Raw genomic sequence first — 72,089 nt, 5'->3', positions numbered from 1 at the left:
CATATAAGAGACTTTTGAACCCTATTTTTAGCATGTCAAATTTCTTCAAAGGTCTCAAAATTTTAAAAGATATCTTAAATAACTATAACGTACACGATTATGAACAAAATTAACCTAAAAAATTTCTCCCAAATACCGAAATAGATAGAGGTGCATCAGTGCATTCCTTTTAGGGTGCATCGTAAAATTTTCCAATTTTTTTTCTTTTTTTGCAGAATTTAAAATTATTTTTCTAAAAAGTAAAAAAAAAAAAAATCAGAATTTCAAAGTTTATAATTGTTTGTTACTATATGTACCAAAAGTAAACGCTCATCAAAATGGTTATTTCTTTATTTATTTTACATTTTTTTTATCTTTTATTAAAATAAGTAGCAATTGTATTATTTTAAGGAATTATAAATAGCGTTTTTTTTTGGGACCTTTCAAAGAAAAAAAAAATAGGGCTTGGTAGGTGGAGGTGTACATACTAATAAAAAAGAGAAGTAATCTATTGTAATCATAGAGGAGTCCACTTAAATATCTTAATCATCTTGAGTAATAAAATTTTCAGACGACAGAGTCCTCCATGATTGGAAGTTACATTAATTAATTACTTGTGGATATTTTTTTATATTTTTGTTGAATGAATAAGTTGTAATTTTTTATTATTATTTTATGTTATGTATATCTATACAGGTAATTTATAACCAATTTTTATCCAAATTTAAAAATTATTATTTTACATTGTTATCGAAAGAATTTAAACAACAATAAAATTCGTGTAAATATTTAATGCTATTAAGAATACTCAGATAAAACTTGCTGAGTACTCACTTAGAGTAGTGAGTACTCAAAGGATTGACTACTAACAAATAGAACAAAAAGCAAAAAATAACAAGAACACAATGGTTTAGTCAAAACTTGGTCTGCTTAGTCCACTGTTACAAAAATTTCAGCTTAGTTTATTTAATTCGAATCACTCTTTTATATCGAAAGCAAATGACCTTTAGGATTTACATAACTGATCAATTTTAGAATCGTTTACAATAAATAACAGTATTAAATCAGAATACACGTTTGGAGAATAAATGAAGAACAGTTTAATCCGTCTTTGTATTAAGTGTGTCAAAGTATGTAACTAGCTGAGCGAGAGTTGTCTATTCGTATTCTCGCACAAGCTTGCAAGCTTTTGGTGCATTTTGTATTCTCTAGGTGGCTCATGGACATATCGTTTGGATGTCTGCATTCACCTAAGATTGCATAAATGGACACCTCTTGTGTTGACAACATGGGACATGTGGGTCGCTGACGAGTCATCGAATACAATCAGTCATTCGAACCTCTTTATGTAATGAATCGTTCTTTACTAATTGCAGGGGAGGTCCACCTAGTCGTCTCACATATTCTGATATATACGCGACTTGTATTAAATCCTCTTGGTCATGCTTGTCTTTGACTATGCAAGGTGTAACATGCGCGCCAAGATAACACGTTACAAGCTAGGTGATGCCCACAAGTTGGCCAAGTGGTGGTCAAGTTGTGGCGCATGTTGTTGTGCATGCTGGTGGCATGCTGATACTTAGTTTGTACGGGAGTGACATTTTCATAAATATTCTCAATAGTATTCGGATTGGGACGAGAGTTGGTATTCGCTATTTATTTGGGTCTACGAATACAATAGTGCAATCAGATTTGAGATACTCGGTGATTCGGTATATGGTGATGACTATATGTCTAGTTACATAGTCACTAGATTATTGGAATATGAACAAAAATATTTTTCTTGGATAAAATTTGACAAGTTAAAAGTGTTGGGATTTTATGCCCTAAATAAAACCCATTTCAATCTAATCTGATTTGTTATCAATAGAAGATTAGAAATCATTTATGTTTACATGTAGTTTTCATGTTTATGGTTTAATGTGTACAAAAATCTGTTAAGTCCAGAACATATAGTTATTCACAATTACAGTGATGTCAACACAGTGGAATGTAATTGTGATTATATGCTTCAAAAGATAATGTCCTTGATTCATCAGTGCACTGGATTTACACTGATGTGATAATCAGCGATAAAGTATACTTACACCTTGGATAAGTGTTATTTTGTTTCCAAAACATTGGTAAAGTATGCTAGTTTTGGATGTATGGAGTATACATTGGACTGAGACCGATATTGATCTTGGTAAAGATATTTTAATCTTACCGTTGTGTCTTTCTAAGTCAATATCACTGGTTGATCTTAGATCAAAAGATCTTAATCCTGACATGCTTAGGTTCAATCTCAAGAGTGTTATTTGTGTTCTTTGATCTGTTAGTTAAGCCTACCTTTTGGTCTGGATGATACGAACATTTTGAGAACATGATAGTACAATTGAGTGGGAGCGCTAAACATAGATATGAAATCTATAGCTTCTATCTGGACATAGAAGTGAAACGATGATTTCCTTTGAGCTTGGCTTAATAAAGATAAATGGAAGAGCTCTTGTTTCAGTGATTATATTAGTTCACTGAAATATCATTTATAGGAAGCTAAGTGTTTTAAGGATAAAATACGTTGAGGGGTGAAACGATAAATTTATCCCCACTCGGTGTAAATCATCTATAGAGGATATTTGATTATTGGGATTAGAACGATGGTTAAATGTTAATAGCGTATCTATATCGTGAAACATATAAAGCGTTTTATATAACTGAGAGTGCAATTCCAAGTTCTATGGTGGATGCAATAAGGAATTAATAAGTTAGGAAATTTACTTAGTAAATTCTAGTTCTGCTTATTGGAAGCTCGGTTGTATAGGCCCATGGTCCCCATACTAGTTGAGACAATACTGCTTGTAAGACTCAGTTAATTGATTTTAATTAATCAATTATAATTCTAAAATTAGACTATGTCTAGTTTATGAATTTTCACTAAGCTAGGGCTTAATTGTGAAGAAAAGAGATTCTAGGGTTTATTTGTTAATTAAGAGACTTTATTATGTCTAATTAATAAATATGATAAATGGAAATTTTATTTGATAATTAATTTTAATTATTAAATAAATAGTTTTGGTATTTAAGTGGTTGAATTTAGAAAAATTGCATTTTTGAGAAAATAAGATAAATAGTTGAAAAAATGGCAAAATTGCAAAGTGGGGGCCCACATCCATGGCCAGCCACTTAAAGGGATTTTACCATTTATTTTATCAATTTTTTTAATTCCAAATAGTTCAAACCTAAACCTAGTTGGATTCCTATAAATAGATAGTGATGACCTCAAATTGAAAGATGATGCATTCAAGCCTTTCAGTCAAAAATTTTGAGCCTTCTATCTCTCTCATTCGAATCCTTCCTCTCTCTTTCTCTCTTCAATATTTCGAACCCTATAGTAATAGAGTAAGTGCCCACACACATCAAGTGGTGCTCAATCATAGTGTGTAAGGCTGTGAAGAATCCAAATTCAAGAGAAGGAGAATCAGACTCAAATCTTGGTGATACTATACTACAGAAAGGATACAAAGGTTAGAGATCTGAGCAGAAGGAGTCATTTAATTCTGCTGCACCCAATGTAAGGTTCTCAAACTTTATATGTGTTTAAATTACATTGTTTTAGAAATTCATATTTAGGATGTTAAACAACATACATGATAGTAAATCTAGATCCTGGTAAAACATATTCCAACAACAAGAGACTACTATTCGTCCTCCACGCATGACTCGACTTCAGATTCCAGGTCTTCTTCTGGGTGTTCCTCGAAGTCTATTTCTATTTCTACATTTGCTGGAATTGGTGCTGGCATGTTCTTAGATTCAGAGTCTGACTCATCAATTTCTACTTCGAAATGATAATCAGGTATGTCATCTTCTAGTTCATCGATGTTGGTCGCTGTGAATAGATCTAAGTCCTTGCTCTTTGGTACTGTAGAGTAATCTGGCTCATTGGACCCTTCTAGCATTTCCTCATCTTTGGATTCTTCATCTGAAGGAATCTCTATTACTTCTACTATTTCCTCTGCTTCTATTTGAGGGGGGCTTTTTAGTTCAAGTTCCAACATTTCTGCTGTCATTTCAAATTAGTCTGGCATTTCTAATTCTTCCAAATCTCGTTCATTTGTTACGTTCACAGATTTAGTTATGTCCTCCTTACTGCTGTCACTTAGCTTATATCGTACGTTCTTGACGCGTTCTTCTTCCGTGCCTTTTGTTTCCATAATATAAGTCTTTTCGAAAATAAAGTTGTGGAAGTCAAGCATCAGTTCACATATGAATGCTGAGTATTAATTACGTCGCCAAGATTTAAGACACGGTGCCAGACGTCATCGATATAGTAGAGAAGTTCGGGGACATGTGACAAAGAAACCCTTATCACTAGAAACTTTTCTCGTGATTTGATTAAGGCTCCCCTCACCTCTACTACTCTTTTTATTTCTTTATTAATTGCGATGACCTCTCGTAGAGCTCTAAGAATCTTATCCTCTTCGTGGCAGATATTTTTGATCTTAAGTGATAGAATGCTTTTTATTTCTGCAAGTACTGTTTCGTTTGACGCCTTAATTCTAAGAGACACATCTCCTATATCTACAACAATTATTCCTTAACTATTCAATAAGACTTAACATAAGAAGTTATATATTTATTTATATAAATCTTTACCAGATAGAATAAAATCTCTTTATTTATTTATGAATTCCAAAGGATAACAAGCTAAAGGAGTTACACTAAAACTCCTAACTAAAGTGGAGCTATACTAAAACCCCTTATTACATAAACAAATAAACACATAAAATAAAATGCAACTTGACTCTTCTACTCTTCTATGTCTGACCCTTCCTCTAACGTATCTTCTGTCAAATCTACGTAGTCGAGTTCTATGTACACTAGGTTTGACGAGATTGGTAACTTTTAAAGGAATTTAGACCTAACAACATTATTGGGTCGATGATATATTTCTTCTTTAGAGCCATTAGGGTGATATATGGTGTTGGTAATTTTGTACTGATCCACTAGGTTGATCATAAGTAGGTCATACCTTTCGGCCTCATCTATCCCGACATGCCCTAGATGTTCCCAATTTGCTCTTAGACTACGTTAGACATGTGGCATATTGAGAGCGTGCATCAGGGCTATGTACTTCTCATGTGACTTCAATAAATAATTCCAACGGTATATTGTCTTATCCACCCCCTCATGTATTTTGTTAATTCTATCAAAGACTTTGTTTTCTTCTCGCATGGGTGGGGTCTTGGGGAATCTCTTTAAGGCTTTAATATGCCTTATAATGTGTTCTACTTGCTCTGGTCTCATGATGTTGGTGCTTAGTTGGTTCTAGGATTCTAAAAATAAAAAGAATTTTAAAATTACTAAAATGCACATAAAATACAATCATGCAATAATACTTACTTAGTAGCGAGTGGAACCTTTTTAGCCGATTTGTGTAACTCGTGAGAACGTTCGGGATCAATATAACTGTGGCTCTCATACCAACTGTAGCGCCCATACTTTTTTATAAATTACTAATTTATTTACAAGCATTAAAATACGAAAAAAACTGTAATGTTACTTTTATTTATAAACATAAAATAGTTCATAATTGAGCTTAGTTAGGACTTTACAGACATAATAATCAATAAATAAAAAAAATAAATGCGACATTAATTTAATAACACTTAATAAAATAAATGGAACGTGCCTTAGACCACCCTCAGTTATATGGCCCTCAACGAGTACACACAAGCCTCCAAGGTCTCACTCGCCACCGACTTTCTAACTTTTACAACCTTAATCTGCACATGATAAGTTTGATAAGGGTGAGCTACTAAATTCAGTAAGGAAATGCTTGTCACGTATTCTCAAAAAAAAAAAAAAATAAATACAACAAAAACTTAGATGCACATATTTAGAGAACTAGCAATATATATAAGCTTAATCTTGTCACTAGTAACTAATAACTAGTTTCTAAGCTAAGTCACATAATAATAGTTACGCCCGAGTCCGACTTTGGCAAATAAACCCGAACTGCTAGACTAAATGGCGGAGGATTGGGTTAAATAAAATCGTACCTACTACTAAATGCCCCCCTATCTACCATATAGACCCAACGGTCAAGTATTTACCACTATCTTCTCGATCAAACCATATCACATAAGTTACAATATATCTAATTTAAATAGTATCTAATTACCATACATTATTTAAATAGCATATCATAACCGTATCATAATCATATCATAACTATGTCATAATCATATCATAATTGTATCATTATTTAAATAATACGAATCCATTGTATCGTTCATCATTTAAACAACATAACTAGTTTAAATAATGCGAATTCGTTGTACTGACCATTATTCAAACTACTTATACATATCTATAGTTTAAATAATGTAAATTCATTGTACTGTCCATTATTCAAACCACATACACATATTTATTGTTTAAATAATGTGAACCCATTGTACCGCCCATTATTCAAATAATATAATATAATAATGATAAAACAAAAATAGGTTAGAAGTCTTATACCTCATTCCCACTCCTTTTGAATATTATTTCATACAAAAAACTTAAAGTCTCTACTTAATTTCTTTACCTCAAATGTCGAGAAAATAGCTTGATTGCCTTTCATTTGCGTAGATCCAATTCTTTCAGTACTCGTAAATTCTAGTTTCAAATCTTAAATTAAATAGTCATTTTAAACAATGATAGTAATTTGAAACTGATCCTACTATAAAATTTATTTTCTAGTATCATGATTATCATATATTTCCTTCAAAAATAATACCTTAAATCACTATCCAACGAACCTTTGCGTCCAAGCTTGCGTAAAACTCACCAAAGAAAAAGATGACTATAGTTTCGACTAAAGATTACCGAAACGTGTGAAGAACTTCCAATAACCTAGATTTAAGAAGGCTTGACTCGCACTAGATTCTTAGACTCAATATGTGGTGATGAAAAATTGAGAGGCAAATATAACACCCTACTAGTTTAGGCGTATTAACGTGATTTTTAATTTAACTGTGCAGCTCGTTGGTTAATGAAGAAATGTGAAGAGTATGGCTCTCTATTTATAGACCTCTACACCCACAATACTACACCAACTAACCCATATCGTTAATATTAATTAACCCTAGTTAAGGTTTAAATCTTTAAATTTTGAATATCCTCCTAGTGCTATCCCGGGTAGACGTCCAAGTACAACAACTTCTGCTATTATCCTACAACAATACTCTCCACTAATTCCTCTTTTCAAGTCCAAGAATAAAGTTAGTAAATTTTCACTATATATATTTATTTATCATTTAATAAACCTTAATCACTACAAATTCTCCAACAAATTCTAGCTGTAACTAGTTTCACCAACTGCTATATCTACTAGGTCCATTTTCTTAGTGCTAGATGTTCCCAATATTCAAATTAAAATTCGAATAGTCTTCATAACGTATATAATAATAAAATTTACTTTAAAGAGAATATTGCTTCACGTATACACACACTTTTATGTAACTAAATATCATTCCTCATATAATATATCATTTCAAATATTGAGACCAACCCAACCCCATATATATGCCACTATACTACCTTAGTACTACTACTATTACTACTCTTTTACAATTTAAGGTGATATACTACTATTTTTAATGTTTACTTAATACTAACTTGTGCTAATAGTAATGTTACATCTTAATTCTATAAGTCCAACACCTAATGGAGTAAGCCTAAAAGCCCATAGTAATCTATAAAAGTCTAGTTTATCAAAAGGAATAATTACATAAGGCACCATTTATTGTAAAATATTTATATTTTTACATTCAAAGAATGTTTTCTTTACATTTTTATGATTTTCCAAAAAATAACACGAAAACAACATAAAAACAACAAGAAAACAACATAAAAGTAACATGAAAATAACAACCAAAAAACAACAAAAAATAACATACATATAACAAAAAATTAACAACAAATAAACAAAATTTCAACATAAAAAGACCGTATTTTATGTAAATAAAATCAAAAAAATCGTAAAAATATTTAAAATTCCGTGAAACCGTATTTTTGTTGTTTTTTTGTTATTTTTGTGCATTTGTGAAATTATCCCTTATCAAAATGACAAAATTTTCATAACTTAAGGAAATACTATTTAAGGACCAAATAACATATTCTAAGCAAGCAACTATTTCCACATCAAGTTAACTAACGATAATAATAAAATAAATATATACATATAATATAGTAGAAAATAATAACAAAATATTTTTGGTTATTACACAAGGTCTTAATTGTGAAGAAAAGAAGTTTTTGGGTTAATTTATTAATTAAGAGACTTTGTATGGTCTAATTAATAAATAATATAAATGGAAATTTGTTAATTAATTATAATTATTAAATAAATAATTTTGATATTTATAAGATTGAAATTGGAAATATGGTATTATTAAAAGAAAAATAAATAGTTAAAATAAAGTGGCAAAATTGTAACTAGTAAAAGGCACTTTAGTAGTTGGCCACTATGTTGATTTTTGCTCAATATATTATTCTTTTTTAATCTATATAATTCAAACTTAAGCGCTAGTTGAAACACTACAAAAGGAACATGATGCTTTCATCTCATCCAGTATTTTCAGCCTGCCAAATCTAGTTTCTAACTTTTTCAGATGACTAGTAAATGAGAGACACCTTCTATACAGTTTTTGAACACTCCTTCATTGTTCTTCATAATCAACCCATAGTAATAGAGTGCGATACCCACACATAACAAGTCAAGTACTCAATCATAGTGCGAAAGACGGTGGTAATCAAACCTAAAAAAGAGAAAGAGATCCAGGCTCAGATTTTAATAATACTCTGCGATAGAAATGAACAAGGGTTAGATTTCTAAGTGGAAGGAGTCATAATTATTCCGCTGCAATCAATGTAAGATTTTCTAAACTCTTATGTGTTTAATTTCATCGTATAAGAGATATTCATATTTAAGATGCTAATTAATTGTAGTAAATCTAGATCCTGGTAAAATAATCCCAACAATGTCATCAACATAGACATAAGCAAGGCTTATGATACAATTAGTTGGAACTTCCTTGAAGACCTACTATGTGCCTACAACCTGCCCAATCAATTTGTTCATAGGAGTATGGAATGTGTTAGATCTGTTGAGTTTTGTGCCCTAAATAAAACCCATTACAATCGAATTAGTTATCAATTTAGAATATTGAAGTGATTTATGATTACATGTATGTTACATGTTTATGGTTTAATATATATACTTGATATATGCACAAAATCAGTTAAATCCAGAACATATAGTTATTCACAATTATAGTATTGTCAATACAGTGGAATGTGATTGTGATTATATGATTCAAAAGATTTGGTCCCTGTTCATCAGTGTTTTGGATTTACACTGATGTGATAATCAGCGATGAAGTATACTTACACTTGGAGTAAGTGTTATGTTCTTTCCAGAACATTGGCAAAGTATACTAGTTTCGAATGTATGGAGTATGCATTGGACTGGACCGATATTGAACTTGGTCAAAGATATTGTAAACTTACCGTTGTATCTTTCCAAGTCAATGTCAGAAGTTGATCTTAGATTAAGAGAATCTAAATCCTGATATGCTTAGGCTCAATCTCAGGAGTGTTATTCATGTTCTTTGATTTATTAGTTAAAGCCTACTTTTGAGTCAGGGTAATACATATATTTTGGGAACATGATAGCATAACTGAGTGGGAGTGCTGAACATAAATATGGAAATCTATAGCTTCTACTGGTGTATGGAAGTAAAGTGATGATTCCCTTTGAGCTTAGTTAAATAGAAGTAACTGGATGAGCTCTTGTTTTAGTGACTATATATTAGATCACTAAAACATCATTTACAGGTAACTAAGTGTTCAAAGGGGCAAAATACATTGAGGGGTGTAAACGGTAAATTGGTCCCATCTCGATGTAAATCATCTATATAGAGGATCTCTAAATCACATTAAGATTATAACAATGGTTAAATGAGATAGCATATTGATATCGTGATACATATGATATGCTCTATATAAGTCTGAGAGTGCAATTCCAAGTTCTAAGAGTGGATTCAACAAGGAATTAATAAATCAGGGATTTACTTGGTAAATCGGTTCAACTTATTGAAAGCTCAGCATATAGATCCATGGTCCCCATTCTAGTTGAGACTATACTGTTTGTAAGACTCTATAATTGATTTATGATTAATTATAATTCTAAAAGTTAGACTATGTCTAATTTGTGAATTCTCACAGTTTAAGGATGAAATTGTAAATAAAAGGGTTTCTAGGTTTAATTATTAATTAAGAGACTTTGCATGTCTAATTAATAATTATTTTAAATGGAAATATTATTTAATAATTTATTTTAGTTATTAAATAATTAGTTTTGGCATTTAAAAGATTAGAATTGGAAAAATGGCATTTTTGGAGAAATAGAAATAAAATTGAGGAAACTGCAAAATTCCGGTAAGGCCCATACACACCATGGCCGGCCACCCTTTGCTTGTTTCCCAATTATTATTTTCAATTTAAATTGTCATGTAATTGCTAATCAAAGCCTAGCCTAAATAGGAAAGTGGTGGATCACACTAAATAAGGCAGTTATTCAATTACACAGTAAAAGAGGAAACTGTTTATTTGGAAAGTTGTGCTCTTTCCTTTTCCTATTTATAGCCGCCCCCTCTCTCTACTCTTGGTATGCTTTTACAAGCTTTTGCTTTGCATTGCTATACACGAAATCAAGAGAGAAAAACAAGAGAGAATTTCGAAAATCCTAGTGAGAGAGAAGTGCCCACACACATCTCTCAGTACCTCATCATAGTTTGGAAGATTGTGAAGGATCACATCCAACTGAAGAATTTTCGGGCTCAGATCTTGATTATACTCTGCTACAGACAGGAATCAAGGGTTAGAGATCTGAGTGGAAGGAGACACTTAATTCCGCTGCCATCACTGTAAGTTATTCTTAACTTTTATGTGTTTAATTCATCGTTTTAGAAGTTCAATTTTAGGTTGTTAAATCAACATACTTGTGAGTAGATCTAAGTTCCTGGTAAAATATATTTCCAACAAGATCTACTACCTATTTTATATGTATGAATGGGAGGGTTAAAGGTTCTTTCGAAGGTGAAAAAGGCTTGAGACAAGGTGATCTATTATCACCTCTTCTCTTTGTATTAGTGATGGAATATCTTACAAGAATACTTCAAATAACTGCCTCGAGCACTAATTACAGGTTCCATCCTTTATGTAAAAAGCTTTGCCTAATTAATCTTTGCTTTACAAAAGATTTAATTCTGTTTAGCAAAGGTACAAGGCACTCAATTCTTGTCCTTAAGGAGATTTTGGATGAGTTTAGCAATACTTCAAGGCTTCATATCAGCGAAGGAAAATACTAAATTTATTTTTAGGGTAAATTGCGGCATAAATACCTAATGTTTATTTTTGGTGGCAAAATTACCTAATGTTACAATTTTCTTACACCGTTACTACCAGTACTTCCGTTAACTCATAAATATGGACACGTGAAGGGTTCAGATGCATTACATTTATTTTTATTTTATTTTAAAACTTAATATTCTTAACATCAGAAACTAAATGCTATTTGTTTAAAAAAAAACGTGTTCTCATTAACAATTTTTACATGATATTGGCACTTCAATTCGATAATCATGTTCTATATACTACACCGGTTCACTCAGCTATGGTAATTTAGTATTGCATCTCTCTTATTTTTTTTTAAAAAACAAGTAATATTTAATTTTTTATATTAAGAATATTAAATTTTAAAATAAAATAAATAAATGCAATGCATTCGAGCCCTCCACGCGTCTATATTTATGAGTTAATAACGGAAGTGGTAGTAACGGTGTAAGAGAATTGTAACATTAGGTATTTTTGCCATAAAAAATAAACATTAGGTATTTAAGTGTATAAAATTGGAAACATTAGGTATTTATGCCGCAATTTACCCTTATTTTTAAGGGGGGTTCAAAGTAATGAGAAGACAGAAATTCTAGGAGTCTTGAAGTTATCAGAAGGCTCTTATCCCCTTCGTTATCTGGGAGTTCCTTTTACGCCTACTAAGTGGAAAACTAAAGAATGTGGTATCATTATCAAAAAAATTCAGCAACGTCTTCACTCCTAGACCAGCAGACATCTTTCATATGCGGGGAGAATCCAATTGATCCGTTATGTATTGTTTGGGCTTCAAAATTATTGGATGAGCATCTTCATCCTTCCTCACAGTGTCACAAAAAAAAAAAAATTAAAAGGCTTTGTAGAGGTTTTTTATGGGGAACCAATGAAAATAGAAGCAAGTTACATGTTGCCTCTTGGGATAAGGTTTGCTTGCCGAAACTATATGGTGGAGTTGGTTTTAAGGAAGGAATCAAATGAAACAAAGCTATTCTTTCGAAGTTTATTTGGCCCATCTCAGAGAAAAAAGATATTCTTTGAGTTAAGTGGATTAAAATCATTTACTTAAAGAACACTTCTTTTTGGTCCTATGATCTCAAACCCGACACGAGTTGGTATTGGTGTAAATTGTATCAATTGAGACAAAAACTTACTAAGATGGAAATTGTTGCTGTAGGTGGTACGTGTAGATTCAACTCTGCTATGCTTTATAATAGCACATTAGCTCAGAGTAAAGTGAACTATTACAAGGCTATTTGGAGTACTTTGAACATGCCTAAGCATAGATTTTGTCTTTGGCAAGTAGTAAATTCTCAACTTTTGACTCGAGATAACTTGCTGAAATTTCACTTGTCTTTGGACTCGATGCTGTGTCCAGTTTGTGGTTATGCAAATGAGTCCATTTGTGGTATTGCAAATGAGTCCCATGAGCATCTTTATTTCTTTTGTTTACTGTCTCAAAGTGTGAACAAGCAGATTTTTAGATTGATGGGATGGAGAGCTTGACCTTTGCATTTCTCGGGTTGGATCAATTGGTTGAGTTTGAAAAAAATAGGGGCAGTGCAAAGAATCAATGTACTGATAATGGCAGCAGTGTGTTACAACATATGGTTGAACTAGAATAAATGCTACTTGGAGGGATATACCAATTCGAGTTTAGTGATTGTTAATGAGATTAAATGTAATATGAAGTATAGAATTCAAACTGTAAAAAGTAGAAACTTGACAAGGGAAAAAAGGATGTACATACAGAAATTATTATGTAACTAGTACAGGCCTTTTTTGTCCCTGTTGCTAGGAGTATTGCAGCTTTTTCGTTGCTGTTTCGATTAGTGGTTCTATTGGTTTGAGATTAATGAAGTATTCTTTGTTTTTGATAAAAAAAAATTTATATACCAACAATCCACAACAACTTACAAAAAAAATTAAAGAAATTGACATAATTTTAAAATAAAAAAAATTAACAAAACTAATATAAATATACTATAAATTTTAGATAATTTGCTTCTAATTTTGAAAAAAAAAATATTAATTTTTTTATGTGGCAAAAAACAATATAAATAATAAATATTGTAAAAAGATTATTTCCTTACAAGTTTTAAAATAACAACATTTACTTACATAGTACTACGAGGTCATTTGCTATAATTTCTCAATTAAATATCCAATTTTTTTTTCCTGTAAAAGTAGTCGAAGTTAAAATCTTCCAACTAACCAAATAATTCAATAAAATTAATAAAAAATTATTTTTCAACTTATATGTCATGACATTTTTTACTGAAAACTTATATGTCATGACTTATTCAGACACATCACAAATGGTACGTAACTTGAGGTCTCAAGGGCGTGCATTCATTCGTCTGTCTTTGTATAAATCTATGTACTTTTACTTTTTCATTGTGACGTGATGAAATGAAGTAGAAATATTGGCCACTATGGTCATTTTTAAATATTATACCAGTTCTCAATCTCAAATAGGCATGAAAGACTTGAGAAATTAATGAGCCACTTGCAAATAATCTGACCAGATCCTCCATTTGATGTCACTTAACTTTCCATTTCATATCCTTCGTTTATAAATGAAAAACTATCAATCTAACATATACCCAACTATATAACAACTCTAAGATATTAATTTCTCGATGCTGGTTTTCATGGCAAGGCTGAGAATTTGCATATTTGGACCTCTTCTTATTTGGATTTCATGTTGTTGTACTCTACTTGTTTATGGACAAATTACACATCCTTTGGAAGGTGATGAATGATGATCATTATTTTGTTTTATAGCTTCAATTTCGTATATGCATTCAATGAGGCTTATGTTTGTTAGTAAATGACACAAACATATTTCCTATTTTTTTTTTCTATATGTATATTTATCGCAGTGAATGCTTTAAAAGCAGTCCATCGTCAACTCATTGATCCACTTGGCAGACTTAAGAACTGGAGAAAAAAAGATCCATGTACCTCACTTTGGACAGGGCTATTCTGCACCAACACTACCTATGATGGTTATTACCATGTCAAAGAATTGTAAGTTTATTATTTCTATGTTTAACCTTTTCCATTTCCCTGCCCTTCTCTCCACCTTAAATATTAACATTTTCTTGCTTTCTTTCTTTCTTTCTTTCTTCTATATTTGGTTAATTTGTGAAGTCTTATGAATCTTGCTCAATAGTTAATTGGTTTTTTTTTTCTTTTTTCACCAATCTCTGGGAAACGTTCATCTGTCTCCAATAATATATATGCAGACGGTTGCTAAATATGAATTTATCTGGAACCTTAGCCCCCGAGCTTGGCCAGTTCAAGAACATGACTATATTGTGAGTATTTCAGATTGAAACCAAGCTCTTATGGACTATATATTTAGTTTCTAATTCATTATATTATGTAATCTGATATAAAACAAGTGGGGCTAAGTTTGATATTCATTTTTGCTTCTTTTCTTTATAGGAATTTTATGTGGAATAATATAAGTGGCAGCATACCAAAGGAGATAGGAAGTATGACTTCTTTAAAACTTCTGTAAGTTGAACTGCAAATCATTTTATAAAAAAGATGTTTGTTCTGTTTAAGCTATCTTTGGTCTATAGTATGACTGTTTTCAGAAACAAAAAATATATTTTTTTTTTGGCTCTTATTTAGAAAAAAAAATGTGAAATTTTTTATAATCAGTAAAAAAAATATTTATTTTTAAAAGAAAATAATTTTTTTTATTCTTAAACTAAGTGGGCCTAGACACAAGTCTAACCTGTCTATGGACCTGACTGTAGTATAATTGTATTGTAAAACATATTAACATGTGGCAATCAATGTAGAAATGGTAACTATGTCTTCAGCTCCTTTTCTTGAATGTTAATGTTTCAATCTTTAACTAAAATATATTGTATTTACACTTGAATGTTATGAGTTTCTTCTCTATTTGTGTGTCTATAGTTATTTACCAGGGGTCATTAAATGTATCTTCCATATTTATGTTTAACTTTTGTTGTTCACTGCTACTCTCATTTTGTTAATGGTTGCAAGTAACAATACTGTAATTTTCTGAGTTTATCCTGTTTTCACTAAACAATTGTTTTTTATTAAAAAAAAAGTATTAAGTAAGCATTAATTTTCAAATGAGATGCTGAGATTAAACAGGGTAAATAGAGGCATTAAATTTTCCTAGTATTTATCATGAAAAATAATGAGAGGTTCAATGAAAAATTATACATTAATTTTGAGGACTGTGGCTAAATGTTGTTTTCTTAAATACAGACTCTTAAGTGGAAATGAAATATCAGGTCCTTTACCAGATGAGCTGGGTAATCTCAGTAAGTTAACAAAATTTCAACTGGACATAAACCGTATTTCAGGACCAATTCCTAAATCATTTGCATACATGCCGAATGTCCAACACTTGTGAGTAGATTAATCAGACTTAACTACTATATTATCCGTTTGTTTAGTTTAAGTCAGCTGAAATTTTACAAGTTTTTCTAAATATACAGTCACATGAACAACAATTCAATAAGCGGCCAGATACCTCCAGAGCTATCTAATTTACCTAGCCTGGTGCATTTGTGAGTTCAATATCTATTCAGAGTCTACACAACTTGTCTGTCCCTTTATGATTTATTTAGTGAGTTCTAAATAGAAAATTTCATTGTTTGTTTCTAATATGTTTGCACTTTGTAGCCTGTTGGATAACAACAATTTATCAGGGTATCTTCCTCCAGAATTATCAATGATGAAAAGTTTGAAGATCTTGTATGTTCCTTCTTCTAATCTTCTGTACAACATTACATTTTTGAACTTAGATTTTCTTTATGTGTACACAAAAATGTCAGTGCTGGTATTAGTTAATGTGTTTCTCATGCTGAAAATATCATTCATAAGTTAATAATTTTGTTTTGTAAAATTGTTCTGAAAACCGTTCACATAATATGACAGGCAAGTCAACAACAATAACTTTAGTGGGACTGAAATTCCTGATTCTTATGCAAATATGTCCCAATTGTTGAAACTGTAAGCTTTCTCTCTCTCTACATATATTTATTAAAATATTTCATTTTGTTATGGGGCAAGGTTGGTTGTATTAGTGTTTTACTGGTAAGTTCTTCTACTGATAGAATAACATTGGTGCAAATTATGTAGGACTCTTAGGAACTGCAACTTGCAAGGAAGAATTCCTGATTTCAGTAGTGTACCTGGTCTCTTCTACTTGTGAGTCTTATGTTTTAAATCTTATTGTTGCAGAATTAAAAGTTTCTCCCAGTTTTCTTTCTATGTTTGAATCTAAATTTTCACATAATTTATCAATAATGGTACTTAATTATCTGCTGACATTTCTCTGATTTCTAGTTGCTAGCTCTGACTTTTTGTAGTAATTTTAGTATATTTTTATGATATAGAGATCTTAGCTCAAATCAACTCAGTGGAAGTATACCAACAAACAAGCTTTCAGACAATATCACCACTATGTATGTCATGATCGATCTCCATAACTTTTGCATAATTCTGTTTTATTCTCTCTCTCTCACACACACACAATTTCACACTCATACCCCATCCATCCATTTACATGAAAAGCTTTTTAGCTTCACTGTGCACGAATCTGATCTTCTGAATATTTATTCTTACAATATACATTTGCAGTTTCTAACTGACTTTATAACAAAGAAGTCATTTGTGTATTTTAATTTTTTTTAGTGATTTATCCAAGAACAAACTTGATGGACCGATTCCTGAAAGTTTCACAGGCTTTCCTAAACTCCAGAGATTGTAAGATCGATCTCTTTTTTTTTTTTCTTTAAAAATTTTCATGTGGTCGTTCATCTTTCCACCAATTACATGATAATTTTATCTAAATAAAACGTTCATCAACTCCCTTATATGACTTAGTTTTATTTCTTTGCAGGTCACTTGAGAATAATTCATTGAATGGTACCATTCCTTCTACTTTCTGGAGGAATATTTTTCTCAGTACTGAAACAAAACTCAGCGTGTAAGATGTGATTGAAACTTATTTCGACAGTACTATTTCATTCAAAAGCATTATAAGATTGTGTTTCTTTGGTTCTTGATACAGTAGTTACATTCTTACTACTTGCATAAACTTGATCGTTCTATTGCAGGAATCTTCAACATAACTTGTTTTCAAATCTATCAGGCAGCCTGTATCCTCCTTCAAATGTCACTATCATGTATGTTTTCATTTTGTTTTTATCGGGTGATATGAATCTTAATTTACATCCATTGTTGCTGAACATTATGAGTTAGAGTTTAGGGTTAGATAGTTTTGTTATTCCAATTCTTGTTATAACATATAGGTAGTTAGTTACATCTAGATATTGCTCTGTTATTATTCTCCATCAAAGGTGCTCATTCTCTTGTTTTCATAACATATTAGTATCTTATGATACACATTAAATAAGATCAATCTTGTATATCCTAATATGATATCAGAAGTAATAAACCCTGAAAATCCCAACACAAAATTCCTAAATCAATTCTTGTTCCAAGATCTTCAATGGTGACTACTCAAGCTACTTGTATTAAGCCTCTACGGGTGTCTTCCTCTATCGTAGACCCTCCACAAAATGTTTTTCTTTCTGTTCCAGATGCTTTTGATGTCCACCCACAAATTATTTCTTCTCCGATGATTCCTAAAACCACCTTCTTCTTTCTTTGGATTTTATTTCTCCAAGAAGCTTCGTTAAAAGCTTCCATGGCTACTGTTAGCACCACCAAAATCAAGATCGATGTTGCTACTCACACACCGACTCCATACCAATGATTGACTAAAGCACAAATTCTTAAACCATCGATTGAAGTACAACTTGCCAGATCGCTGTGTTCGAAGCGTTCCCATCGACAACATCGATCAATAATGGTGAAGTTGGTGCAATTCCTTTTTTCATAGCAATTTCTCATGATTAGCTTGTGTTAATCTTGAAAATTAGCAAGGCCAAATCCCGAGATTAGTCGATTCTTAACTAGAAGATTAATGGACACACACCCAAAAGATTGCTCCGATGTATGGTTATGCATGTCGGGTGAGCCACTCAGCATAAAGGCCACTCAGCAACCATGCATGGAAGCCACTTGACCACTATGCTTAGTAGGCCACTCGGCCACCATGCATGGAGTCACTCGGCCAGCATGCTTGGCAAGTCACCCAACCACCATGCTTGGCAGGGCCGGCCCTGGGCATAGGCGGGCTAAGCCTGTGCCTAGGGGCCACCCAGCCCAGGGCCCAAATTTTTTTTTTTTTTCATTTTTTAAAATTATACATTTTTTTTTACCGATTTTGAAAAATACCACATTTTTTCTAACATAAAGGCCCAATTTTTTTTTTCCCTATGGCCCACTTTGTTTCAGGGCCGGCCCTGATGCTTGGTAGGCCACTCAGCCACCATGCATGGAAGTCACTAGGCCAACATGCTTGGTAAGTCACTCGGCCAACATGCTTGGCAAGTTACTTGGCCACCATGTATGGAAGTCCCTTAGCCACCATGCTTGGTAGGTCACTCGGCTACTATGCATGGAAGTCACTCGGCAACCATGCTTGGCGAGTCACTCGGCCACCATGCTTGACAAGTCACTCGGCCACCATGCATGGAAGTCACTCAACCACCATGCTTGGTAGGTCACTCGGCCACCATCCATGGAAGTCATTCGGCTACCATGCTTGGTAGGCCACTCGACCACCATGCATAGAAGTCACTTGCACAACATGCTTAGTAGGCCACTTAGCCACAATGCATGGAAGTCACTCAGCCAAAATGCTTGGCAAGTCACTCGACCACCATGCTTGGCAAGTCACTCGCCCACCATGCTTGGTAGGCCACTCATCCATCGTGCATGGAAGCCACTTGGCCAACATGCTTGGCGAGTCACTCGGCCACCATGCTTGACAAGTCACTCGACCACCATGCATGTGTTGGAAATTATTTTACCAGGATCTTAGATCTACTCACAAGTATGTTTATTAACATCCTAAATAAGAACTTTCTAAAACGATAAATTAAACACATAAAGTTTAAGAAACCTTACATTGGGTGCAGCGGAATTAAATGACTCCTTTCGTTCAGATCTCTAACCCTTGAATCCTTTCTGTAGCAGAGTATTATCAAGATCTGAACCTGGATCTTCTTTCTCTGAATCCCTGATGCTGAATCTCCTTTGCTGATGATCTTTCTTCACGATCTTCCTCACTATGATTGAGGTATTGCTTGATGTGTGTGGGCACTACTCTAATCACTAAGGTAGGTCGAAATTATCAAGGAAGAAGAGAGAGAGAGTGGCGGCCAAGGTAGAGAGAGAGGCTCAGGTTTTCTGAATCAGAAGTGTAATTTTCCTGAAGCCTTCACTATCTATTTATAGCATTCCACTAGGGTTAGATTTGAATTATTTGGCATTAAAATAATGAAAATATCAACTTAAAAAGCCTACAAAGGTGGTCGACCATGGCTTAGTGGATTGGGCCTTGCTTTTTGTAATTTTGCAATTTTAACACCTTTTGTATCTGATTTTCTCAAAAATGCCAATTTCCTAATTCAACCATTTAAATGCCAATTCTAACTATTTAATAATTATAAATAATTATTAAATAATATTGTCATTTATCATATTTATTAATTGAACCATACAAAGTATCATAATTAACAAATATGCCCCTATTAACTCTTTCTTTACAATTTCGCCCTTACTTAGTGAAAATTTCACAAATAGACATAGTCTAATTTGTGAATTATAATTGATTAATCAAAACCAATTACATGAGTCTTACAAACAATATTATCTCAACTAGTGGGGGGACCATGGGTCTATATAACCGAGCTTCCAATAAGTAGATCAAGAATTTAGCACTAAAATTCACTAACTTATTAATTCTTCGTTGAATCCACGCATAGAACTTAGAATTGCACTCTCAGTATATAGAATGCTCTATATGTTCCACCATATAGACACATCATTAGTTATCCATTATTATAATCCTAATGTGATTAATGATCCTCTATATGAATGATCTACACTGTAAAGGGATTAGATTACCGTAACACCCTACTATGTATTTTATCCTTAAAACACTTGACCCCGTATAAATGATATTTCAGCTTATGTGAAATGAGATCTCCACCATTTATTTTCGTTTGGTCAAGCTCGAAGGAGATCATCCTTTGCTTACTATTCGCCAGATAGAAGCTATAGATTCCATGTTTATGCTAGCGCTCCCACTCAATTGCACTACCGTGTTCCCAAAATGTACGTATCACCCTGACCTAAAAGTAGGCTTAACTAACAAATCAAAGAACACGAATAGCCTTTCAAGATTGAGCCTAATCATAACAGGATTAAGATCATTTGATCTAGGATCAACTTGGCGATATTGACTTGAATAGATTTTACGGTAAGTTTAATTAAATCTAAATCAAAGTTCAATATCGGTCCCTTCCGATGCATACTCCATGCATCCAACCTGAGCTTTACTTTAACCAATGTTCTGGAAAGAACATAGTATTTCTCCAAATACAAGTAAACTCTTGTTGTAGATTATCATATCAGTAAAACCCTGTGTCTGATAAATCTAGGAAACTTTATTCACATAGTCATGTTTACTTTCCAATGTGATGACAGCACAATAAACATGATCAAGTATGTGAAAAGGGTTTAAGATGAATTTATAAATTAAATGGACAAGCAATTGATAAAGTGAACCAAAACATACACAAATGAATGAAAAATACTTCTGTTTCTTTATTGATGTTGAATAAAATAGATTACATTGAAATGGAGTTTTATTTAGGGCATAAAACCTAACAAACTCCCACTTGCACTAATATAAAACTAATTAGTACATATCAATTAATCCTAAATTCTGACGGTGCTTTTCAAAGGCTGTCACGGTCAGGACTTTGGTGAATGGATCAGCCAGGTTGTCCTCTGTGTCAACTTTCTCAACTAGTACATCCTCTCTTGCCACGTATTCTCTGATAATGTGATACTTCCTTTCAATGTGTTTGTTTCTCTTGTGGCTTCGAGGTTCTTTACTGTTTGATATTGCTCCATTGTTATCACAGAGTAGTACCAGAGGCTTTTCCATTCCAGGAACAACTCCTATGCTGGTGAAGAACTTTCTTAGCCAGACAAGTTCGTTAGCAGCTTCGGCTGCTGCTATGTATTCAGCTTCCATAGTTGAGTCCGATATCGCGGTTTGTTTAGCACTTCTCCAAACCACTGCTCCACCCCCAAGAGTAAACACCATCCCAGATGTAGATTTCTTGTCTTCAAGACTTGCCTGGAAATCTGAATCAGTGTAGCCTATGGGATTTAAAGCACCACCCTTGTAGACTAACACAAGATTCCTTGTACTCTTTAAGTATTTCAGAATATACTTAACTGCATTCCAATGTTCTTGTCCTGGATTAGATCGATACTGCTCACAATTCCAACAAAGCATAACGTATGTCGTGTCTAGTGCATAACATTGCATACATTAGACTTCCAACTGCAGAGGCATAGGGAATATTCGCCATGTCCTCTATCTCTTGAGGATCAGTCGGAGACTGTTCCTTAGATAGACGAATACCATATCTAGAAGGCATGTTTGCCCCATTGGTGTTGCTCATGGAGAATCTCTCTAAGACTTTGTCTATGTAGGTTGTTTGAGAGAGAGCAAGAGATCTGTTCTTCCGGTTTCTTATAATCTGAATACCAAGAACATAGGCTGCTTCACCCAAATCTTTCATATCGAATTGAGTGTTGAGCCATTCCTTGATGTGAGTCATTTTCTTGACATTGTTTCCAATGATCAAAATGTCATCAACATAAAGGACCAAGAATACTACTATTTGGTCTTCCTTGAGTTGGTAAACACAAGGTTCATCTTCATTCTGAAGAAAGCCGTAGGTCTTGATGATTTCATCAAACCTCTTGTTCCATGAGCGAGAAGCTTGCTTAAGTCCATAGATAGACCTGTTTAACTTGCAAACTTTCTTTTCCCGCCTGTGAAGAACATAACCTTCGGTTGCTCCATATAGATGGTTTCTTCAAGTACCCCATTAAGGAAGGCGGTCTTGACATCCATTTTCCAGATTTCATAATCGAAAGCAAAGAAGTATGGAGAGAAGAATTCGGATGGATTTGAGCATGGCAACAGGACTAAAAGTTTCCTCATAGTCCACGCCTTCTCTTTGGGTATAACCCTTGGCTACAAGTCTAGCTTTAAAAGTTTCGACTTCGCCTCTAGCTCCTCTTTTCTTCTTGTAAACCCACTTGCATCCTATCGGATGATAGTCGTCAGGTGCGTCTACATATTCTCAGACTTTGTTCTTTTTCATGGAATCCATTTCTGAATCCATGCCGGCTGACCATCGTTTCCGTTGCGGACTAGCCATTGCCTGTTTATAGGTTAATGGATCGTCATCAATACCGTCACCTACGACCATATTGATTTCACCATCCAAGCCATAACGAGCAGGTTTTGTTGAAACCCTCCCACTACGACGAGGTACGATTGTCTTCTGAACAGAAACTTTAGTAGTAGATTTCTCAGTTTGTTCAACTGAGGGAGTGGGATTGTCTTCTTCACGAGTGGAAGAGGACGGAACATTGGAAGGACTTATATCTGATAGCAATTCCTCTAGAACAACTTTACTTTTCGGTTTGTAGTCTTTAATATAGTTCTCTTCAAGGAAAGTAGCATTTGTAGAAACAAACACTTTATCATCCTTGTGACTATAAAATAGTCCACCCCTAGTCTCTTTAGAATTTCCGACAAACATGCATACTTCGGTACGTGATTCAAGTTTGCCTTCTTTCTTTCTTAAGACATGAGCAGGGCACCCCCAAATTCTGTAATGGCGTAAACTAGGTGTTCGACCATTCCAAAGTTCGACGGGTGTCTTAGGGACTGCTTTAGATGGAACAACATTTAGAATGTCATTTGCCATCTGTATAGCATATCCCCAGAAGGACGTAGACAGAGTTGAATAACTCAGCATAGACCTAACCATTTCCAAAAAGAGTTGCGATTTCTTCTTTCTGCAACTCCATTTTGTTGTGGAGTAGCTGGGGCAGTGTATTGGGATTCAATTCCAAGTTCAATTAAATGATCTTTGAACTGCATATCCATATATTCTCCACCCCTATCAGTTCGCAAGATCTTTAATGATTTACCTAATTGGTTTTGGGTTAAAGCATGAAACTCCTGAAACTTGTCAAACGTTTCAGATTTCTTTTGCATTAGGTAAAGGAAACTATATCTAGAGAAATCGTCAATGAAAGTGACAAAATACTCATAACCACCTCGGGCTTTGACATTCAAAGGTCCGTAGACATCGGAATGCACTAACCCTAGAGGGATTTTGGCACGCTCTCCCTTTGCAGAGAAAGAACGTTTAGTCATTTTTCCTTCTACGCAGGACTCGCATACTGGCAGTTCACCTAAGACGACATTTTTCAATGGACCGTCTTTGGTTAGCCTATTGAGTCTATCAAAGCCTATATGACCTAAACGTAAATGCCATAGATAAGTTTGATCATCATTATCAATCTCTTTTCTTTTTAGGTTTCTAGGTCTAGCTACACTGAAAAGTTCACTATTTAGTGAGATTTGAGTACTCGGTCTTAAAACATAAAGCCCTTGTTCCATTATAGCAACACATATTTGAAATCCATTACGAGAAATTGAACAATTTGTACTCGAAAAATTCAATATATAAGATTGTGTTTGCAAACATGAGACACTAATCAAGTTTCTACTAAAGTTTGGAATAAATAAAACATTTTCTAAAATTAAAAATCTTTGTTGAAACTTGATGCGGGCTTTTCCTCTAGCTTTGACCGATACTAATTCGCCATTGCCAACTTTAAGCTTTAACTCTCCTGGAAGCAGATTTTCCCAAGTTTCAAGCAAATATGCAGTGAAGAACATACATGGTTAGTAGACCCAGAATCAACAATCCAGATGGATTTGTCGTTCTCTAAAACACATGATTCAAAGACAAAAGCATTACCTTCGTTTGAATTGTTTAGAAGCTTGGGACATCGTTCTTCATGATGACCCTTTCTTTTACAATTCGAACATAGAAGATTATGTCTGATAATTGTACTTGAAGAAGCACTTTTGCTAGATCCTTCATACCTAGTCCTTTTCCTTCGATTATTGATTGCAAACCCAGGGGGACCCATTGCAATCAAGTTCCGTTCATGGGCTCGTAATTCTGCTTCGAGCTTGTCCATGTCGGAGGAGTTAGAATTGTTGATCATGTAAGAGATAACAAATTCATTATACTCCGGAGGAAGACTATTAAGGATGAGTTGGACCCATTGTTCTCTTGATAAATCAATTCCTAGTAGATTTGCCTTTTGGAACTTCAGATTCATCATCAACAGGTGCGAGTTAATGCAACTACCAGGATGCATTTTCACACTATAGAGTTCTTTTGCTAAGATAGTAACTAAGAGAGGATCGGGGTGCGGGTTATTCATAATGACACTACAACACATCAATAAAACAGAAGTAAGGTTTTGGCTCATAAATTCATACACAATTTAGAAAATAACAAGTAATGACATATGTTATAGAAATACTAAATCTAACATAGTTTATTTTCCAAGGTATTTCAACAAACTGATACAGTGTCCCGTTTAGGCGAGAGTCAAAGCATCATCCATTGAATAGAGTTGTCAGCTCATCTAAAATGACAACCATTCTAGCAACCTTTTATTCGATCAAGATTGGAATTCAGCGTTGTCCCGTTTAGGCGAGAGTCAAGGCAATTCTATCTTATGAGCTTCCACCATTGTTTCATAACTTGCAAATCAAGTATGGTCGCCACCATTAGGGTGATCTATACCATACAAAACACTTACAAACTACTTATCATGCGAGGTTAAACGGTGCGAAATTGCTAATGAACGTTCCTCCATTAGGGAGGATTACTCACTAAAACAAACGCGGTGTAAAACCCACAATGGAGATCGAATGTCTCTTGATTAAAAGCTCATTATTTAAAAAAATATTATATGTATTTTGTATAATCATTTAAATTCGATATTATAATAATGAAAAATTACAAACTAAAGTTGGTTTAAATAAAAAATCAACTTTAATTAATTTTCAATTATTATTTAAATTTGAAAAATAAATTCAAATAAATATCGAACAAGTTCCATAATATAATAATGAAAAATTACAAATCAAAATTGATTTAAATAAAAAAAAATCAACTTTAATTAATTTTCAATTATTAATTAAATTCAAAAAATAAATTTGAATATTAAAATGGAACAAATTTGAAATTATCTTGTTTAAGTTGTTTTAGAAGAATCTAAAAAAAAAACCAACTTAAATATCTTTCAAATCAGATTTAATTAAATTTAAAATTAAGTTGTAACCACTTAATTTGAAGATATTCCATTTTAAGTTAATATTCGAAAAAGATATTAACCTAAAAAATATCTAAAGAATCTTAATAACCAATGCCTTAAATTCCTCAACTTAATTTTGAAATTTTAAATCCAAAAGATATTCAGATTTAAGTTGGTTAGTTGTAAATAACTAAATATCAACTTAAATAGGAATATTTAATGAAAAATTTAAATTAAGCTTCAGAAAGAATTTAGATGGTTATAATTCTATATTTAATTAAATACAAGAAAATACATATAGTTTAGCTTAGAATATTAAAATTCTTTAAACTATGATTTTCTAAATTAATTTCAAAATAAATGAAATTAATTATGTTGCTAATCAAATTTAATTAGGTTAAACTAGTGTAATTAACCTAGTACAGTCATTCAAATCAGGCAAATGGGCCTTCACAATTGGGGTGGTTTATGTGAGGGGGGGCTGGGTTCAGTATGTCGTACCCACTTCTATGGCTCCCAACTCTCACACAAGGCCCAAGAGAGAGGAATTTAACCTTAATAAGAACAACTGTTATAAATTGAATAGACCCAAAAACTAAATGGGCCTAAATAAATTCTATCAAGAACTATGATAATTTATTTTAGCAACAATAACCTATATGCATCTATAATCAAATTAAACATATAGGCTCACACAGGCACACTTTGGATGGGTCCTATCATGTTTCTAGGTCATACACAGATGAAAGAAGATTGTAAATATACCTGTTACAAATTATTATCTTGACCAAGGGAGCCATCAGATCATTAGATCTGGCAAAAAGTAACCATGGCTATTTGCAATCAAGTAATAATAGGTTTTGAAAACTTACACACAAGCTAAAACACATACTCCTGCAACAAGGTTAGTTGGATAGTTGGATGTAGGATTTATTTAATTTTAAATTAAATATTTAATTTCGAAAATAATTAATTAAATAATAAAAAAAATTTCGAAAATTTAAAAAAAATTTGAAAAAATTCGAAATTTTAAAAAAAATTTAAATTTAAAAAAAATTTAAATTTAAAATTAAACCTACAATTTTAAAAAATTAGGTTTCAACCAACCTAAATATCATTTCAAAAATTTGCTAACTACTTTTAAATTTTAAATGTTATTTTATAAATAAAAATTAAATTAAAAATTAGAAAAGATAAATGAATATCTTTTTCAAATTTTAAATGTAATTTAAATAAATAAAATAACAAAATTTAAAAAATTAGCAAAATATCTTATATCATTTAAAAATTACATGATTATAATTATCTTATTTTTAAATTTAAAATAAGATAAGATATAATCAAATTTTAAAATAAGATAGATTTTTAAGCAAGAAGATAGATACTAATTCTATTCAAATTCCAATTACACTAATATCTTGAATTAAATTTAAAAAATATTAAATTAATTCAAAATGATAATTAGAATTGAATTAGGAATAGTAATAGTATAAATACAAAACTATACCAAAAATCGGAAGTTAATTCCATGAAAAAGCATGAAAAATCGAAGAAAAACGAAAAAATTGTGAACTATACGGACAGTTTTCGCGATCGCAGGAAAATTTCAGCACAACTCCGATTTTTCCAAATCTTCAAAAATTCATAACTAATTCAAATAAAATCGAAATTGAGTTCTGTAAAAGGCTAACTTGCTTAATTTTTTCCATACTATCCAATAAAAATAATTCCAGAAACAGAATCACAATTATTTTTCACGAAAATTTACAAACATCAATCAATCATCAAATAACACTCAATACAACATGATATCATCCAAAAAACATACAAACAATCGTTTTAAAGTCCAAATTTCTTGCAAGTAAATCAATTACCATGGCTCTGATACCAGTTGTTGGAAATTATTTTACCAGGATCTTAGATCTACTCACAAGTATGTTTATTAACATCCTAAATAAGAACTTTCTAAAACGATAAATTAAACACATATAAAGTTTAAGAAACCTTACATTGGGTGCAGCGGAATTAAATGACTCCTTCCGTTCAGATCTCTAACCCTTGAATCTTTTCTGTAGCAGAGTATTATCAAGATCTGAACCTGGATCTTCTTTCTCTGAATCCCTGATGCTGAATCTCCTTTGCTGATGATCTTTCTTCACGATCTTCCTCACTATGATTGAGGTATTGCTTGATGTGTGTGGGCACTACTCTAATCACTAAGGTAGGTCAAAATTATCAAGGAAGAAGAGAGAGAGAGTGGCGGCCAAGGTAGAGAGAGAGGCTCAGGTTTTCTGAATCAGAAGTGTAATTTTCCTGAAGCCTTCACTATCTATTTATAGCATTCCACTAGGGTTAGATTTGAATTATTTGGCATTAAAATAATGAAAATATCAACTTAAAAAGCCTACAAAGGTGGCCGGCCATGGCTTAGTGGATTGGGCCTTGCTTTTTGCAATTTTGCAATTTTAACACCTTTTGTATCTGATTTTCTCAAAAATGCCAATTTCCTAATTCAACCATTTAAATGCCAATTCTAACTATTTAATAATTATAAATAATTATTAAATAATATTGTCATTTATCATATTTATTAATTGAACCATACAAAGTATCATAATTAACAAATATGCCCCTATTAACTCTTTCTTTACAATTTCGCCCTTACTTAGTGAAAATTTCACAAATAGACATAGTCTAATTTGTGAATTATAATTGATTAATCAAAACCAATTACATGAGTCTTACAAACAATATTATCTCAACTAGTGGGGGGACCATGGGTCCATATAACCGAGCTTCCAATAAGTAGATCAAGAATTTAGCACTAAAATTCACTAACTTATTAATTCTTCGTTGAATCCACGCATAGAACTTAGAATTGCACTCTCAGTATATAGAATGCTCTATATGTTCCACCATATAGACACATCATTAGTTATCCATTATTATAATCCTAATGTGATTAATGATCCTCTATATGAATGATCTACACTGTAAAGGGATTAGATTACCGTAACACCCTACTATGTATTTTATCCTTAAAACACTTGACCCCGTATAAATGATATTTCAGCTTATGTGAAATGAGATCTCCACCATTTAATTTCGTTTGGTCAAGCTCGAAGGAGATCATCCTTTGCTTACTATTCGCCAGATAGAAGCTATAGATTCCATGTTTATGCTAGCGCTCCCACTCAATTGCACCTTCTGGTGTTCCCAAAATGTACGTATCACCCTGACCTAAAAGTAGGCTTAACTAACAAATCAAAGAACACGAATAGCCTTTCAAGATTGAGCCTAATGATAACAGGATTAAGATCATTTGATCTAGGATCAACTTGGCGATATTGACTTGAATAGATTTTACGGTAAGTTTAATTAAATCTAAATCAAAGTTCAATATCGGTCCCTTCTGATGCATACTCCATGCATCCAACCTGAGCTTTACTTTAACCAATGTTCTGGAAAGAACATAGTATTTCTCCAAATACAAGTAAACTCTTGTTGTAGATTATCATATCAGTAAAACCCTGTGTCTGATAAATCTAGGAAACTTTATTCACATAGTCATGTTTACTTTCCAATGTGATGACAGCACAATAAACATGATCAAGTATGTGAAAAGGGTTTAAGATGAATTTATAAATCAAATGGACAAGCAATTGATAAAGTGAACCAAAACATACACAAATGAATGAAAAATACTTCTGTTTCTTTATTGATGTTGAATAAAATAGATTACATTGAAATGGAGTTTTATTTAGGGCATAAAACCTAACAGCATGGAAGTCACTCAGCCACCATGCTTGGCAAGCCACTTGGCCAACATGCTTAGCGAGTCACTCGGCCACCATGCTTGGCAAGTCACTCGACCACCATGCATGGAAGTCACTCGGCCACCATGCTTAGCAAGTCACTCGACCACCATGCATGGAAGTCACTCGGCCACCATGCTTGGCAAGTCACTCGACCACCATGCATTGAAGTCACTCGACCACCATGCTTGGCAAGTCACTCGACCACCATGCATGGAAGTCACTCGGCCAACATGCTTGGCAAGTCACTCAGCCACCATGCTTGGTAGGCCACTTGACCAACATGCTTGGAAAGTCACTTGGTCACCATCCATGGAATCCACTCGGCCACCATGCTTGGTAGGTGACTCGACCACCATGCATGGAAATCACTCGGCCAACATGCTTAGCAAGTCACTAAGCCACCATTCTTGGTAGGCCACTCGGCCACCATGAATAAAAGTCACTCGACCACCATGCATGGAGTCAACTCGGTCACCATGCACCTTAAATTTCTCAACAATGCTCTTGTCGATGACACAACCATACTTAGTGAAATCTTCCTAAGTGTTGAGAAAAAAGACAAATGAGGTATGATCGTGAGGACGAGGCATGCATGCAAAGGATGAGGCGTGCATCCGAAGGGAGTACGACCACACCTTCTACAAGTTCTGTTGCGAAGAGGGTATAAGTAGTGGAGGTGCCACACCTAAAATTCCTGACATCCTGACCGAGGTTACACATTGGTCATCACCTATGCAACTCGAGACCACTTGACACCATGCAAATGTACAAAGCACAAGACCACTTTCTACACCTGCACCTCGCAGCTCTAGGATGTCAGCTTGTCCCCTGCGACCACAAATGTATCTCAAGCTATTAGAGCCTATAAATACCTCACTCTCAGATATGAGAAGGGATTGGAAAATTATTTTGTAACACCAAACTTAAAGAAACACAAAGATACTTTTCTCTCTATTTTGGCTTGGAACATAGATTAATATTTTGATTTTCATTTCATCTTCACCCTCATTCTAAGTTTTGAGTTCGAATCATGATTTTTTTGGCCAGAATTTAGTTGAAGAGTTTCTACCGTCAAAAACAATCTTTATCATTGTTTGGGCAATCATCCCAACATAATCTAAAAATCCAAGAACACCTTCTCAGATTGGGATTTTTTTTCCAAGAAGCTTCGTCAAAACTTCAGCAAAAACACGAAATTTCTTTCGCATACATTCTCTCATTCTTGCCTCACCTCATCCATTCTATCAATTAATGACAATAACTATGACTCATGCTCCATTCGTGCAATAATCTTCCACGCCAAAAGAGCAACATAAGTCTACCTTTGTAAGTCACGATGAAGGTCCGACTATAATTTATCGTGATTGACCTTCCTAGAAATTTGTAAGCACTTGAGATCCGTCAAATGTAATTGGTGATCAATTAGACGCAATTGGAGATCCAACAAATGTTCATCACAATGAGGTTTGACATGTCCAAGACATTTCTTCTTTCTTTGGGATTGGATATCCTATAGATGTAACTAAAGATGAAACTGATGCAACTAAAGATCCAATAGAAATTCATCACATCCAACACTAACAGATCAAAGTCAAGAACAAGCACTGGTAACATATTTAGTACATTCACTAGGATCTTCTTACACCTCTATAATCTATTCTTTAGTGTTCTCCAAGATGAATGTACTAAATATGTACATTTCATCTTGATGAGGATAATTAGGTATTGGGGATATATGATTTTACACAATCAATTTACAATGATTTGGAGATGTTCTTTTAAAAAATTAAGAACCAAGATGATGATTGAGATTCACATTAATGGGATGAACATGAATCTTGATAATCAAGAAACAAGATATGGAACACAAGATGGATTAAATGATATGAATCAACCAATATAATACAATGTGACAATAATATGAATCAAAATAGTATGAGAAACAAAGTAAACACAATTATAAAGGGTGAAAAACAAAGATTAGGTTTAGAGAGATATAACCCAAATTAGTAAACAAAGGTTTGACACGTTTCATAAATGCTTTTCGAAATCTCTATTCCTAACCCTCCCATTGATGCTTGAAGCTTCTTCAATAGTAAGGATAAGTGGGATACACAAGCTTTGTGAAGTTTATTCAAGTCAAGCACTTCTTCATAAACTTCTTGGAAAGAATGAGTAACCTTGGTAACTAGAGAGAGAGGTTTTTAAAGAGAGAATTAGAAAGCGTGTACATCAAATTTTAACTCTCATAAATCCTATATATAGTGTAGAAGTCATCCTGGCTCTCAACCAATTGGATCATGACACTTGGAATTAAATTTGAAGCCAAAAACGCAATAAAATGAAAAGCTAAAAATCAGCTTTTTATCTCACAGGTGATATGTCGCCTGGAGCACTTTGACGGTGTTCTATTTTTTTTTTTTACATTTTTGTAATTCCGTCTTAGCTCCCAAGCGACATGTCTCCCACTAGTAGGTGACATGTCACCTGGAGTAGTTCGACAAATCCTAGTTACGTAAATGCATGTCCCATGCAGTATGTTCCAAGAGACATGTTGCCTAGACAGGGCAATATGCCACTTGGGCACACAATAACTGTGTAAATGTCCTCTTCGATATCTCCAAATAATTACAAACTTCTTGGGTAACCTTATACACTCTATGAGGTTAATTTAAACTTAAAACCATAATTAATGATTATGTTTTACATTATTTTAAAGTTCACATACTCATAATGTAAAAATTTTCAAAGGTGTGAAACACCACAATGTGTTTAACCTTTATTATTACACTTAACCAATCTCAACATTCCCCCACTTGGTTAAGTGTAATCCTCTCTTTGCTATCTCAACAGTGTTGGTGCATAAAATAAAATATATTTTGATTTAAATTTTACCTTAGTGAAAGCACTATACAGTTTTATCAAAGTGATTGGTTCACTAGGGATTGAACCAACGACTCCTGTGTAATAAAACTAGTAATGCCTCACAAACTTCCAATTGGTTACTTTTTGTTACTTCTCACTATTTCTAGCTCAAGACTATTATGGCCATGTGCTCTATCCAATTCATGAACCTTCCGGGGAAAAACTCTACTCCCATGAGAGGCGGCACCACCTCTAGGTTCACATAAGTGATGTTCTTATATCATCTTTGCTACCTTTAGAGTTTTTGTTTTTGCACAATTGAACTTCATTAAAAGCATTAAGCTTAACCTCAATGGTTGCAACCAACACAAATCATCTTAGATGGGATTAAAACTGTATTTTGAAACTACCCACCAATGACTTGTTCTTACCAATTGTAAATTCTTTCACTTGAAGTTGTCAAGATTATAACTGGGTTACCATCATGGTGAACTTATATTCAAGGAGTTTTAATCCCATCCCTCTAGATGTAGAACTACCTGCTTCTCTCTTAAGCAGTTTGGTGAATGGATCTACTAAGTTCTCACTAAGTCTCACATATGAGATTTCCATATTGAATTAATTATCTCACATAATTATGTCTTCGATTTATGTGTCTAAACTTCTCATTATATGTTCCATTATAGTCTCTAGCTAGTGTGGCTTGACAATCACAATGTATCGAGATCATTGATACCTTTTTCAAAGAAAAAAGGATTTTCACCATGAGATCCTTAAGCCACTCGACCTCTTTTTCGGTTTTCACTAGAGCTATAAACTTGACATCCATGGTTGAGTGTGTGATAAATGTTTGTTTCTTGGATCCCCAAGAAATCGCTCCTCCATTGAGCATAAACACCCAACCAGTTTGTGGAGAGATTATCTCCCACACTTGGTATCCAACTTGCGTCGAAATACCCTTCAAGTACACTTGGAAAGCTTGAATATTGAAGGCTTAGCTTCTTGTTCCTTTTAAGGTACCCTAGGACCCTTTTAATAGCTTTCCAATCCTCAATATTTGGGTTGCTAGTAAACCTACTAAGTTTACTAACCGAATATGCAATATTCGCTCTAGTACAATGAGCATCGTACATTAAGCTCCCTAATGTACTTGCATATTCAAGCTGAACAATGACTCTACCATTGTTTTAACTTGAATAAAATGGTGTATTTGACTCTTTTATAGTGAGGTAACCAAATTTGTCATGCACTTTCTCAATGTAGTGACTTTGACGTAAAGAAAGTTTCCACTATTCCTTTTCACTTTTATACTCAAAATGGTATCAATCTCTCCAAGATCTTTTATTATGAAAGTGGAAGATAGAGACCCCTTTGTTTCTATTATGCCTTTTATTTGGTTACTCAAAATTAACATGTCATCACTATATAAGTTATATAAGCATACTATAATGACTAAGTCACCACAAGTCTTAGTGTATAAGAGCTTGTCTGCAATAGTATGACTAAACCCATCCAATCTGAAAAACCGTGTTTTTGCAAATGTCAGTCGTATATAAGAAAATATAAAAACTGTACGCGTTTGCAGCAGCAGAAAGTAATTCTGCTACAGCAAAACTGAACAGACAGAATATAAAATATTTGCAGAAAAATAAATAACTTGACACAAGAGATTTATACGTGGTATCAGTGTTCTCCCGAACACTCCTAGTCCACGGGGCCACGCCCAGAGAATGAAATCAATTAATAAAGTATCAAAATTACAAAGACAATTGACTTAAACAAGTTTAGACTCCCTCTAAAGTATTGCCGCAATCCTTTGTAATCCACTTTATGAATCTGACTTCTTGAAACACCTTCAAGCCCGAACTCCCTTCGTCTTTGAAGTGTGAGTGCTTACTTCCTCCCGAAGTAAGGCTTCAACAAGTCTTCTCCCGAAGACCAAGTGCTTACTTCCTCCTGAAGTAAGGCTTCAACAAGTCTTCTCCCAAAGACCAAGTGCTTACTTCCTCCCGAAGTAAGGCTTTATCAAGTCTTCTCCCGAAGACCAATCTCTTGTTCAGTCAAGTAGTTCTTCACAACCTCTAGGATAGAGTAAGAACAGAAATAGAACAACTAGAACCTAGATGAACAACTAGGCTCTCACAAAACAAAGAAAGACTCTCTTCTCTCAAAAGATAAATGTAGAAAATGAATAATGGAAGAGGTAATTCGAATGGTTGCTCTCTAGGCTCTATTTATAGACCATAGAAACCAAAGAGGCAACCACAAGTTCGAATTAGCAGCTGTACAAAAACTTTCCAAAAGAAACACGATCTGCTACATCAGATTCGGATGCTGTCGCAGCAGATCTGCCCAGAAACGGGAAACTTACTAAAATCGGGTCCGATCTTCTTTCAATGCTTGATTCCTGCCAAAAACAGATTAGATATTCTGATTGTATCAAGATACAATCGAAATCAATAAGGAAAAGGCAATAAACAAATTTTCCCTAAAAAAGACAACTTTCCAAAAGAGAATTCCTTCTCTTTTGAGAAGTTTTCAACAAAGGAAAGTTCAGCTGAAAGTGCAACTTTCCAAACAAGGAAAATGGCAACTACAATCCGAATTTATAAGGTAAGAAATCGAATATGAATGCACAACAATCTTACCATAAATGGAAAAATTATTTTGTCACCTAACTTGCCAAAAAAAGACTTTACAATCTCCCCCTTTGGCACTTTAGATGAACAAAATAATTTTTAACATAAAGTACCTGCAAGATAAAATTAGCCATAACAAATAACTACTCCCCCTGAGTAACACAATCGAAAACCAACAATAACTAAAGAAACATGCTAACTTTTAAACCAAATAGTTCACAGGTACTAACCAACCACAACTCCCCCTGGAAAAAGGGTCTAGAGTTGATAAAAACAAAATGAATGCTCAATAAAATGCACATTAATTAAAAAATATTTTGACAACTAAATTGCCAAAAAAGGACCTAACAATCTCCCCCTTTGGCACTTTAGATAATCAAAATATTATTAATTAACAAACACCTACAAAACAAAGTTAGCAAAACACACATAAAAACTCCCCCTGAGAAGCACAACATTAAACCAAAATAAAAAGCTAACTTTGACCAAAGATGAACACAAACACAAACACAAACACAAACCTCAACTCCCCCTAGACAGTTGAGTATACAATTACTCCCCCTTTTTGTTTATCTATAAGGGCCAAAGACAAAAGGAAAAGAAAATATAGAAATATGTCCAACAAAAACAAAAAGAAAGAAAACTTATGCCCCATAAAGCTTGATCAATGAGGACAACTGCTTGGACATCTCTTGCTGAACCTCCTCCATGGCAGCAAGACGATTGGAGCAGCAAGAAGAGCATTGGAGGGGGCTTGTTTAGATTCCACCATTTTCCTTTTTGGGATGCCCTAGGTTCTTTGTTCTCACCATTTTGATCTAAAAGAGACAATGAACAGCAAATAAGCAAGAGAGACAAAGAAATAGAATCGGGTAGGTGGTGAGAGTAAATGAAAAAAATTGGTTGAAATAAACATGGGAGAGTTTAGCAAAAAGGAAACAAATTTCAAAATATTTGAGAAACCACCAGCCCACGATTACAAAAGGTAACTGCCCACTCCTTGCAACTTCTTTCCCCTTTTTTTTTTTAAAAAAAAAGGAAACTAGAATTACCAACAATATTTCCAAAAATAAGTCGATCTTTCAAGATTAAAGACACATTACCATATAAAGATTAATCTTTACTTGGAAAAATATCAAAATAAATCAAAGAAGAATGAATGTTGATACTTACCATTTATGCACAAGATTTTCTTAACCCATGAAGCAAGTCACACGCCTCCCTTTTTTTTAATTTTTTTATTAAAATCGAAAATAAAATACAATGTGTACAATAAATATATGTGATTCGAATCAAGCAAAGAAATCAAATATCATTGACAATTGACAAAATAAAATACATGTTATGTTTTTAAGGAAAATAACTAATTAGTATCTCATGAAATAATCATACTTAATTGATGTTGAGGAAAAAGATATGCATGTTACTGAAAATTGTGAACCAGGATTATCAATTTAATTTGAATAGAGGAGACTTACAGATTTGAACACACTTGTCAGACATAAGTGTGTGCAGTGAAAATAGGATCATTGTCCTTGGCAAGATTTTTCATTTTCGCCTTTTTCAATTTGATCCCGCAACTGGATGCTTTCACACCATACTGAAGGTAGCCCTTTTCTATGGTAGTGCATCCTCATCATAGTTGCTAATTACAATGTTCCAGCTTACTCATCAGATGGCTTTCACACCTCAGTATGGGTAGCTCTATTCCAGCAAGGGGCCTGACAAGACTGAAAAAAATTGCTCAACTCTGTATAAGAACATTATTTAATCCTAGACACACATAAAGAGTAACATGAACCTTTTAACACAACATCACAAAGTATGATCAGACTGAGATCCTAACTAATTATAATCCAAAAGTATAAACATGATTTGTCAAAATACAATGATAGAAGATTAAGAGCTAGAGATGAATCACATAACACTATTGTACAAAAATTATGAACAGATAAAATTAAACAATGCAAACTCCCAAAGACTTTCTGAGGGAGTCAAAGCGACTTGCATCTAGGGCCTTTGTGAAAATATCAGCTAATTGTTTTTCAGTATCAACATATTCTAATTGCAATGATTTATTTTCAACAATTTCCCTGATAAAGTGGTGTCTTATATCAATGAGCTTTGTTCTAGAATGTTGAACATGATTTTTGGAAATATTTATGGCACTAGTATTGTCACAAAAAATAGTCAAAACACCCAATTCAAACCCATAATCAATCAACATTTGCTTCAACCACAATAGTTGAGTACAACAACCGCCGCCGATGTACTCAGCTTCGGCAGTGGATAAGGAGATGGAATTCTGTTTCTTGCTATGCCAAGATACTAGATTATTCCCAAGAAAGAAACACCCTCCACTTGTGCTCTTTCGATCATCAGCATTTCCTGCCCAATCTACATCACTAAAACAAGCAAGATTTGAATTGGTATCTTTCGAGTACCAAATTCCATAATCAGGAGTGCTATTAACATATCTAATAATCCTTTTTACAGCTGATACATGAGATTCCATAGGATTACTTTGATATCTAGCACACACTCCCACACTGTAACAGATATCAGGACGACTAGCAGTTAAATACAAAAGACTTCCAATCATGCTACGATAGAGTGTAGTGTCTACCTTTACTCCATTCTCATCTTTTGTTAATTTCAGTGTGGTGCTCATAGGAGTACTTACCTGCTTAGCCGATTCAAGGCCAGCAAAGCCTCTTTGACCTGCATTCTTGTAAGACTCAGCCAGAGACTCCTCACAGATGTCAGATTCATCAGAATCAGAATTAGAATTTTCTTTTTCAATGGTATTATTCAAACATACCAATCTTTCTTTCACCTGTGAATCACAAACAAACTTGGAAGAAACTGAGGTTAGTGCAACATTTTTAGAAATATCTTCATCACTATCAGTTTCATCGTCACTCCATGTGACATTGAAACTTTTCTTATTCTTTTTCAATGTATTTGCACATTCAGATTGAATATGTCCAAAACCATCGCATTCCCTGCACTGAATTCCCTTTTTGTTAGTCATTGAAGGTTTTGAAAAAATATTACCTTTGGAGAATTTTGGAAAATTCTTTTTGTCACTTATCTTTTTTATGTATTTTTGAAAGTTTTTAGTTAAAACTTCCATCTCATCATCTTCTTCATCATCTGAAGTTTCTTTTTCAGCAACATTAAAAGCAATACCTTTACCTCTATCAGCAATGGACTTGGGTTTGTCCTTTTGCTTGATTTGCTGATTCAATTCAAAAGTGCGCAAAGAACCCATTAATTCTTCCACCTTCATTGTGCTAAAGTCTTTAGCCTCCTCCATTGCTAAAAGTTTAGTATCGAACCTCTCTGGAAGAACTCTAACAATTTTTCTCACAAGAACAGAATCATCAAGTTTTTCACCAAGAGCAAAATATTCATTAGCAATATCAGATAGTTTTTCATAGAATTCAGTTAGGGTTTCATTATCTGACATCCTAAGATCATCAAATTTGGTCTGAAGCATAATATATCTAGAACGCTTAACATCAGATGTTCCTTCAAACTGTGTTTGAAGGATCTGCCAAGCATCCTTAGCAGATTCACAAGAAGATATAAGCTTAATATAACCTTCACCTACTCCATTAAATATGGCATGTAAAGCTTTGCTATTATAAGCAGACAATTTATCATCTTCAATAGACCATTCAAGTTCAGATTTTAATTTAGAATTACCTTCGGAATCTACCACAACAGGAGGAGACCATCCTGAAAGAACCATCCTCCATGCTTTCTCATTTTGAGACTTGATAAAGGCTCTCATTCTAACCTTCCAATAAGGATAGTTGGAATCATTGAGGAGTGGTGGGCGAACAATAGAAGTTCCTTCTGCAAAGGGAAACATATTGCAAAAACACAAGAAAATGTTGAAAGGACCACACTAAGAGTTTAGTGTCCCGCTCTGATACCAATTGAAAAACCGTGTTTTTGCAAATGTCAGTCGTATATAAGAAAATATAAAAACTGTACGCGTTTGCAGCAGCAGAAAGTAATTCTGCTACAAAGAAGCGAACGTATTTAATATAAAATATTTGCATAAAAATAAATAACTTGACACAAGAGATTTATACATGGTATCAGTGTTCTCCCGAACACTCCTAGTCCACGGGGCCACGCCCAGAGAATGAAATCAATTAATAAAGTATCAAAATTACAAAGACAATTGACTTAAACAAGTTTAGACTCCCTCTAAAGTATTGCCGCAATCCTTTGTAATCCACTTTATGAATCTGACTTCTTGAAACACCTTCAAGCCCGAACTCCCTTCGTCTTTGAAGTGTGAGTGCTTACTTCCTCCCGAAGTAAGGCTTCAACAAGTCTTCTCCCGAAGACCAAGTGCTTACTTCCTCCTGAAGTAAGGCTTCAACAAGTCTTCTCCCAAAGACCAAGTGCTTACTTCCTCCCGAAGTAAGGCTTTATCAAGTCTTCTCCCGAAGACCAATCTCTTGTTCAGTCAAGTAGTTCTTCACAACCTCTAGGATAGAGTAAGAACAGAAATAGAACAACTAGAACCTAGATGAACAACTAGGCTCTCACAAAACAAAGAAAGACTCTCTTCTCTCAAAAGATAAATGTAGAAAATGAATAATGGAAGAGGTAATTCGAATGGTTGCTCTCTAGGCTCTATTTATAGACCATAGAAACCAAAGAGGCAACCACAAGTTCGAATTAGCAGCTGTACAAAAACTTTCCAAAAGAAACACGATCTGCTACATCAGATTCGGATGTCACAGCACGGATACGCGAAACGGGAAACTTACTAAAATCGGGTCCGATCTTCTTTCAATGCTTGATTCCTGCCAAAAACAGATTAGATATTCTGATTGTATCAAGATACAATCGAAATCAATAAGGAAAAGCAATAAACAAATTTTCCCTAAAAAAGACAACTTTCCAAAAGAGAATTCCTTCTCTTTTGAGAAGTTTTCAACAAAGGAAAGTTCAGCTGAAAGTGCAACTTTCCAAACAAGGAAAATGGCAACTACAATCCGAATTTATAAGGTAAGAAATCGAATATGAATGCACAACAATCTTACCATAAATGGAAAAATTATTTTGTCACCTAACTTGCCAAAAAAAGACTTTACACAATCTAATAGATTGATCAAACTTATCATGCAATTTTTTTGGAGCTTGTTTTAGTCCTTATAAGGACTTCACAAGTTTACACACTTTATGTTCATGTCCTTTGAAAATAAAAACCTCCAGTTATTCCATATAAATCTCCTCATCGTGGTCTCCATTTAAGAATATTATTTTCACATTCATTTGATGTACATAAAGTATATATATATATTTATGATAAGGAAAATAGTAATCATATTGCAATCAATCTAGCAACCGTGCATATGTGTCAAAGTAATCAATTTCTTTCTTTTGCCTAAACCCTTTGGCTACGTACTAACCTATACTTAAAAGCTTGCAAAGTGCAATTAGTGTGTTATTTTCTTCTAAATATCTACTTGCACTCAATTGCTTTTGAGCCTTGTGGAAGTTTCACATATACCCAAGTGCGATTGGATATAGTTGAATGCATTTCATCATTTATTGTCGCATTCCAAAAAAAAAAATTGGGATCATCCTCAATTTGAAGATTCATAAGAAGCTTCCATATGATTTCTTCAAGGTTTTCCTCTATTAAGTAAAGAGTCTCCACTTGAGAAAACTTCCCATGTGATCTCAAATCTTTAAGCCTTTGGATTCTTCTAGGAAATTTAGGTTGCTTATCAACCTTTGATCTATCAACTCTCAATTCTTCAATTGTAGTGGGTTCTTGAAAGTTGTTATTACAATATAACTTGTTTTTAAAGAACTCCACTTCTCTTGATTCAATTATGACATTACACACCAAGTCTAATAACATATAGGCTTTGCTATTTGAGGCATAGCCAACAAATACACATCTCAAAGCCTTTGGACCCAACTTGGTCCTTTTAGGTTCTAGGTACTTGGAATAAGAAAGACTCCCCCATACTTTAAAATATCCAAGGTTAGGCTTTCTTCCCTTCTATAACTCATATGGAGAGATAATGCTCTTTTTCAACAGAATTCGATTCATTATATGACATGGTACAAATAACGCCTCACCCCACAAGTTATAGGATAATTTAGCATGTAAAATCATGGCATTTATCATCTCAAGATAAATCCTATTTTTTTTCTTTCAGCAACACTGTTTTGTTGTGATGTGTGGATGTGGTACTCTCATGAATAATACCATGCTCTTCAAAAAAATATATCAAAATCATTTAAAAAATATTCACCACCTCTATCACTTTTAAGATCTTTAATTTTTCTTTCTAATTGATTTTTAACTTGTGCTTTATAGATTTTAAACATTTTAAATGCTTCATCTTTACTCTTAAGCAAATAGATATATGTAAATTTAGAGCAATCATCAACTAAAGTTATGAAATATCTATGTCACCTCTAGTGATCATGTCATTCAATTCACATAAATCACTATGTATTAACTCTAGGATCTTGAGATTTCACTCAGCACTAGGAAAAAGTTTATTTACCATTTTAAATTTAACACATAATTCACATCATATTTAATCAAATCAAATTTAATAATTCTTTTGGTAGTACTAAAACTAATATGAGCAAGTCTATTATGCCACATAACATAAGAATTAGAATTGTTCACATTACAAGTACTAGAGGCCACAAAATTATTATCATTCTTAAGAGTCCTCAATTTAATCATCCCATCACATGTAATATCCCTGTCCAACAAAGGTGCCTAATCTAGTCAGGATGAGCTTATTGGTATCAAACTCTATTTTAATACCCCAATTTGCTCAAAAGACAACCACTAACTATGTTTAGAAATATATCTAGAACATAGTAAACATTAGTAACTAGTAAGGGTCACTTTGTTTCCGATAGTGAATTGTAAATTAATACAACCCCTACCAAGGATTTCAGAACTCTTTTCATTTTCTATTTTGACCTCAAGTCCAACCTTTGCATTTTCAAAAGTTTTAAAGAGAGTTCTATCATAGGTTGCATGGATGGTAGCACAAGTATCATACCATCATTCTTTTACCTTTCCATGGGTTATATTGACTTCACATAAGGGTGCAATGATCTCATTATCAATTGCATTACCCTTAGTAAAGTCACTTTGGTAGTTTGCAATGATCTCATCATCAACTGCATATACATGTTTTATTCCACTTAAGATTGCAATAGTCTCATCATCATTTGCATAAAACATATCTTCTACTTTTAGGGTTCTTACATATTCCTCTATTAATATATGTTGACAAATTAAGGTCTCAATACAATTCTTATTAATTATATTATCTTTAATTTTAATTTGATCAATTTCCCAATTGTTAAATTTCATAAGATGATCAAATAGTTCATGGTCAAAATATTCATCACAACTAGATTTATATTGTTCATAAAAGTTCATAACTGTACGTAAAGAATTGATAATATATTCAATCTCAATTGAAAATGAAAGAAAGTAACTTGTATTCACATTATTGAAATTCACATACTCAATGTTAAAAAATTTAAGGTTACCCGTAACCATTAGGTTATAGTTTCTTTGAGAAGTCTCATTCTTTGATGTAGACTTTGAAACCATATCTACATCCATGATTTTAGCCAAACTCTTGTTCAACATTGCATCCATAATCGTCCTCAAACTCGTTTTCAATCTCGCATTGAAACTCGAAGTCAGCATCTAACTCGTTTCTTTTAAAGAATCTTGTAATCTTAGACCTAGTCAAAGTAAAACTAGCGTAATTGGAGCTGTAGAAATCGAATTTGGACAAAGTTTGTACTGTGGGAAAGATCTTTCGAAGATCTACAAATATATGAAGAGAAAATCTATAAATTTGTGTTCCATAAGCATCGAAATGGACTCGAAGTTATTGGTCCTAGGAGTTGCGAAAAACCAAATTTTTCCATTTATTGATTATACAAAACCAAAAACAAGTGGTTAGGATTAGAGATTTTAATTGTTGGGGATATAATATTTTACACAATCAATTTACAGTGATTTAGAGATGTTTTCTTTAAAATTTAAGAACCAAGATGATGATCAAGATTCACATTTATCGGATAAACATGAATCTTGATAATCAAAAAATAAGATATGGAACACAAGATGGATTAAATGATATAAATCAAACCAATATAATATAATGTGACAATAATATGAATCAAAACAGTAGGAGATGCAATATATAAACACCATTATAAAGGGTAAAAAACAAAGATTAAGGTTAGAGAGATATAACCCAAATTAGTAACCAAAAGGCTTGACACATTTTATAAATGTTGTCCGAAATCTCTATTCCTAAGCCTTCATTAATGCTTGAAGCTTCTTCCATAGGAAGGAGAAGTGGGATACACAAGCCTTATGAAGTTTATGCAAGTCAAGCACTTCTTCATAAACTTGGAGAGAACAAGTAACCTTGGGGGCTAGACTGAGAGAGAGAGAGAGTTAGAAAATATGTACATCAAATTTTAACTCTCATAAACCTTATATATAGTGTAGAAGTCGTCATGTGTCTCAGCCAATTGGATCGTGACTCCTGGAATTAAATTTGGAGCCAAAAATGCAATAAAACAAAAAGCTAAAAATTAGTTTTTATGTCACAGGTGACATGTCGCCCATTACTAGGCAACATGTTGCTTGGAGCATTTTGATGATGCTTTATTTATTTATTTATTATGTTTTTTGTAATTCCATCTTAGCTCCCAAGTGACATGTCATCCACTAGTAGGTAACATGTCGCCTGGAGCAGTTTGACAGATTTCTTGTTATGTAAATGTATGCCCCATGTAGTGTGTTCTAGGAGACATAACGCATGGTCAGGGCGATATGTCACCTGGGTACACACTAACTGTGTAAATGTCCTTTTAAATATCTCCAAACGATTCCAAACTTCTTGAGTAACCTTATACACTTTATAAGGTCAATTTAAAGGTAAAACCATAATTAGTGATTATGTTTTACACTATATTAAATTTCACATACTCATATTGTGAAAACTTTGAAATGTGTGAAACACCGCAATGTGTTTGACGTTTATTATTACACTTAACCAATCTCAACATTATGAGTTAGAGTCTACGTGTTAGTTAGTTTTGTTATTCCAGTTCTTGTTGTAATAATTAGGTAGTTTGTTACATCTAAATATTGCTCTGTTATTACACTCTATCAAGGGTCTTCCTTATACATAAGGAGCTCATTCTCTAGTATTCATAACATACAAGTATTTTATGATACTCACTCGATAAGATCAATTTTGATCTTATGTTTCCTAATAGAACCTGGTCCAATAATATGTTTGTTACAAATATTAAATGCCTTTTGTCACTTCTGAATTTTATTTTTCTTTTCAGCATACACTCCTTAGCATCTTTTTTACTTTTTGTCTTTTCTCAAAAGCAATTAATTTGATGCATTCAACTTAACTAAGCTATTTTTTATTTTTCAAGCTACTTCAGTACATTTCTTACATTCGAATTCAATTACTATTTATTCTATATCAAGCTAGTCATAATTCATATTTAATTATATGCATTCTTAGGACTTTATATTAATGGCTGTTTCACTTTGTTGAACAAAAAAACCAAATTTATTTTTCATATTTGTCAGCTGCAATTAATTAGAATTGTACATGTTTACGTATAAAAATTAGGCTGCAAGGTAATCCCATTTGTACAAGAGCAAATGAACAAGACATAGTTCGATTCTGTGGACAAGAAGAGAAAGAACTTGACGAACCTCCAAGAAATTCTAGTAGTTCCCTTGACGAATGCAAACCCCAATCATGTCCGAAAAAGTTTTATGAGTATGTTCCAAATTCTCCTACTCCTTGCTTTTGTGCTGCACCAATGGGAGTTGGGATACGATTGAGAAGTCCTAGCATATGGGATTTTCGACCATATGTTGGTCAATTTCAGAAATATATGGCTGATAATCTTTTAGTGGAACCTTATCAACTTGACTTAGGTTCATTCATATGGCAAGAGGGTCCTAGGCTACTAATGCTTCTAAAAGTATTCCCTCAGTACAACAATAATTCTAATGAGTTAAATACAAGTGAGCTTCAACGTGTGATGAACACGTTTGCTACATTTGCATTTCCTTCAAATGATATCTTTGGCCCATATGATCTCCTAAATTTTACTCTCCTTGGACCTTATAAAGATGGTAAGTCTCTAGAAAATATTGTATTTGACAGGTTAATTGCAAAATATCATTAATTCATTATAGATAAACATTTTTCTTTTCTTCACATTATCTCTTATCCTGTTCTTTATGTATAATGAAACTATGTTTGGGATGGGTTGGAAGGATAATTTGTTGGTAGATTTAACACATTTTGCTAAGATGGATTTTGCAAAACAAAAATGGTATTTTGAAAAATTCTCAAAGTATAAGAAAAGAAATCATAATCTATTATTGTCAAGTCAAGGGTACTTTCCATACCTACAAATAAATTATAACTTAAGGTATTCATGTGATCTTGAAATCTTTTTCTATTGATCTGATGTGCGTGTCTTGATCTTATCTCTTATTGGTCCAGTTATCATTGTCACACAGTCAGGATCAGGTATGAACAAAAGGCTTTTGGTCGGAATTGTCTTAGGAGCAATCTCTTGTGGAATGACGGTACTTGGGGCAATTGCATATCTTATTTCTAGAAATAATGAAGAAGATAAAGTTGTGAAAAGAAAATATAGTAAGTCAATTTCAATAATAGTTCATAATTATTTTTTAGGGAAGTTTGGTAAATAAATTGTAGATGATTAATCTTATCTCTCTCTCTCTCTGCAGCACAAAAAGCTCCTAGCCATTTTGATAGTGTAAAAGGATTCAGCTTCGTTGAACTTGAAATTGCCACAGACAATTTTAATATGACCTCTCAAGTTGGGCAAGGAGGCTATGGGAAAGTTTACAAGGGCATTCTAGCAGATGGCACAGTTGTGGCAGTCAAACGTGCTCAACAAGCATCCTTACAGGGTGAGAGAGAATTTTTTACAGAAATAGAATTACTCTCCCGAGTACATCATCGCAACTTGGTTTCATTGGTTGGCTTTTGTGAAGAAGATGGAGAACAGGTACAACAACTTCAATTGATATAATACCATAACTTCATGATTTTAATGTTACCAGTACATGTTCACTTGATAAAAATGTAACTAACAAATTAACTTAGATGTCTTCATTGTATTAGTATTACTAATTTTGATAAAAAAAAAAAGTAAGTATTTTGTTTTGCAATGATAAAATATTTACGTTATTGAGGTGTTATTTTATGATTTTTATTTATTTGTGTGCTTTTTATGACAATCATGTCATTACTCTACTGTGCAGATGTTAGTATATGAGTTTATGGCTAATGGCTCTCTTTACAGTCTCCTCTCTGGTAATGCTTGTATCACTCTTGAACTAAGTTCATCGTTTAATCCATCATTTCAAATAATTAGCATAAATGACTCCCAGATTTTTGACATAAACTTTATTTTCATTTATAAATTAGAGAAATAAGATATATAATATGAGCACTTTTATAATAGCCTATATGATACAATATTGTTGATTTTTTTTGCCATATTTTTTTTTTTAAAATGATAACATGTAATGAATCTTCAATGTGTGGATTGGATTAGATCGGTTACTTTTACATGTTAATCAAAATCTAATCTGTAGAAGTACGGATTTTAGATTTTTCAATTCAATCCAATCTGCACAAATATAAATATCTGTATTTTGCAGATTAGATTGAAATTGAATTGATTATTTTATCAACACTCTTATGTGTAACAACTACAAATATTACCAGTTTTGCTGTAAATATCCAACTTTAACCTTACATATATATAATACCATTATTACTATCACCGTATCCCTAAAATCTCTCCACTTGTGCGCCTCCATTAGTACACTTGATTGTTGTCAATTGATTGAAATCTTCAATGGTGAATATGTAACAGATGACCCCAATTAATCTATTCAAATTATGTTTATACCTTATTATACTTTCTGTTATGCTTATTTTGTCACAATAGCTAGGTTTCGAAGCTCTCTTACTTTTGCTAGGAGAATGCAAATTGCATTAGACTCTGCAAAGGGAATTCTTTATCTTCATACTGAAGCAGATCCACCAATAATCCACCGTGACATAAAATCAAACAACATATTGTTGGATTCAAAATTTACTGCAAAAGTTTCTGACTTTGGAATCTCAAAGCTTGCACCGGTTCCCGATGGCAAAGGGGAAACAAGGGGTCATGTGTCCACAGTTGTGAAGGGCACACCAGTAAGTAATACCGCCATAACCTCTTATAAATGTTGTAGTTGAATAATTAACTGTTCTTTGGAAGCTATTTATCAGTTTCCATACTTTAATTAGTATAGTCTATGAGCATCATTTAGTTTTATGCAATTGAGATACCATTGTTTAACATATTTTATATATACAAAGACACTTATTTAGCTTTCTTAACCTCTTCAAATTGGTCCAATATTATTAGGGACCTTAAGTGTGGTGGTTTTCTGTTATGACAGTTAGTGTGCTGTCACTATGTTAGTTACAGTTAGTTAATAATTTGTTACTATTTTTTTGGAGTCTTAAACTCCAAACAAGAACAAACACAACACCAAGAACAATGCACAATGATCAAGAACACAAATTTGGACATAAAACCAGCAACATAAAACTAAAACATAAACCAAAAATATCAGCAACTTAATGGAAGCATAAAACAACAACAAGAGCTTACGTGGTTGGGCTACACAATCAAGGTGATCACGAGCTTAATCCACGAGAGAAAGCAGCCTTAACTTGGCTGTGGTGATGAGCTTTTATTGATCTGAACAGAGGTTACAGAACAGGAATGAAACCCTTGTTACAATGGAGTCTTGCTCCTTACAAAGTGTCTTACTAGTGACTCTCTCAAACTAGCACAAGAGAGGCCATTTACCACTCTCAAACACTCTCTCAATTTCTCTCTAAACCCTCTGAATTATGTCTGCTTCTATACACAAGTGAGAGGCTTTCTATTTATAGGTGCATGGTTAGCATATAACTAACTTAACTGTCAAGACAGTTAAGTTAGTTAGAGGAGAATGCTAACTGTCAAAACCAACAGTAAAACCAAGTTCAAGAAGTCAAACCTCAACAAATTCCACCCGGTTTGATCACTTGAACACCTTTGTAATGATTTCCAATAGAAGGACTGCTTGCTAAAAGAATACATAGGCATATTATGAACATGGTCTTACTTTACCAGCTCACTCCTCTATGCCTTTACAATTTTAAGATGAGCCTCTAGAGCTGCTATATATCTTCATAATAGACTACCAACCTTTATTCTCAATAAAAAATCCCCCATTGAACTTATTTTCAATATCAAACCAGATTACAGAACTTTCAAGACCTTTGGTTGCCCTAGTTTTCCAAACATCAGGCCCTACAGCAAGCATAAGCTCCAATTTAGGTTTACAACCTGTACATTTCATGGATATAGCCTTAATCATAAGAATTAAAAGTGCGTAGATCCCTTGGGTAGGTTGTACATCTCTAGAGATATAATATTTGATGAAACTACCTTTACGTATGCTTCCAAAACATAGGTGCCTCACCCTTTCCGTACCGCTTTATACACTTTACTCTTAGGTCAGATTCCTAAAGTTGCACGGTCTCTCCAGGTGTGTCCCTTATTCCCCAGATTTGGTTCCTCTCATTCTCAACACGTGATTCCTCTATTATCTACTGACATGTCGTCTACCTCTTATGGTCCCAAACCCCCTCCCACATGTCAAACATCTCATGTTACTCCTGTGTCTACATCTAGAGTTGTGTCCAATACAGATCCACCCTTACACCGCATGTTATCCCTCACACTGCATCTCCTACTATACATCCACAGTCTGTAGTCTACAGATGTCTAGTGTCCACTTCTGTTGAATCCATGGTCTCTCAGTCGTCTGTTATTCCCAAAACTATCTCTAATTCTATTTTACAAGTTGATCATACTACTGTTCCCAACTCAACTTCTTAGAAAGCTCCTACTTCAGTGGCTCCCATACTCAATACTCACATCATGCAGACCAAGTCCAAGTTTGGCATACATAAACCAAGATCATTTCTTGTTTCTAGGGTTCCAACCTCAGTCAAACAAGCATTGCAAGAAGCAGTTTGGTCCTAGACTATTGATATTGAAGTTTTGGCCTTCAAAATCTTGTTCCTCTGCCCCAAGGTAGAACTACAATAGGCTACAAATGGGTATACAAGATTAAAGAAAACCCATATGGTACCATTAACAAGTACAAAGCTCGATTCATTGCCAAGGAGTTTCATCAACAACCATGTTTTGACTTTACTGAAACCTTTAGTCTAATAGTCAAGTCTATTACCATTCGAGTTGTACTGTCTCTAGCATTGTCCAGAGGCTGGTTGATCAAGCAATTAAGTCAATAATGCATTCTTGAATAGTGATATTCAAGAAGATGTGTTTATCATTCAACCACCAGGTTAGAAGATCCACAGACTCCTCATTTAGTTTGCAAACTAAACAAGGCCCTTTATGTACTCAAACAAACCCCTTGAGCCTAGTTTGAGAAACTTCATACATCTCTTCTTTCCCTTGGTTTCATCTCCTCCAAATCAGATCACAGTTTGTTTGTCTAGCATACATCACCATAACTTTGGTATATGCGGATGATATAATCATCACAAGGAGTGTTCCAAGCTAGTATCTCACTTAATTCAAGCCTTGAATACTTAGTTTTCATTAAAATATGTAGGTACTCTTTCCTACTTTCTTGGGATAAAGGTAACACAATATGAACAAGGACTACACTTGTCTGGCCAAAATGCAGGATGCCAAACCATCTCCAACAACAATGACTAATGGTCTTCGATTATCTGCCTATGAAGGAGACCCTTTATCCCTAATAATATAGATCCATTAATGGTGAACTTCAATATTTAGTCATTACTAGACCTAAAATCTCTTTCAGTGTCAACAAAGTTTGCCAATTCATGGCTGACCCATTGCAAACTCACTGGAATATTGTTAAAAGGATACTCAAGTACTTAGTAGGTTCCATTGACTATGGCTTACTCCTTCAAAAACCAGAGCCTTATGATGTAGTATTTTTTTACGATGCAGATTGAGCCACAAATGTTGATGATCGTCAAAGTACATCAGGCTTCACCATCTATTTTGTTCAAAATTTCGTAGCTTGGCAGTCTAAGAAACAATACACAGTCTCATGATCGAGTACTAAAGCTGAGTATCGGAGTCTATCTCAAGTTTTATTTGAGATCACCTGGCTATACTCTTTGTTCACTGAGCTCAAACTAATTTTCCTTGCCCCCTGTTATCTGGTGTGATAACCTTAGCACTGTAGTTCTCATTACCAATCTATTGTTACACGCTCATACAAAATAAATTGAGCTCAATCTTTACTTTGTTCGAGAGAAAATTTTGCAGTACTTGATTCAAGTTAATGTTCCTGCACTAAATCAAGTTGCTAATGGGCTCACCAAAGCTGTCTCCAATCCTCGATTTACAACTTTCAGGTCGAAACTTACAATTGTGCCTAGCTCACATTGTATATTTGAGGGGGTGTATTAGGGACCTTAAGTGTGTTGGTTTTGTGTTATGACAGTTAATGTACTGCCACTATCTTAGTACACTTAGTTATTAGTTTGTAACTGTTTCTTGATTGTATAAGCACTATATATTGTAAGAGAATACCAACATCAATACACATGAGATTAATCTTTCTATCTCATCTATTTACATTCCTTCTCTCTCTCTCTCTCTCTCTCTCTCTCTCTCTCTCTCTCTCTCTCTCTCTCTCTCTCTCTCTCTCTCTTAATTACTATTAATACAAGTTCTTCATGGCTAATAGATTCAATAGCTTCAAAAAATATAAACTTGTTTGGGAGGAAGTTAATAACTAACTTTTATACAAACTATGAATGCGACTTGGATTCATATATAGTTCGTCAAAAGTTTAATTCATTCAAAGTGAAAGTATAAAAAAATCATCTCAGTTTGTTAATTCCTTCATATGTCATTATAGTATAGTTAATTATCTTAACTTGATTGTCTTATGTGATTTCTTGTAACATATAGCTAAATTGATACTAATTTCCTTTTTAAATTTAAATGTGATAGTGTGGATGTTATGTGGTAGTTGCTAAATATTGTAATTTTTTGTTTTTTGGTCATTGTTAGAAGGTTGTAGTTTTATCAATTAAGGTATATTGACACAATTTTAACATTATGAAGGGAACAATTACATAAAATAAGTTCACATGCTTAAGAAAATAAAATAATAACAAAATAGATCGGTTCTGATGTTTTGTCTAACAACCCTTGTAATTTATAATGTTATTGTGGTGTCTTGGACACCAATCAAAGAACAATTAAAACTAAGATCAAAATGACAAAGGAAATGAACAAAGAAATACACAGTAGACTTATGTAGTTTAATCACAAGTTAGGGAGACTTGGACATAATCAACAGAAGAAGATAGCTATTGTGGCTTGAATATTTTGTTGATCAATGCTTCTAGTTACAGAGTAGAACTCAACGGATCAAAAGCTAACCAGAAATACATCAATGTAGTCTTACTCAAATACAACATATCTCTTGATTACTGAGCTAGAGCCCTAATTATAGGACTAGATCGAGTTGGACAACTTGATATAAAATCATAACATAAATAATTGTATAACAGGTGTCAATGACTAACTAATCATGCTCAAGTGGCCAAACCTCCACAATTATTTTAGACAAGAGTAGAAGTTATCTTTTGGTGTTGGTTTGTATCCCATTTTTTTACTAGTAAAGTTAATCAAATCACTAAAAGAATTATGTACTTTTCCTTCTTGACAGGGCTACCTTGATCCTGATTACTTCTTAACTCACAAGTTAACTGACAAGAGTGATGTGTACAGCATTGGAATTGTATTTCTTGAACTTTTAACAGGGATGCCACCCATTTCTCATGGTAGAAACATTGTTCGAGAGGTACATTTGATTTTCTTGTAATGCTTTTTTTTTTCTTTTAATTTTACTTGAAGTTTAAGTTTAAGCACCTTCTATGCATTGAAGCTCAAATAATTCAAATGGTAAAATTAATAACAAGCACTTTATAGTTTTCTTTACAGATGTAGGTGGGAGTTGTACCACAATATTTATATGTTTATAATAAGTGCTTTTTCTGGGATTAATGTTGACGTATATTTTCTACTCTTTTCATGTAAACTAATGCAACTTGGGTGTTTGGTCAATTATGCTTTGATACTTTGCACAAACAAAAACACTTTTTGTAGTTTTTTTGAGTGAGAGAATCTACTTTTTAGCTTCTGATTATGTTAGTAAAACAATGATGGTTTAGAAAATAAACATGTCCAAATTTAGCTTATGCATCTTCCCAAAAACTGGGATAAAATAATATTAGATATTAACGTTGTTGAATACCATTATTATCATTAAGTCGAGAGAAAATGTTTCATTATTATATTTGTGTAATTGTTAATTTATATATAGGTTAACACCGCATGTCAATCTGGGAATATGGAAACCATGATAGACAGGGACATGGGGTCTTACAACTTTGAGTGTGTGAAGAAATTCATGCAGTTAGCTCTCAAGTGTTGTCAAGAGGAAGCAAAAGGGAGACCAACAATGTTGGAGGTTGTTCGAGAGTTAGAGAACTTGTGCTCAATGCTTTCACAATCTAAGACCAGTCATTCAGACTTTAATGCCTCCTCTTCAACATCATCAGCATCAGTTGGATTAGGGCTAACACCATCGCCCAATTATGACAGGAATATGTATATGACAACTGATTATGCTGCTGGAAGTAACCTTGTGAGTGGTGTTTTTCCTGACATCAGGCCTCGCTAGTTATCCTTCATTGCTCTTTCTGTACATAAACATCTATAGTCAAGTCCTTTTTTTTTGGGGTTCCTATTTGCTATTAAATTAGTGAGATTTTAGTTGATCGTGTAGTTAACTAATACCACTAGGGAGATACATAAACTTGAGTGATTTTAGTTGATTTAGTTGTTATTCAATTCTGAATGTAAAGTTGCATTATTGTCGTACGTATCGCTTGTCTATATAGGAAGAACGGTTGTTCCAACTATTTCCCTTGTACTTATTTACTTAAGAATAGACATTTCATCTTCTGAATGATATTTACAGTTGTATTTTATTGTAATATGTTATTTTATATTATACTATTTGGTATATTGATTTCTATTAATAGGTTGTAAAAAATTTTATTATCTTTATCAAGAATCCGAATCTGATGTCGACCTTAGACCTAGACCCGAACCCTGACTGCGACTCCCGACCCAGGCTTGGCCCTGGGCTTAGGCAGGCTAGACCCATGTCTAGGGCCCATCCAAACCCACAACTATACACTATTTAAAAAGTAATTATAAAAAAGACGTATAAAACATAATATTACACAAATACATACAATATTTATCAATGTACTTTATTTTTAATTGCATTCCATAATTACTCCTATAATAACAAGTAGAATTTTTTATTTATTATTATTTTGTTTGGATATATATATGATATTACTACATATCTAATAAATTAGTCTTTTAACATGAAAAATTAGTATAATTTTATTTTACTTAGCATTTGATTGCCTAATAATATCGTTTTGATTTTTTGTTTATATTTATGTTTTCTATTACTTGTTAGTATATATAAAGTTTTAAACATATATAAATTAACATATACAATTTCAAAATATATACCGAATAGTATCTTTTACTTGTTAATATTTTATAATTTTAAATTTATACCAATTAATATATAATTTAAACTATTTATAATTTATTAGGATCTATTCAATTTTAAATATATACCAATTAGTTGTTTCGATTTTAAACGTAATACCTAATAGTACCTATTACTTATTTTTCTCTATATATACAGTTTTAAATATAGACTAATTAGTATGTATATTTTCAAATGTATACCTAGTTGTATCTATTATTTTTTAGTATCTATATAATTTTAAATGTGTACTAATTAGTATGTACAATTTCAAACATAGTATTAATTACTTCTTACTTGTTAACAATAGTAGCTATTATATATTCTTAACATATACTAATTAGTATATATAGTATATATTATTTGTTAGTATTGTTTTTGTTATTTGTTAATAATATTTATTAATATATCTACCAAATGAGAATATAAAAGTGTAAAAAATATAATAAGAAATGAATATTATATTTCACATACTGTAAAATAAATAAATAAATAAATAAACATTGAAAGTTATTTATTTCAAAAAAAATTAATGTAGAAAAAATAAATAATAATATAAATAATAAGAAAATAAAATAAAGGTTATATTTATATAGAAAAGCATATTTATGTTATATATATTTATAATAAAAAATTACATAAAAGAATAAGTTATATATATATTTATATGTAAATGCATATTTATATTATACCTTTAAATATTTTTAGAAAATAAAATAAAATTTTTAAAGGAAATATATAAGGGATAATTTCACAAATGCACAAAAATAACAAAAAAAATAACAAAATTACTTTTGTTCATTTGTTGTTAATTTTTTGTTATCTGTATGTTATTTTTTGTTGCTATTTTGATGTTATTTTCATGTTACTTTTATGTTGTTTTCTTGTTGATTTTATATTGTTTTCGTGTTATTTTTTAGAAAACCGTAAAAATGTAAAAAAAATATTCTTTGAACGTAAAAATGTAAATATTTTACAAAAAATAGTGCCTTATGTAATTATTCCAATATATAATTTATAGAAACTAATTATAAATTAAGCACAGACTAATATTTAACGGTTTTTTTTTTTTTATTATGTTACTAATGATAATAACAACTATTTTCTGGTATGACCATTTAACAATATAAAAAAAAAATGTATAAATGTAAATAAAAGAAATATACATTATAATTATAATTATTTACAAAATTATGTATCTTGATGTAATTTTTCTTAAAATTAAAGCTAGCCCACAAAACAATTGGGCCGGGCTCCATTTGATTTTGGACAACCGGCCCAAGATTTGGAGTATAGTCCGTTATTACGATACGAACTCTCTCTTTCTTACTCTTATCGCCCTTCTCTCTTCGGCAGTCTCACTCCGAGATCTGTCTTTGACTCGTCACTGAGACACAGACTGCCAGATTTGCCATGGCTATGGCGATTAGGGTTTTGCTACTGTTTTGTGTCCTATTTTTATTTTACGCCAAGCCAAGCTTTTCACTTTTCGGAGATCAAGTTGGTCTAATGGATTGGTAAGCTCTCAGATTCCATATTCACTCCTAATTTTTCTTGCTATAAAACCCGTTGGAAACTCGATCAAAATTCTTTTCGTATTGGAAATCCTACTTGAGTATATGTAAATTTTATGAATTTTGTTTTTTCTCTAAATCCGAATGACACTAATTTACTGATTGATCAAATTTGGAGTTCGAATCAATCTTATATTATTCACAGAGTATGTACAATCTAATTGTTTAAGATGGGATTTTTGTTGATTATTCGTTGAAAATTTTGAATTATGAATCCACACAGGGGTTGTTGAGTTTTGTATCCACGAACTCCATGTTAATTGTCTTCAATGGGATCAAGTAATTTAATTTGTACTTAGGTCGTCGATTTTGAATGATTTCTTATTCATTATCAGCAAAGTTGAATGTATCGGCACTTGTTTTATTATTTGTGTATTATAGTATGTTTCTTGTGACACGCAGGCACCAACAATACATAGGGAAGGTGAAACAAGCAGTGTTCCACACTCAGAAAGCTGGCCGAAAGCGTGTTGTTGTGTCCACCGAGGAGAATGTTGTTGCTTCTCTTGATCTTCGACATGGAGAGATTTGTAAGATTAATTTACCTGGAATGGGTAACATGTTGTTTATGTTTGTGTTCCGTTGACTTTTGTCAAACTCAAATAAGTAATCGATAATTAGATGGTCTTTCTCTTGTTTTGTTAAATGCTTTAAGTGATTTTTCTTTTTCTTTTCTTTTCTTTTTAATGTTAGTAGCTTATGCATTACCTGAGAATTAATGCTTTGTTTGCTCTGTGCAGTTTGGAGACACGTTCTTGGCAGCAATGATGTTGTGGATGGAATAGATATTGCTCTGGGAAAATGTAATGTTGCCTACCTCTACCTAGTTTGTCTTTCTTCTTTAGTTATATTTTAAATTGCTAGTTTCTCTGAATCCTATGGCTGTATTATATATCTATTGTATACTCACTTGAGTATTGTTTTCAAAGTATGAGGTAGTTTTGAAGGTAGGTATATTTTAGATAGAGATATTTACTTACCAGTAGTACTAAACCTTAGGAAGTGTTTTCACTGAATGGTTCTCCTGAATACCTGATTATTCATTGATGATATTATGTCAACAAGCAACATGAATACAATAAACTTAATGGGGAATACAACATTGTTTCTTCTGCATATCTATGTATCTGAAACTAAGCTAGTTTTCATACACACAAAACTATTTCATATTAGTTAAATTGGTTACGAAAATAAATGAAAGAAGCGGAGTTTGTTTTTGAAGGAAATCTGGGTGTATTTTCTAACATGCAGTGCTAAATTTCTTCCTGTCGACTATAAGTGCATGGCCAGTTGGCTTTAATTGTTGATATAATGGCTAAACGTTTCTCTCATTTTTTTTTTCTTTTCTAGATGTTATAACCCTGTCATCTGGGGGAGGTATCTTGAGAGCTTGGAACCTTCCTGATGGTCAAATGGTTTGGGAGTCTTTTCTACAGGGTTCGAAGTCCTCAAAGTCTCTATTATCCATTCCGGTTAGTGACATTATGCTTATTGAAGCCTTCCTTTGATATAAATATATATATATATATATATAAGAAGTGTTCTATATATATACTAGGTGGATTAATGGTAGAGAACGTGCCAAACACTCCCATTAAAATTAATGGATTAATTATATTTTTTTTAATTTTATTAATTCTATTTAAATGAGGACAGATAAAATATCTAATTATATTAGCAGATTAAATGTAAAAAAATTAAAATTCTAATTGAAGTTACTAAAAATATGTACATCTCCCACAAATTTTAATTTAATAAATGATTTAAAAAAACATGCTAACTAATTATTGGGTAGTATGGTATTGAGCACCTTAAGGTGTCACATAACAATAATAGTACAAAAAATCATTTACCGAAAAAATAGTACAAAGATCATTCATAGAAAGTAAAATTAAAAAAAAATGACAAAAAAAGTTTACCAACCAATTATTCGGTACCACACCGATATAGCATTAAGTACATTAAGAGTACCAATAGTAAGTACAAAAAATTATTGTAAAAAAAAATAAATTAAAAAAAAAACAAAAAAACATAAAAGATAAAAAAAATAGTAAATAGTACAAAAAGATTATTTGAAAAAATTACTAACTAATTAGTAGTTATTTACAAAAAATAATAGTGAAAATAGTACAAATATTATCCATACAAAAGAAAAAAACACAAAAGGCAAAAAAAAAAAAAATTACAAACCAATTATTGAGTACCATACAAATATAACATTAAGCACATTTAGAGTACTAATAGCAAGTACAAAAAAACCATTTACCAAAAAAATAGAATTAAAACAAATTTAAAAATGTATGAGAAAAATAGTACCACACCGATATAGTATTAAACACATTAAGAGTACCAATAGGCAATAACAAAGACAAAAAATTATTTATCAAAAAATAGAATTAAAAAATAGTAAAAAAAAAAACTTAAAAAAAAAACCAAAAAAAAAACAAGAACAAGAACAACTTGTCAATATCCATTATTCTAAGGATGTTATAGATATATATATAATAGGGTAAATAGCGACATAAGTACCCAAAGTTTTGAGTTTGTAAGCGGCATAAACCTAATGATTTTTTTTAGTGGCATATGTACCCAATGTTTGTAAAACTGTAATTTTTCTTTATTTTTGTCAGTACAGGCTCCGTTTTAAATTTATTAAAAAAGATTTAGAAGTAACTGATACTACATGTTTTTCGTCCAGACCAAATAATCTAAAATTTGGGTCATATATGTGTCCGGGTTAAAAGACAATAACAGAGTCTGTACTGATGAAACTGGAAGAAAATTACAGTTTTATAAACATTGGGTACTTATGCCACTAAAAAAAATCATTGGGTTTATGCCGTTTAGAAATCTAAAACTTTGGGTACTTATGTCACTATTTTCCCTATATAATATCTTGTATATGTTTCTTCCTCTACATTTAAAAGGGAATATATGTCAATTATTTTTATAGGGGTATATATTTTTATATGGAAGAGATTTCAATGGTTACATCAAATATATAGCCATCAAAATTGTATTTATTTTTAGCCATTAAATCACTATTGTGATTATTTTAGAAATTAAAAAATAAATAAATAATAAATAACGTGTAACCTCATATTAATATAATATTTTATTTTCTTATAAAAGTATAATTAAAATTAATTATATTGAAAATTAAATTACTAATAGTTATTAAATATATAATTTGTTACTAAGTAAAGATCTTGAAGTTAATTGTTTTTTAACTGAAATAATTGAAATATTTGTAACAAAACTGCTTATAATTTAAAATTATTATACACATAACTTTAATTAATAAAAAATAGTAAGAATGACCTCTAATTGAAGTAATTTTACACTCAATCTTATTTTTAATACATTTAAGTGCCAAATCAGTGTGTCAGTTTCATATTGGTTCAAGTTATTTAGTTTTTTTGTAAAAAAAAAATTTGAAAACTTAAATTAAAAAATAGTTTAAAATGTAATAACAATTATAAAATTAAAGATTAGTTAACTATTTTTGCTCCTCGGTGAAATAAACTTCATCAATCTAGAAGTTGTAAAAAAAAATTACCAAAGTAGATTATCTATCAATTGAGATCCATGTTTATCAAAATTACTAAAATAGATTATTAATTAATTGAGATTGTTACTTTCTTACAAATAAACATAACAGTAGGAAATTAGCAAGCAAATTATTAAAAATCGAAGAAAAATCTAACTGTAGCTAGTGGATTGGAGGAATGGGTTTGTGGTAGAGATGTAGGAGATTGCATCGAAGTGGAAAATTCACATGATGTTAGGTTAGGACAGATTGAAACTCTAATTTTTGAAATTGGGGATTTTTTTTATAAGGGAGGAAGATGAGTGAAGCAGTTGCAAAAAAAAAAAAATTAAATGTCATTTTTAAACAATAATTAATTATTCAAAAAAATTATTTTAAAAGAGGTGGAAGTGTAATTTTTGTAAAAAAAAAAAAGGATTTTATTATAAATATTATAGTGAAATGGTTTAATTGTTAAAAAATTATAATAGATTTTATTTTATTTTTTTCTTGGGCAAAAAGTGATGCTTAAGGACGGTTTTTGTGATGGTTTTATGAAAACAGATTTTTAAGGGGAAAAAGAGATGATTAGCGTTGCTTAATGATGGTTTTGCGACGTTAAACTATAACTTATTTTTATTCAAAAACTATCATAATTGATAAGTACGATGCTTTGCGATGGATTTAATAAAAACTTTGGTCAGAACGTGAATAAAAATTAAATTATTTATAAATATTAATTACTAAAAAAATATTTTGTTAAATATTTAAATTAAAAATTAATTATTTTAAAAATTATAATTAATTATAATTAATATAATTCTAAAAAAAATTTATTTATTGGTAACTTGTTATTGAAGGGAAAAAAAATGAAACCATTAAATTGAGTAGTCCCTCGTAAGCATAGGCAAGTATGTCTTTTTATAAAAATTTGACCAAGCGACCCGTAACACTGTCCCCCCTCCTCTCTCTCATCTCATGTATGCTCCATCTTTCTCTCTCTAAAACCTGAAAAAAAAAACGCAATGATTTTTTTTCCCTCTCCCTCAAATTCTTTTATGTTTTAATGATTGAAAATCTAATTCAAAACTTAAACCCAAGAAAAGATTGAGGTCCATGATTTGATTTTATTTTTTTCTTGGGCAAAAAGTGATGCTTAAGGACGGTTATTGTGATGGTCTTATGAAAACCGATGGGAAAAAGAGATAATTAGCGCTGCTTAACGATGGTTTTGCAACGTTAAACTATAACTTATTTTAATTCAAAAAAAAATGCTAATTGATGAGTACGATGGTTTGCGATGGATTTAATGAAAACTTTGGTGAGAACTTTTTGCACAAAAATTTGATGACTAACTTTTCACTTAGATCTCGAAGCATCGTTAGATGCATTGATTTTTACCTAATAAATTTTATGGGACTATCACAAAACCATCTTGCATCCATTTTATTACGAAATTCACAATTTTCAGTCTTCATCTGGAATTTTTTTTCTTTGCAAACATACTAAAAAATATTGCACAAAGTGTTCCAAATCTATCAATTAGTGTCAAGCCAATATTTTCTTGGGTTTACAGATTAAAGAGGGGGCTTACGTGAGAAAGAGAGGAGGGGGTGTGAGGGAAGAGAGAGAGATAGGTTTCTTTGAATGTTAAGGGTAGCTTGGTCAAACTTTTGTAAAGACATTCTTTGCCTTTGTTTTTTAAAATTGGCGTATTTTTAAATTATGCAATATCATGGTGCATAAAGGGTCTGAGATTTCCTATATATTGATGGCTGAAAATAAATTCTCTTCATTGTAAAGTCTTCACCTGGTCATTGTTGTTCCGTACTACATTTTTCATAAAAATAATTATTGCTGGTTGTGAAATTGTATAAATGCAAATTAATGTTCTGGTTAACTTAAAGCAGAATATAATTTTGCTTCTGCAAGAGCTAACTGCTTTTTGAGATTTTTGGGTCCTCTCTGATTTGCTTTGGAGCAGGTTGCATGGTGTGAGGATCTTGTAAGTGTTGCAAACCCAATTTTTCTTACGTACATCTGGTTTAATGTGGTTATCTTTTACAGAAAAATTTGAAAGTCGACAAGGATAATTTGATCCTTGTTTTTAGTAATGGGTGTCTTCATGCTATATCTAGTATAGATGGCGAGATTGTTTGGAAAAAGAACTTTGAAGCAGAAAGGTAAACGGAAATGGAGGTCAAAGGGCCAATTGTTGTATTTTTTTTTCAGAAAATTCTCTCAGGTTTCAGAGGTGTGTTCTGTTCTAAAATACGACGTCATTAATGTTCTGTGTTTTATGTGTTTGCAGTATTGAGGTCCAACAGATTATCCGGCCTTCTGACAGTGAGATAATATATGCGCTAGGCTCTGCTGGCTCTTCCCAGTTTGAGGTGTTTGCAATAAATGCTAGGAATGGAGACTTGCTGAATAAACATGGCGCTGCCTTTCCTGGTGATTTTTCAGGGGAGATGTTATTGGTTTCTGATGACCTGGTTGTGGCATTGGATGCCACTAAGTCAAAGATAGTAACAATAAACTTTCAGGATGGTATCAAATTTCAGCAAACATATCTATCTAATCTTATTGGTGATTCTTCTGGGACAACAGTATTGTTGCCCTTAAAGCTTCAAGAAATGTTTGCTTTAGAAATCAATGGATTTAAAATATTCATTAGAATAACTGGTGAAGGAAATCTGGAGGTTGTGGATAAAGTCAATAATGCAGCAGTTGTAAGTGATCCTCTCTTGCTTTCAGAGGGAGAAAAAGCTTTTGCACTAATTCAGCACGATGATGGCAAGATTCATCTTACAGTGAAGCTTGTCCATGACTGGAATAAGGAATTGCATAAGGAGAGTATAGTGATGGACCATGGAAGGGGGTTTGTCCATAGAGTGTTTATAAACAATTATATCCGCACAGACAGGTCTAATGGATTTAGGGCCTTGGTTGTCACAGAAGATCATTCACTCTTGCTGTTACAACAAGGAGCAATTGTCTGGAGTAGGGAGGATGGCCTTGCGTCAATTGTAGATGTAGCAACATCAGAACTACCTGTGGAGAAGGAGGGTGTATCAGTTGCAAAAGTGGAGGATAACCTCTTTGAATGGCTTAAGGTATAAATATTGAGTTCATAATAGGATGTTAAGATGGTATTCAAAGTTTGAAGGCTTTTTGCAACTATAGAATTAAAAAAGGGGTATTTTTGTGTTCCTGACCTCTTTTTTTTTTTATAGTTAGTATTTCAGATATTACGTTTTAAAATTTGTTGACTGGCATGCATTTGATTTACTTGTTCCACCTCACATGATTTATTTGGTTGATGTTTGCTATTCAAAGGGTCACATGCTGAAGCTTAAGGGAACTTTAATGCTTGCAAGCCCTGAGGATGTTGTAGCAATCCAAGGGATGAGATTAAAGAATTCCGAGAAGAGCAAAATGACCCGAGATCACAATGGTTTCCGGAAGCTGCTTCTAGTCCTAACTCGAGCAGGAAAGCTGTTTGCCTTGCACAGCGGAGATGGACGAGTTGTTTGGTCGCTTTTACTGCCTTCACTGCGCAATTCAGCATGCAAGTATCCAAGTGGGCTTAGTATTTACCAATGGCAGGTTCCCCATCATCATGCATTGGATGAAAATCCATCTGTACTCATAGTAGGCCGGTGTGGGCAAAGTTATGACGCACCAGGAATACTTTCTTTTGTTGATACTTACACCGGAAAGGAAATAAGTTCATTGAGTCCTACTCATTCTGTTGTACAAGTTCTTCCACTGCCCTTCACTGATGCAACCGAACAGCGTCTTCATCTACTGATAGATGTGGACCAACGGACATATTTATACCCCAGAACACCTGAGGCTATTAGTATATTTCAACGTGAATTTTCAAACATATACTGGCACTCAGTTGATGCTGATAAAGGCATCATTAAGGGTCATGCTTTGAAGAGAAATTCTGCTGGTGAAAACCTTGATGAGTACTGCTTTGACTCTAGAGATGTATGGTCAATTGTATTTCCATCTGACTCGGAAAAGATAATTGCAACTGTGACAAGAAAATTGAACGAGGTATGCTTTTATTGGTTGGTACAACTGTTATTGATATGCTTTTAGTAGTGTTGAAATAGGTAAATAAATAAAATAAGTTAAATGGATAGTCTGGACTGGAGACAATAAATGTTATTTTATGAAGAAGAACAAGAAATATTTGTGAACCTAATTTCAAATCCCTTTGGATGCTGCTGCGGGGACCTGTCACCTTCCTAACTGAAATTTGAATTGGATCTTTCTATGTTTTTTCCTTTTACATTCTGATTCCTGATTACATTTCTATTGCATTGTGATTTGCATTTTGTAGGTGGTCCATACTCAGGCAAAGATTATAGGAGATCATGATGTAATGTACAAGTATATCTCAAAAAATTTGATGTTTGTTTCCACTGTTACGCCAAAAGCTAGTGGTGAAATTGGAGCAGCTACCCCGGAGGAGTCGTCATTGGTTGTTTATCTTATTGATACTATATCTGGTCGTATATTGCACAGAATGACTCATCATGGTTCTCAGGGTCCTGTCCATGCAGTAAGCTTTCAAATCCCCTATCACTTACGGTCTTGTAACGTATAAAAGATTTTCACTTATTGTATTATCCATTGTATAGGTTTTCAGTGAGAACTGGGTTGTCTATCACTACTTCAACTTGAGAGCACACAGATATGAGATGTCAGTCATTGAGATATATGACCAGTCCCGAGCGGTATGCTGTGAAGCTCAAAAATCCTTGTGTAATCCTGTCTTTTAAATTTAATACTGATCAAAATACATTTAAAATTGACAGGCCAATAAGGATTTGTGGAAGCTTGTTCTTGGAAAGCATAATCTCACATATCCTATTTCTTCGTACTCCCGAACTGAGGTTGTGACAAAATCACAATCTTACTTTTTCACTCATTCTGTTAAAGCTATATCAGTGACATCAACAGCTAAGGGAATAACTTCAAAGCAGCTTCTTATTGGTACTATTGCAGATCAGGTTAGCTGTTGTTTTTGGAATATTCTTACTTTGGTAATTACTAATCTGAAATCCTCAGGTTAGGTGCTGCATGGATTGTTTTTCTTAACACATTACACATAACTCGATGGATGACAACTCTATGCAGGTTTTGGCACTTGATAAACGTTTTCTAGATCCCCGTCGATCAGCAAACCCTTCTCAAGCTGAGCGTGAAGAAGGCCTTGTTCCTTTAACAGATTCTTTACCTATCATTCCCCAGGTACATATTGTCTTTTTTCCATTATACTCTGTTTTCAGTGTGATTTTTCTTCAAGCTTGGTGCATTATTATATCTGCCTAGTCCTCGATAAGTAAATAAGAACCTGACCTCGAAGTTTTATCATACTATCTATTAACCGTATACAAATAAAATAAACCATGTTCACCATCTATACCACATCTTTCTTTGCAGTCAGATTTGTTCTCTTAAAACTAATATAACTTTATGTAAATAGTTGGTATTAACATAGGCTCCAATTTTGCAGTCTTACGTAACGCATGCCCTTAAAGTAGAAGGACTTCGAGGCATAGTTACTATCCCTGCCAGGTTGGAGTCAACAACACTTGTTTTTGCATACGGAGTTGATCTCTTTTACACGCGAATCGCGCCTTCGAAGACCTATGATTCACTCACTGAAGATTTTAGTTATGCTTTGCTCCTCATCACCATCGTCGTACTAGTAGCGGCGATCTTCGTTACATGGATCTTGTCTGAGAAGAAAGATCTACAAGATAAGTGGAGGTGATTTTTCCCACTCCTGTATTCTAACTTTTTTCTTCTTCCTTTTTTCTTTAGGCTGCGTTTGATTTTAGCAAACTTATTAAAATTAAAATCATGAATCTCTGAATATTTAGATTTAGCCCATCGGTGGCTATTTTTGTTGTAAAATTTTACACTTTCATAAGGGTTAGATTTTGATTACCAGGTTGTATAACTCCAAGCTACAATATAAATTATGCATAAGCTCTTTTAATATTTGACATGGGTGATTGTTAATGAAGATAAGTGATTTTATTCTCTGCAAAGAAAATTTAGGGTGGCTTTTGAAGCAACTTTTTTTTTTATATATATATTGGGTATAATCATTGTTAATTGCTAAATTTGATGTATTTGTTTAATTTGAGGTAATTGAAGTTGTATTGGCTAAATAATATTTTTTACGTCCCTTGAGACTTATACAAATAAATAATATTGGTAAAATATGATATGAATTTTATAATTTTTTTTTTTTTTTGGATCTTGTAATAGTAATGTAGGACAAAACAGACAAGTTTTTTTTTTATTTATTTTTTTTTTTTATAAATTTCAATTTCACAAGTAGCAATCCAATTATTAAGGTTTAATAGCAATAAGTGTAATTTAAATCTTACATTTCACTCGCACATAAATGATATGGGACGAAATATACACAAGTTTTTTTTTTTTTGGGATAAATTTCAATCTTGCCCACTTGATTTTGGGTTAAATAAAGCATAATATCCTTGTACACGGTAAATAATAAAAATGGAGAAAAAAAGATGGGTTGATCATTGGAACTTGATCCTAGCGGTAGTAGTGAGCCTGATGTCCATCACTTGAGGGTTGATGTTGTCCGTTTAGCTCTTCACTTTGAAATTTTCACTTCCAAGACGAACGATAGATTGTGACGTTTCCATGAGTAGTACAAACAACCACAGTATGTCTCAGTAATTAAGCACTAAGTTGAATTTTGAAGGCATATAGTACAGGGGCCATCCCATCCAGGTCCACCACAAAGAATTTAGCCATATATAGGATATAGCTGGGCGTACGCTTCTTGGGGATGAATAGGTCCCTAGCTACTACTGTGAGTGTAAAAAGTTTATTGTAAATCCATACGAATGGTCGTAACCTCTAATAGGGCATCGTAAAGCATCGTTGTGAGTTGTTGTGATGAGAGAAGTGAACCTCTTTTTGACTAATCATGTCCACCTTGGAGTAATATATATGTCAAATAGTTAGTTATATTTGGCTTAGTGGCTGAACGTGACTTGCTATTATAATTTAGTTGGGTATTGTTATATTAAATGTACATTTAATTATTTAAATAAAGATGAAAAGGACTTGTCAAATATTTTTACAAAGTAAACCGTGTATTTATTCTCATGGATGTGTGTGTCGAATGATTCTAATTGTATCTTATTTTGTCATAAAATAGGTAGAACCAAACCAAACCAATGAATATGTATGTGGTTGTACCAGAACACACACTCGATGAGATGACCAAGTCAGATCAAATCAACTCCTCCGTTTATGTTATAGTATCTACTTCTTTGGGTCCCTTTGAATCCAAGGCCGGCCGGCCCATCCTGACATGACATTGTTTGTGTTAGCCCAGAGGCCCAGAAACAAAACTTTCTGCACTCCAAATTATTGACTGTCTCTCTGACACTAACCATGTTAGGTAGGCCATACCTGAGTACGAGTATGAGTATGGCCATGCCCATCCCACTCTCATTTCAGACCCTTTTTTCTCTTTTTTCTTCCTTTACCTGAACCCTAAGCTGTAAGAAAAGTAAAAGCTGTAAAATAGTATTGAGTTATATTACAACCATACTAATTACTATTACTATATACTAGTCTTAGTCTACTCTCACTGGTCTTGAATCTGGATATGATTACCTTTACAAGATTAATTATAATATAATATTAGCAATAAATAATATTAGCAAGATTAATTATAATAAATAATAAGTAATATTGTAATGTATTAATTATTATAATTATAAATTTTAATACAATGTGATGAATTGTATTATTTTATACATTATAATATTGGAGATGGACTTGGGTCCCTGACCTTTTTTCTTAAAAAAAAAAAGGGAACTTATAATCAGAATAAGTTTGTAAGAATGGTTGAAAGTGGAATAAAACCAAACTTTTGGTGGGCAAAGGCCCATTTTGCCACATTATAGGCTACATAGTTACAAGATCTACTGATATTAAAAAAATTACAACTAATAAACGAGTGAGAAGAGCTATTACAAAGTGAGACAGTTTTCAATTGCCCAAAGAGAAACATTCCCTTTAAGAGCATTGATAACTACTCTAGAGTCGCTCTCCACAATGATAAATTTCAATCCCTTCGCCACCGAAAGAGCCAAGCAGCAAGCCGCCGCCTCCCCACATAAAACATCAGAAAAATTTAAATATCAAGCCCTACTCGAACATTGCAATTCAACTTGATCTAATCCTGTGGGAGTGGCTTACAAGCCTCCTTTGAGTACGGGGCGGGGGAAGAGAAAATAGTAGTATGTAAATCTGCATAAAAAGAACAAATAATGTCAATACATTTCTTCACATAAACTGGACTACTATTGTGTACTTTTTCAATGCGAACTCTCTAGATGGTGTCAACAACCAATCTAAGCATAAAGGAAGACATCCCCCTCAGGAATGCCCCTTTTATTAAGATCCCAAATAAATTTGATCTAGTCCCACATACGAATGCCAGTATTGAATGCCCCTTCTATCGAATGCCTGGTTCCCTACCCTAACTCCAGATTCTAAGTACAAAATTAGGCTAAAGTTAAATTTTTGGTAAAAATAATATAATTTTTCAGTACTTACATAAATCAATAACAAAATAATATTACTTTAAATAATACTAAAATAATATAATGTAATAAAACACTAATAATGTCTACGTTTTACTAATATACTAACAAACTCGTGTTGTGTTGTGTACAACGCGCGGGAAATATATTAGGAAGAAGATGTGGAAGCACCAGAAGCTGCCACGTGACATTTGTTTGTTTTTAATATTATTTTTTCCAAATTTTCAAAAGTGAGACACTGACACTAGGGACGGCTATACAGTTTATTTCTGCAGTAGTACACTGTACACACACCCCACCATTTCCTCACCCTGATCAACTTCAATCTCAGCCCATTTCCGCCATTAACACATCTTCACCTTCTCTCTCATCATGAAATCTCATCAACCAAAGCTCAAAACCCAACTCTTCTCTTGTGGCTTTTTCGGCCATTGTACTCAAACAGTACTCAGCCCCACCAGTGCTACACCTCATCCTCCTTCTCTCCCTCTCTCCTCTGCCGAACTACCTCCACCGCCGCCGCCATCAACGTTTCCTCCGACCCAACCTAACCTTCAACCCGAATCCGAATCCTCTTCTTCCTCAACGTCTCAGAGCTTCACACAATGGCGTTTCCCACTACCAAACTGTCCAGTTCGTAATATCAATATACGATCCGAATCCGATTTAACACCGGAGGAAAGTGATCAGACTGGTCACCATTACGGCCCGCCACCTATTTCTCCCACGAACCTCCAAGAAGTGTTCCACGCAGCTGAGCTCCAACTAAGCGTCGGGTCGGATTCGGATCAGTTATCTGCCCTACAACTTCTAGAGAGATCTCTGGTTCCCAACCCGCCGACCGATCCTGAATGCCCGCCGGAGTTGATGCGCGGTGTAGTGGGGAGTTTAATTTCTCAGGTTGGGGCGAAACCTGCGTCGAAGATTTTGCTAGCTCTCTGCTTGGCGGAGCGAAACCGGAGAGTTGCCGTGGAGGCGGGAGCTGTAGCGGCGGTGATCGAGTCAGCGCCCGAGTTGGAGGGAGCAGCGGCGGAGAGAGCAATGGCGGCATTGGAGCTCATGTGCACTGTGGGCGAGGGAGCTGCGGCGGTAAGGGCACACGCGCTTGCAGTGCCAGTGATGGTGACTATGATGGGGCGGAGTTCAGCTAGGGAAAAGGAATACGCAATAAGTGTGCTTGGGGTGATTTATGGTGGCGCGTGGGAAGGAGTGGCAGAGGCAGCAACGACTGCGCCCGCCGAAGAGGTGGCTCGTGCGGTGGAGTTGGCTTTGGAAGGTGAATGCAGTGGTCGTGGTAGAAGAAAGGGTTTGCAATTGCTGAAGACTTTGTACGATAACACCAAGAATAATCATCATAACTCCCCCACCACCACCACTACTGCTCTCTCATGAGTTTAATTAAAATTTACATTTTCTTTAATAATTTTAAAATTAATGTCTTCTTAATTTTTCTTTTTTAAGTTAAAATGAGTTTTTTATTGATGGAAGTGTGGAGTTTCATGTTGAAAAATTACAATTAATGATGCATAATTAAATTAACTTTAACTTTAAACAATCAAATAATTATGATAAGATTAACAAATTACAAACACTAATTGAAGAAAAACAGAGATGAAAGAGTATGAAAAATCTTAAAAATGATTAAAGCAGTAAAACGATAAAAACAACACCCCAAGATATATACAGGTTCAGATAGATTGATGTGAAATATGGCTCTACTCCAATTTTGGAACACTACTAAATCTTCTTTATTGATTGAGCAAGAATAAATTGTCTGTTGGATTCTCTTAAAGTGTTTACACTCTTACCTAAGAATTTTCTTCATTTACAAGAGATTCTTCATGCGAAACCCAAATTCAATCTCTCTCTTTTCTCAGTACCTTCATCTCTCTACCTCTCAATCTTCTCTCTCTCTCTCTCTCTCTCTCTCTCTCTCTCTCTCTCTCTCTCTCTCTCTCTCTCTCTCTCTCTCTCTCTCATCATTGTGTACGAAATAATAAGTGTCAGTGGTATTTATAGGCTTTAAGATCAAGATCCTAAAGTCGGTAGCTGCAAGTAGGGCTGTTCACAAAATATCCAATCCAATCCAATCCGCAAAATGCGGATAACTGCACTTGTGCGGATTGGATTGGATTGAAAATCTGAAATCCGCACTTGTGCGGATTGGATGTTGTTTGACCTCAAAAAGTAACCGATTCAATCCAATCCGCACCTAATTATATATATATTTAAAAAATTATATTATATATAATATTATATTAATTTTCTTATAATATTAAAAAAAAATTCTAGAACTAAAAACCTAATATAGTTTCACTCCTTCCAGCCGTCAAAAGATTCTCGACAACACCTAAACTTAAACCTAAAAAAATTTCACTTCTTCTCAGTCGACGGTCGACTCCCACTCACGCCCTTCCGACCAATCCATCTTCTCAGTCGACGGTCGACTCCCACTCATGCCCTTCCGACCAGTCCATCTTCTCAATCGACGGTCGACTCCCACCCACGCCCTTGCTGCCCTCACTAACCAGTTCGTCTCCTCAGCTGACGACGATCCATTTAACTCGTCTCTTCAGTCAACGACCATCTCTTTAGTCGACGATCGTCTTTACAGTCGAAGGTAAGATGCGAAATATTTGTTGTGATATAAATGAATAGTCTTTGCTTTGAATCAACACCATTAAAATTATGGGTTTCTTTTAAAATCCTACACATATACATATATAAATAATAACCATGGAATATGATATAAAATGATTATTGGGTTTCGAGTGACATGGACTGATATTGAGTGTGGATGGAATAACAATGACTAAAAAGGATTAGTGAATGCCACAAAATTTAATTTAGTTATTGGATAGATTTGAGGGTTAGGATTTGTGAAATAGAGGTAGTAGGAAATTTTGTCTGGTCCAAACATCTTTTAGGAAAAGTAATCTGGTAGCTCAAAATGATATTGGGCCTCTAATGATATGAAATTTGAAGAAAACTTATTAAGTATTGGATTTGATAAAGGTATTGTTGAAACACGAGAGAGTCAACATCAATGATAAGAAATTGGACATTAAATTATGCTATATGTAGAGTTGCATTGCTGTGAATTCCCATTAAGCTGTCGATCTTTATTTAATTTTCATTGGTCTTTTGTGTTTGCTTGATTATTCAGAATTATTTGGGGCATTTGCAATCAGGTCTTGCAGATCAAAAGTGTGTAGGTACTGGTTGTTCAATTTAGAAGATGGTACATGCTTGTATTTTTTTTTACTGTTATGACTTATGGGAGTCTAATGTGTTGTTGGAGATTACGAAACAATTGTTTATTTGTTAAATTTTAAATCTATTTTAATTGCGTTATTGCTGGGTTTTTTTCTCCATTTTGAATTTTTATTGAAATATTAAAATGCAATCCGCACTAAAACAACCGATCCAATCCGCACTATTGCGGATTTGATTGGATTGGATTTAAATTGCTATGCGAATTTGATTGGATCCAAAATATGAAATCTGCACTTAGTGCGGATTGGATGTTGTTTGACCAAAAAAGTGTGGATTGGATCGGATGAACAACCCTAGCTGCAAGAAATAAGATTGTTAAGTTAGTTAGGCAACACTACAAGAAAAATTAAAAATAGGGGCAGACACATTATTGGCGGAGCATGTCCACCCATATTAATGGGCTTATTACTAGTAGAGTTGAACAAATTTTTTTTTTTTAATTAAAATGAACAATAGCGGCAGACAATAGTTATTACCGGCGGAATGTCTCGTCGGCAGTGGGCAATGTGGTTTGTGCGGGAAAATTCCCGCTTTTTTTTACTTTGAAAATAATTAATGGCAGAATTTTACCAGCGAATCCTGCCGCTAATAAAACAATAATTTGCCTGTTTATACTATTACAAGCAGAACCCACTAATATCGGCGGGTCTCCGCCGGTAATAGTTTTATATGTGTAAAAAAATCTTAACACTAATCATTTCGTGACTCTTCTTCTTCTCTCCTTCATCTTTCATCTTCTCACTCTATCTCTTGCTCTCTCCCCATCTCAGCTCCTATCCAAGATCCCACCACTATCTCAGCTCATGTATAAAAAAAAATTTCACAGTTTCTCAAATCTGAATTTTTCACTGGCGTGGAAGCTCCGTCCAAGCTTTGTCCAAGCTCCCCCGTAGTCCAGCCAAAGCTTCAGTAACAATTTTCTTTAGATATATATATATTGATATGTATAAAGGTTAAATTTATTTTTCATCATCTCTCAAATTGTAAACATTATCACTAAATCCAAACCCACTAATTTTTAATATATATCAAATCCCCAGATCAACCATATCTATATTCATATCCCATCCCAACGAGACCAAATCTTAAACCCCAAATCAAAACTCACATAGATCTCTTTTAGTATAATGTATATATATATATATTTTATATCTATATATAA

General features: G+C 33.2%; 3 protein-coding genes across 3 annotated transcripts; all 3 read left to right on the top strand.

Moving 5' to 3' along the window:
* Positions 1-13,812: 13,812 nt before the first annotated feature.
* On the top strand, positions 13,813-53,342 carry LOC115699331 (probable LRR receptor-like serine/threonine-protein kinase At5g37450). The gene is made up of 20 exons (XM_030626683.2): positions 13,813-14,154; positions 14,286-14,433; positions 14,652-14,723; positions 14,854-14,925; positions 15,658-15,801; positions 15,891-15,962; positions 16,078-16,149; positions 16,333-16,407; positions 16,537-16,605; positions 16,794-16,862; positions 17,092-17,163; positions 17,300-17,386; positions 17,517-17,585; positions 44,785-45,299; positions 45,676-45,831; positions 45,927-46,210; positions 46,467-46,518; positions 47,162-47,412; positions 52,011-52,145; positions 52,668-53,342. The coding sequence occupies exons 1-20, from the start codon at positions 14,043-14,045 to the stop codon at positions 53,025-53,027; spliced, it is 2,886 nt and encodes a 961-aa protein (XP_030482543.2). The 5' UTR covers positions 13,813-14,042; the 3' UTR covers positions 53,028-53,342.
* A 1,907-nt stretch (positions 53,343-55,249) lies between these two features.
* On the top strand, positions 55,250-65,106 carry LOC115699337 (uncharacterized). Its single transcript, XM_030626693.2, has 12 exons — positions 55,250-55,438; positions 55,898-56,025; positions 56,236-56,298; positions 56,846-56,967; positions 61,092-61,207; positions 61,336-62,140; positions 62,364-63,092; positions 63,382-63,603; positions 63,683-63,778; positions 63,860-64,054; positions 64,182-64,295; positions 64,561-65,106. The coding sequence occupies exons 1-12, from the start codon at positions 55,335-55,337 to the stop codon at positions 64,819-64,821; spliced, it is 2,955 nt and encodes a 984-aa protein (XP_030482553.1). The 5' UTR covers positions 55,250-55,334; the 3' UTR covers positions 64,822-65,106.
* A 2,688-nt stretch (positions 65,107-67,794) lies between these two features.
* Positions 67,795-69,206, top strand: LOC115699347 (uncharacterized). The gene has a single exon (XM_030626705.2). It carries the CDS (start codon positions 68,024-68,026, stop codon positions 69,041-69,043), a length of 1,020 nt encoding a protein of 339 aa, XP_030482565.2. The 5' UTR covers positions 67,795-68,023; the 3' UTR covers positions 69,044-69,206.
* Positions 69,207-72,089: the final 2,883 nt, after the last annotated feature.

Source organism: Cannabis sativa, chromosome X, assembly GCF_029168945.1.
Source record: "Cannabis sativa cultivar Pink pepper isolate KNU-18-1 chromosome X, ASM2916894v1, whole genome shotgun sequence".
Classification (NCBI taxonomy): domain Eukaryota; kingdom Viridiplantae; phylum Streptophyta; class Magnoliopsida; order Rosales; family Cannabaceae; genus Cannabis; species Cannabis sativa.
Note: the sequence above shows the minus strand (reverse complement) of the source record. Positions and strands in the feature narration are given on the sequence as shown.

What these genes read in the sequence shown, in the direction of transcription:
- LOC115699331 (XM_030626683.2), top strand. Translation starts at nt 14,043, where the DNA reads ATGCTGGTTTTCATGGCAAGGCTGAGAATTTGCATATTTGGACCTCTT. An exon ending in TATTACCATGTCAAAGAATT is followed by an intron (nt 14,434 to 14,651) that starts GTAAGTTTATTA and finishes ATATATATGCAG; the next exon opens with ACGGTTGCTAAATATGAATT. An exon ending in TTCAAGAACATGACTATATT is followed by an intron (nt 14,724 to 14,853) that starts GTGAGTATTTCA and finishes TTTTCTTTATAG; the next exon opens with GAATTTTATGTGGAATAATA.
- LOC115699337 (XM_030626693.2), top strand. Translation starts at nt 55,335, where the DNA reads ATGGCTATGGCGATTAGGGTTTTGCTACTGTTTTGTGTCCTATTTTTA. An exon ending in ACCTCTTTGAATGGCTTAAG is followed by an intron (nt 62,141 to 62,363) that starts GTATAAATATTG and finishes TGCTATTCAAAG; the next exon opens with GGTCACATGCTGAAGCTTAA. An exon ending in CTTTACCTATCATTCCCCAG is followed by an intron (nt 64,296 to 64,560) that starts GTACATATTGTC and finishes CCAATTTTGCAG; the next exon opens with TCTTACGTAACGCATGCCCT.
- LOC115699347 (XM_030626705.2), top strand. Translation starts at nt 68,024, where the DNA reads ATGAAATCTCATCAACCAAAGCTCAAAACCCAACTCTTCTCTTGTGGC.